Here is a 72,089-nt window from a genome sequence, read left to right as displayed (position 1 = left end):
GACAAATTGATTCAATTTTCCTCCAACTTTGTTGAAAACAAAGAATTGGAAACCACGTGGCATGCAAAAGCATGTATTACACATTCGTTTGAACCATTCTTTTTCTCAATGTTCAGTTACTTAACTAAATATTTGAAACATTTACACACTTGGCAGTGCAGCAGAGGAAGATCTGGGATGAGTGAGAGGTGCCCCTTTCTTTGATAAACTGAGAAAGGGCCCCTGTGATGGGGGGGAGCTGCATAAGTGGCGGGGGGAGAGGGAACCCCATGTGATATTTATAGAAGTCCAACCTCAGGAACACTGGTTTAGGGAAGTATACAAATGGATGTGGGAATTCATTCTCTCAAAACTATTTATACCTGCATATCCTTTTGAAAATCTTTGTGTATCCCCAGGGTAGGTGTATCCCAGTTTGAAGACCACAGATCTAAGGTTTCTCTGGATGAATGGTGTGTATTTGCATGTGATTCAGAGGAAAGAAAAACCCAGAAGGTGGAAGTGGGGGGAGGCTGAGATCAGCTCGACAAAAAGAATGTTCTTACACTCATTCATTCAACAAATAGCTGTTGAGCATGACTGTGTGCCAAGCATTGGGGATATACGTGGGGCTGACCAGCAGGACTGCCCACAGTGGGCTAAACCCCATTACTAGAAGAAGACACTGAATAACTGTCTCAGGAGAACGCTGTGGAGTTAATTCCAGATTTACAGGAGGGTTAATTAGACCAAATCTCAGGCTCTTTGTGAATCCGAGATTTAGCAGGTGACAGTGTAAGTCCTGAGGGCTCTATGTGCCTCTAAGGTACTGACATGTCTCCAGTGTCAAAGGATTGAAAATGTCTTTCTCCTCTTTGCTCAACTCCCCAAATTTACGAAGAGTCTTGTATTTGTTACTGACATGGTTGTTACAGCAGGAAGGTGGGATAAGCTATACTGACATCACATACTCCTGATACGATGCTCTGGGAAGGGCACTTCATCTCTGCAGTACTCTTGTAAGAAACGCATGACCTCAACCAAATCATGAGAAAACTTCAGACAAACCCAAATTGAGAGACATTCTACCAAATAACTGGCCAGTCTCCTTAACAAGTGTTAAGGTCATGAAAGAAAAAGGAAAAACTGAGAACTGATTACAGATTGGAGGAGACTAAGGAAACATGACAACTATATGTGGTATCCTGGATAGGATCCTGGGACAGAAATAGGACATCAGTGGAAAAACTGGTGAGATACATTTAAAGTCTACCGATTACTTAATAATATCGTACCATTGTTAATCGCTTAGTTTTGATAATCATGTTACGTTCTCCAAGACGTCAATATTGGGGAAAGCTGGGTATACAAGAACTCTATTTTGGGGATTTTTCTGTTAAGTCTAAAATCACTTCTAAATAAGTATTTTTTTAAATCCCCACTCCCCAGCCCAGCCTCAGGTTGCTCAGTCACCAGACTGATGTCTGAAGTGAAGGGTGCAGAGTGTTCACACTCCCCTACAGCATAACCCCAGTCACTTGTAAACGTTTGTGTGGCTTTGTGTCAGCTGTGGCCCTTTGGACCCCTCCGCTCCTCTGCCCTATCCAGCCAAGACCCACTACCTCCTTGCCTCCCCTCTTCAGTGGCACCTCCAGACATCCCCCATCCTCTGCATGGGCATAGGGAAGGATGATCTATCTTGTGACCTAGGCTCTTGAAGATACTAAGGAACTGTGACTCTGTGTAGATTTAAAATGGAATAGGAGGAGAGAGGAGTCAATATTGCCAGAGTGATCGTGGTGGTTAATTTTATGTGTCAACTTAACTGGGCTAAGGGATGCCCAGAGAGCTGGTAAAACATTATTTCTGAGTGTGTCTCTGAGGGTGTTTCTGGAAGAGATTAGCATTTGAATTGGTGAACTGAGTAAAGCAGATGGCCCTCCCCAACATGAGCCAGCTTCACCCAATCCATTGAGCACTCAAACAGAACGAAAAGGTGGACGAAGGGGAGAATTCGCTCTCTCTACTTGAGCTGAGACACCCATCTTCTCCAGCCCTAGGACATCAAGGCTCCTGGTTCCAGGCTTTCAGACTCAGACCAAGACTTACATCATCCGCCCGCCCACCCCCAATTCTCAGGCTTCGGCCTTGGGGTGAAGTAATCCACCCCCTTTACTGGTTCTCCAGCTTGCAGAGGGCAGATAGATTGTGGGACTTCTCGGCCTCCATAAGCACGTGAGCCAATTCCTATAATAAATCTCCTCATGTATATTATCCTATTGGTTCTGTTTCTCTGGAGAACCCTGATCATACAGTCACACAGCGATCTTTCTTAAAGGCAACTCTGATCAAGATTTCTCTTGGCTACAATGCCTCTAATGTCTCCCACCTCTTGGTGTAATGCTCAACAGCCTGGTCTGACATTCACATCCCCGTACAAGCTGGCCCCAGTGTAGGTGTCTCAGAGCTAGTAACTCCCCATGCTGGGTAGGTTGACTGTCGTTCTGTCACCCTTCAACCCCCGTGGCTAACGGTCGTCATCTTCAGACCTCAGGCCATCTCCCTCACTTTTTTGCCCCCTTGGTCAGCTGTCACCTCTACTGCCCACTCCACCTCCGCCCATGGAGGTCTGCCTCTAAAGTGCCAGTGAAACCACCGAGATTCCAACACACTGGAAGCACACATCTATTGTCCTCGTTTTGTTCTTCTCTCTCAGCTGCAACGTGGAGAAACCAAAGAAAAGTCCTTTCTAATCACTTCCAGGCTTCCCTCCTTGCGGGGGAAATGGCAACTTACTTTGAATTCTATTATTCTTGTAAACCCCGAGAGCAGCAAACAATGTCGACAGAGATATTATACATCCTGTTGGCAAGGGCTAAACATAACTTAATTTTACATATAAAATTTTAATTCAAAACTGATGAATCAGGAACCATTTCAAACATTCTCAACTTCTCTTAAGATTCTGTTTTGTTTCCAAAATCCATCCCATCAGCCCCTGAATTCAGTTATGCACTTTCTTCCAGACTTCATTAGATCCTGCTTCCACCTTCCTTTCTTTTCTCGTTTTCACCCCTCAGCACCCCTCTCAGATTGTAAGATTTCATTTTCTTTCACTGCCCACTGGAATGACTTCTCTGTCCTGGGCAGCATGCTCTTTCCAGAATTACTCAATCATGCTTCCACTTTCACTTCTCTCCTCCATCTCCCCTCCTGCTCTCACCCTGATGGCATCACTCTGTTGACTTTGGACCTGCTTGAACTTTAAGTCTTTTGTACGTTGGAGGGAATTGCACGTTTCCCTCCGCGTGTTTAGTTAGCAGACTGCATTTGGCCACAGCTCAGACACTGCTTGTGGCCTTTCGAGATGCTGTTTCTATGTCTGTTTGCTTGCTCTTGGGTTGCTTAATAGGGGCCCCTAACCAACATGCTTTAGAAGGGGGCTCTGGCTATCTGGCCTTGTGATCCCTGCCTCTAGTCCACTCATCGCCACTGGAAGACAGCTCACAGCTAATCTCCCAGTTCCCTCCCACGCCCCATCCCTTCCATGCCTCCCTCCATCTTGTCACCATATGTCTCAATTCTGTAAGCCCTGTTCAAGATCTAGCTACATCTGGCTTGACCTTATTTGACAATAACCTTTTCCCCAAATGGACTAGTCAGGCCTTCTGTGTCCAGTATAAATCTGGCCACTCTCAAGCTTCCATGGCAACTTGAATACGTGGATTTTCAGCTTTAAAAATGGTCTTAAGGGGCCAGCCCGGTGGCGAACGCGGTTAGGTGCGCGCGCTCCGCTGCAGCGGCCCGGGTTGGCCAGGTTGGATCCCTGGTGCGCACTGAAGCACCACTTGGAAAGCCATGCTGTGGCGGCGTCCCATATAAAGTGGAGGAAGATGGGCACGGATGTTAGCCCAGGGCCTGTCTTCCTCAGCAAAAAAAGAGGAGGATTGGCAGACGTTAGCACAGGGCTGATCTTCCTCACAAAAAAAAAAAAAAGAAAGAAAATGGTCTTAAGAACCTCCTGCCATATTTGCTGTGTCTCTCCAGATACAGAGTTATAGAGCCTACAAATGCACCCATCGTGGTGCTGTGTACAGAGTAGGTACCTGCTGCTCAAGCACTATTGACTCTCTCCCAGTGCAGAGAGGTAACCCACATGTTCTCTGACATGTGGATGAATACAGCCTGACCACTGCACTGGGAGTCAGAAGAAAGACCCAGTGCTAGTCCCATATCCCTCTACCTCCTAGGCAAGTAAAATCACTGCTCTGAACATCACTTCCTTAATTTTTTCAAATAGGATGACAATAACTCCCATGCTTAATTCACCAGGCTCCAATGAGAATCCAATGAGATAACATATGTTGGGGAAATGCTGCTGAAAAAATCCATAATAATAAGGTACAATTGCCATTATTATATTGTTGCTTTGAATAAGTAACTGTGCTTTCATTTGTCACATTTCAGTTCTTGATCTCAGGCTCGATAAATGACATAATCACCTCCTCTCCCACGAGGGATGCTTGGAGGCACTGAGGACAATGGAGCCAGGAGACGGCACATCGGGATGGAGAAAGAACCTGTCATCACAGTCGAACATCTCAAAATATCTCACACAATAGGAGTCAGATATGTTCTAGTCCCATGTTCTATGTGTACAGGAGAATTGATTTCAGCTTAGCTACCAGGAGATGGATTTCAATTTAGGCTAAGGACACATTGTAACAGTAGGAATGGGTTCCCAAAAATAAGCAATGCCCAGGCCGATTCTGCCTTTCCAGATGTCTTACTATGAAAACAACCAATGTCTACCACGACTGCACGCTCCTCAAAGTACTTCATGAATGTTACTTGATTTAACCTCCACCACAACTCTGTGTGGTAGTGTTATAATGCCATCTCTCAGCTGAGGATCAGAGAGATTAAATAACCTCCCCAAAGCCACACAGCAGAGCCAACACTGGAACTCTTATCAACCTAACTGGAAAGCCCAAGCCTTCCATGCTGCATTCCTCATAGACGTACAGGGGATCTGCTCTGGGAGAAGGCTGTCAACTGTCCAGGCCATTTTAAGGCCACCCCGGCCCTAAGCTCCAGGGCTCCTCGCACCCCTTTTCCATGCTGTGATGTTTCTCTTAACTGTCACTCTTTCCCTGATTATAGCTTACAGCACTCGTGCGTTAGACCTGAGAGTCACGATGGTACGCAGGTGCCCTGGCTGTGGACACTCTTTGTCCCCTCTGTTAGGTTCACAAATTAAATCTATACATGGCTGTTCTCCCTCCTTCCTTACCCTCATAAGTCCTTGAAAGTAAAAATTGTACAGTTCCTGAGAGGTGTTCTCTTTCCCTGAGTAACACAGCTATTTTGTTATGTTCTTTTTCTTTGGAAAGTCATGCTACTTCAAATTCCTTTCCCTTCACAGTGAATGAAACCTTAAACGCTGTCTCCAGCCATCATCAGTCTGTTTGTCATCAGTACAGCAGTCCCCGCTTATCCACAGGGGATACGTCCCAAGACCCCCAGTGGATGCCTGAAACCACAGATAGTACCAAACCCTATATAGACTACGTTCTTTCCTATACATACATACCTATGATAAAATTTAATTTATAAATTAGGCACAGGAAGAGATTAACAGTGATAACTAATAATAAAGTTGGCTTTGGGGCCATTAGTAAGTAGAATAAAGGTTACTTGAACACAAGCACTGCGATACCACTGCAGTTATTCCGATAACGGAGATGGCTAAGTGTCTAACAGGCGCATAGCATATACAATGCAGACATGCTGGGAAAAGGGATGATTCACATCCCATGTGGGACAGAGAAGGAGGGCACAAGTTTTCATCACACTACTCAGAACGGTGAGCAATTTAAAACTTATGGATTGTTTATTTCTGGAATCTTCCATTTAATCTTTTCAGACCACAGTTGACCTCAGGTAACTGAAACCGTGGACAAGGAGGGACGACTGTACAGGAGAGGGAGCAATAACAGCTCGTCGGGAACAGGTACGAGGAGCACACAAAGACCAAGCAGTACGCTCGAGGCTGTTGTGTCTTGTCTGGTTTAATGCTTCCCAGATCCTCACGTTGCTGCTGATGAAGAAAGTGAGCTTGAGAACCTGCACACCCAATTTGGGTGAATGGATCAATGAACTGCAGTACATCCAGACAATGGAATATATTTCTGTGCTAAAAAGAAATGAGCTATCAAGCCATGAAAAGAAATGGAGAAACCTTAAACACATATTACTAAGTGAAAGAAGCCAATCTGAAAAGGCTACATGTTGTGTTATCCCAACTATATGACAATCTGGAAAAGGCAAAACTAAGGAGATGGTAAAAAGATCAGTGGTTGCCAGGAGTTTGAGGAGAGGGAGGAATGAATGGGCGAGGTACAGAGGATTTTTAGGGCAATGAAACCACTCTGTATGACACTGTAATGGTGGATACAGGACATTATACATTTGTCCAGACCCACAGAATGTACGACACCAAGAGTGAATCCTGATGTGATCTATGGACTGTGGGTGATTATGATGTGTCAGTGTAGGTTCATCAGGTGTAACAAATGTACCACTCTGGTGGGGGACATTGATAGTGAGAGAGGCTGTGCATGTGGGAAGGTAAGGGGTATATGAGAAATCGCTGTACCTCCCTCTCAATTTTGCTGTGAACCTAAAACTGCTCTAAAAAAATAAAATCTATTTTTAAAAAAAAAGAAAGAAAGTGACACTTGGAGAGGTTAGGTCACACGGCAGTGATTGGCAGGGTTAGAATCTGGGGTCCAGTCTTGTCTGGCTCCATCGTCCATGCTTTCTACTGAGTCCATGAAGACAAAGTGGTCCCTGACTTAGCTTTGCCTTTGCACAGTGGCCTTGCGTGGCCTCCCGCACCACTAGCAGTTTCTATTTCCCAGTATCTGGGCTGATTCTGAGCGGAGAGCAGGGGAATGTCTCGATGGGGTGGCCCTCAGAGTGCCCGTGAGACAGGTGAGAAGGGACTCACCCAGCCCCACATGCAGAACGGAGCTGGCATTACAAGCTGCCACCTATCTGTCTGCTGATAACGTAAAAATGGAGACATTTCCACGCTTACAAGGAAATGCTGATTGATGAGAAACAGAAATTGAAACACCATAAATCAAGTGCCTTCCATATGTTGAAGAGTAGAGTCAGGAAGATTAAGGTCCAGACCAGAGCCAGACAAGGCCTGACGGGGGTGGGGTGAGGGGGGGATCCTCACATTGGCCACGTCAGGGGCTGTCCCAGAGCAGGTGGGGCAGTGATCTCTGCAGCCAGAGCTGAGTGAGGTCAGACTCAGAAAAATGTGGCTGTCTATACAATAGAGTCAGCAGGCTTTATTTACTGGACAAATAATCTCTTGGTAGTCAGGATAATTTTATCCATCACCTCTTAAGGGTAAGACATGAATGGTTTCCTTGTACCACCAGAGGAAATTCTTCTCAGAGACTGGGTGCTTGCCGGGGAAACTATTTTATTAAGTATTCTGGGTGAATATAATACTGATTTCAAACAACTGTAGCTGAAGTCATCAACAAGTACAATGGTCATTGTACACACAAGAATCAGGGCCGTGTTTTATCTCTAGGTAAAAACTATTTTTAAGGTATTTCATAAATCACTGGCAAGGCCGACCATACTCAACATTCCCTAACGCACAGGGGAAATCTCCGTGGGCGTGCCCAGACCTCCAGACTGCAGCAGCTCATTGTTCTGACACTTCCTGCACCCTGCACAGAGCTGTCCCGGTCGTCAGCAAGTCTGCAGGGCCTGTGGCAGGGCCTGCGGGACGAGGCAGGCTCACCACATCAGCCCATGGGTGCAGATGGCACCACGTGCTCACCTCCTGTCACCATGCAGCGTGGTGCCCCACTGCCGGGCTCACCCCTGCAGGCCCACTGTCTTCATGCAGCAAATGGGGACCAAAGCAGCCCACAGGGTTGTGGTGAGCATCAAGTGAAGTACTAAACACAGAGCACTTTGCATGCAGCCGGTCACATGGTCAGTGCTCAGTAGTGGGCAGGGATAAGGGCACTGCCCACATCACCAGGCCCAGGTGCACGAAAGCAGAATGTTCAGCACGGATGCTTGATAGGGTCATGAATAAATGAAGGTGTGCATGAATAATGAAATACAAATGAGTGAAGAACTCCCTATTTTTGCAGATGAGGATGTGAAGAGTCAGAAAAATTGTATTATGCAGCCTCCCTCGAAACAGAGGTGGCCAAGGAGATATAAGTGGAAACTGTGAGCGGAACTTCCAGGAAAGCAGGTTAAGAGGGAGTGGCATGGGCCTTTCTTGCTCTCCTATCCTTCCTCTTTTTACGTGTGAGGATACAGATGTGATGGCTGGAGTGCCAGCAGCTGTTACAGACTCTGAGTTGACCTCGAAGATGAAGTTTCAGGCTGAGTGGCAAAACTTAGATAAATGTCTGTGTCCCCACTAGTGGGGCCACCATCTTGTCCCTCAGCACACATGTTGCTTTTTACATGGCAGGGGGGAAATATCCTTCTATCTGATTCCAGCCATTATTATGTTTGCTCTCTGTTACTAGAAGCCATATGCATTTCTAACTGAAAAAAATTCTGTGACATGAACATGTCTTGATTTCACTCCCCTCATACTGCCTGTGCCTTCTCAGCCTCCTCTGCTGGGCCCTAGTCCTCTCCCTTCTCTAAACACTGGACTGACATAGGTCTCAGGCCAGGCCCCTCCTCAAATCCCACACTTAAAATATCATCTACAAGCTGATGATACCCAAGTGATATTAGTAGCCCAGACCTCTCCCCCAAGCTCCAGGCATATGTCCCAGTTGGCATCTCCAAATTAGCACGTCCAAAAGAGAACCTTGATATCCTCACCCCTCACAACTTTTCTCTTCCCAGTCCCCCATCTTAGAACACGGCTCTACTGCTGCTCAGGCCAAAAGGCTAAAAACCTTCCTGGATCTTTTCTCTCCCTCACGCCATCACAAGGTCTGTCTCTCCAGAGCATGACCCTCATCAGCCAGCATCTCCCATCCCCCAACCACCAGCATCACTACTGCCCTGCCCTGGGCTCCCCATATCTGTGTGGGCCCTGCACATGGTGGCAGAGGGTCACTTTGCTGCTCAGACCCTTTGACAGTGTCCTATGGCCTTAAGAATAAAATCCACACACCCCGCCATGGCACCCAGGGCTCTGTGATCTGCCCTTACCTCCCCCACTGCCCACACCTACTGCCCTCCAGCTACACTGGCTTCTTCTCTCCTTCTCAGATGTGCCAGCCTCATTCCTCTCTCAGGGGCTTTGCACTCACTGTCCCAGCTACCTGAATGTCCCTCCCCAGGATCATGACAGGAAAGGTACCTTCCACTCTCACACTGCAGCTCAAACATTACCTCCTTGTGGTCCCCTGACTGCACGTCCCCATAGCGTTCCCCTCACTGCATTCCTCCCCCTCAATTACCGTGTGTTATTTTCTTTGTGACTTCATCACTATCTGAAAATTGTCTTATCAATGTCTTCATTTTCTAGTGCACGATTTAGAGGATGGACCTCATAAAAGCAGGAATTCTGTTTGTCTTCATCCTTGGCTTCTAAACCGAACCAGCTCAGAGACCCTTCTCAGTCTGTGTGCATCTGCCAGGAATTCAAGAGCCACACCATAGTTATCAAGTGACAGTTTTTGTTTACTGTGTATCTTTAGCCTCATTCTGATCTCTGGCTTTTCCATTCAAAATTGCAACATGCAGACTTTTATCAGTTGACCAATCCCAGAGTTCTTATGTTTGATTCTTCTCTCAGTTATAATAGTATAAGGTCTGGCAGACTTGCAGAGCCCTTGCTCTGAAGTCCTTCAGAGCCCTTCAGAGCCCTAAAAATGTTTTTGTTGTCTTAACATATAAAAGTTAAATTGGGGGTAATCAACATGATTTCTCTGAAAACTTAGAAGTTGCCCCGTTATCTTCCAAAACTGACTCTATGAATGAATACTCTAACATTCGCCTGATTGGTGGTTTGTTCTGAATAACATGTACTCTCAGATAATGCTTTCAGACCTATTTTTAAATCACTGATGAAATTACTATATATCTATGTTTGGTTGGGTTTTTTTTGAGCAAATTTGCCTAAAATATCATTATTTAAGTAAGTCTATGAAGCAGGTATATTTTTTCCCAGCCCAGAAAAGTTTTCCAACATTATATCATTGATTATTGCTCCTTTCCACTTGTTTTTATTTCTTCTTCACAATAACTATATTATTCAAAGGTTGATTTACTTTTATTAAGCTCTGTAACTATTATATTTCTTCCTACTATTTTCATCCCTATGTCTTTCTCAAGGAATTCTAGAGGAGCAATTCAAGTTTGTCATCAACATTATAGCATCTTTCTGCTAGTTCAGTTCTTCCCTTCACTGCCACTGCCAGATTTCAGCTCTGCCATTGTGTGTCTGTTTCTTCAACATCTTTTCTTTATATCAGAATTTCCTTTCATCGTCACATGTCAGCCTGTTGCTTATGTCAACATCCTGGTGTCTCCTAATAATCTCATACATTCTTACAGCTCACTAAGAACAAGAAACATGGATCTTTAAATTACTTTTTATGGCATCCTAAAAATAATTTTTTCAAAAGTTGTGTTTTCAAATGTAGTCAGTGTATTCAGTTCAGAACTTTTTCATTGGCTTTCTAGTGGTTCGATTTTTCTGTATATTCATCCTCCATAAAGATCTTGTTGACAGAAGATATGCAGCACAATTTCACCCTTTTGGCCCATTCCTGAATCCCCTGGTCCCCTGGGGAATGCCCCCTGGAGAGCTGAAGTGGGAAAGCAAACTTGGTACATGCCCCTGTCCCAATGTCGGTGCTTTGGTGCTGGGCACTCATTTGGTGTCATCTGCTGGGTTGAGGATGATCAGGTTCTCTGACACACTCATGGGCAATTTATGCCTTTGTAAATATGGGGAGGGCTTAGTTTGCTTTGACCAGATACAATGCACAGAAGACTAAGCAGTGCTCTTCCTCCCTCAGCCCTGCCAGCAGCATCATACCTTTGGGGACCACACCTTTCAGGATTGCTGTGACTTGCCCCCCCACCTCCTCCAGGTGCAGTGGGCAGGGAGGCGGGGAGGGGGCAGGGTGCTATTCAACACTCTATTGAGTCCAATGACTTCTTTAGACGCTGGGGGGAGGGGGTCACCAAGGCCTCATCTCACCTACCTCTAGCCAGCTGAGCCACTAACAATGCAAATGTCATCAATTGTGCTTCTGAACCTGTCTCATTGTTGCTAAAGATAATGGAAATCCCTCCCAAGGCTAACAATTGTTGACAGTGTTCCTGTGAGTTTTTTGTGTTGTTTTTGGTCTTTTTCTGTGCTTTCGTGTGTATTTTAAGGACAAGTTGAAGAGAAGTTAGTCGGGGCTAAAATAGTCTCAGGTTACAGCTAGTCTCAATGTCTGACTTCCACAGCACAGATCCCAGAAGCTGGCACACAGTGGGTTCAGAGTAAGGAAGGTACAGACAATTGAGAGTTTGAGCTGAGATATTTGGAACCAGAAGTTGATCTGGAACCAGGCTGGGATTTCAGTCAGGGGTTAGGATGTAACGGGTCATGTGAGAAGAGGAGGAGTCAAAAGCCATCTGAGGGGCCAGCCCCATGGTGTGGTGATTGGGTTTGCTCCACTTCCAGTGGCCTGGGGTCCCAGGCATGGACCTACACACTGTTCATCAAGTCATGCTGTGGACGCATCCCACATATAAAGTAGAGGAAGATGGGCACACATGTTAGCTCAGGGTGAATCTTCCTCAAGCAAAATGAGGAATTGGCAACGGATGTTAGCTCAGGGCCAATCTTCCTTACCAAAAACAAAAATAAAAGCCGTCTGAAAGCACAAACATCAGCCAGAGGGAAGGCAAGACGGGCGTCCAGCATGTGAAGAAGGTTGCCCAGGAAGAGTCAGCTGAGGGAGTCAGGGGCCCAGAGCTCCCCGTGGAGCTGAGGGGCCATTGGGGATTCTGAGGTGTTGTGTCTTCCTTTGGAGAGAGTGTAGGTGATGGCTGAGCTTGGAAGTGCCACCGATCTGCATAGGCCTCAGGGGGGCCTCAAGGCCCCAGAATATGAGACTCAAACTCTGTGGCCAGGGCCACAAGGCCCCTCTGCAATATCTCCTGCCTGAGGCTCCATCCTCACAGTGTTACTGCTCGCCATGAGACAAAAGCCAATCGTCAAGAGGCAAGATAGTGGCAGAGAAAGGGCATTTTATTACAGCTTGCTAGCAAGAGGGAAGATGGCTGACTAATGTCCCAAAGAACCATCTTAAAGGGGCACAAAACCTTACAGCAGTTATATAGGCTGGTGGGTTATAGGGGAGGGGTTAGGAATGTTGACCATCAGGTGTTACAGACTGGGAGTCGCCATACCAGATCTTTCAGTTTTCATTGATGATGGCTATCAGCATAGATTCTCTGTTCAGGAGTCATCACATTCCTAAGGAACTCAAAAGAACAAAGTTATCATCTTATCACAGCTGGGAGGTACATGCACAAGTAGGGGTCGTAAAATCTACAGAGCAGTTAGATCTACTGGAGGGTGCATATCCAGCTGGGTTAGTTAGTCAGAGGTAATTCAAAGTTACAGTAGGGTTTCTTTTCTACTACATGGTTTCCCTTACGTCAACCTTGTCTTGAGCCGGTATCAACAGGAACTCCTCAGCGTACAGGAACCCAAGGCTCCCATTCTTAATGGGACAGAAAGCCTTGCTTCTGTGAGGGATCAAAATTGGCCACCCCAAAGTGTGTCTCTTTAGCATGAGGAATATTTTGGGTTGGTTACTTCTAAAAACTGCAGACATGGGAGAAGCTCTGAAAAGTAGAAGTTACCCTTTGTAACAGACATTTAAATTTGTAAGGGAAATCTTCATTTGTAAAGGTATCTCCCTCTCTGTACCAGGAAGAAGGGGGGATGACCTTATCTCTAGAAACTCTTATCAATGCAGAAGGTAAGGACTTAACTTCTGCGTAGCAACCTTAGTCTTGTTTACTGTGCTTTTCTGGTAATCTCCCATAGCTGACTCCCCCCCACCCCACACATACTCCTTTGTCTTTACCTGAAGATAGTACTTAAGATGAGACCCTCTGCCATTTTGGGGAGTTACTCAGTTTTTCCTGGGTCTCTCCCATGTATACATGTTGTAAAGCTTTGTTTGATTTTCTCCTGTCATTCTGTCTCATGTCAATTTAATTCGTACCCAGCCAGAAGGACCCAGAGAGGGTAGAGGATATGTCTTCCTCCTCTACACTTCCATGAGCTTGTTCCAGCAGCTGGTCCTAGTTCTACCCGAGGCTCCTCCTCATTCCATCTCGAGACTTTCAGCCTGGGGTCGTGTGAACTCTAAGACTCCTCTTCTCTGGGCCCCATGTCTTCACAAGGCATGGCTTCTAGATACCCACACCCCTGATCGGTGCCATCCCACTCCCATGTGTTTACTGAGCAAGTGCAAGGGGTGAGAGCCCAGGGGCAGTGGTGGCCAGGAGAAGCAAGAGTGCTGAACCATCCTCTGCTCGGTAGGGCTGAGGGCAGCAGGGCCGTAAGGGGCTAGAAGAAGTCTCTCCATTCCCCTGGCCCAGCTCATTAGGGGAAACAAGCAAGGAGAGCTGAGGAAGAGCAGAAAAGCCAGGATGCCACCACAGCGCTCTGGAACCACCCACCACTCCAGAGAACTGCAGCCCACCTCCCTGGACCCACCACACATGCGCAATCACCCCGCCCTCCCCCTCTGCCGGGAGAAGGAGGCTTTGGCCAAAAAACTGCCCTATCCCCGTTCTACTCCTAGAAAGGTGCGAGCAAACACTCCACCAGCCCAGGGCAGCCCGCTGTCCAGGAGTCCCGCCCATGCATGACAGTGTCTGTCTGAGCTCAGAGGCTCCCCAGACCTGCTCCCATCCCACCTCCTGTAGCAGTCAGACCAGTCCCACCAGTCAGGATGGAGGGATTCTGCATGTGCTTTCAGGAAAGAATAATTCTTTCTTGGGGCATTTCCTATGTCTTGTGTCTGTGGGAGATCAAAATTTGGCCACCCTGAAATATATCTCTTTACCTTGATTGTTTTCTCTGATGGACATTTGACCTGCCCCACTAACTGTCTAAAGAATTTGACGTAGAAGATCTGTTCCAGGAAAGAGTTACTATCTGATGGCTGTAATATAATGTAAAATAGATGTTACAATAGGAAAGGCACCAACAAGCCCATCTTACCAAAAATTCTGTCTCTCTGGCCACATTCTCTAGATGGCCCTGCAAGGAGTTGCCAGACAAACATTTACATTTATAAGGGAAATCTCCATTTGTAAAGGTATCTCCCTCTCTGTATAGGGAAGAGGGGGGATGACCTCATTTCTAGAAACTTATCAATGTGGAAGGTGAGGCCTTAAATCTGCATAATAACCTTACTCTTGTTTACTGTGCTTTAGTGGTAATCTCCTGTAACTGACTCCCCCCACCCCCAACATCCTCCTTTGTCTTTAGCTGAAGATGGTATTTAAGATGAGAATCTCTGCTATTGTGTTGAGAAACGCAGTGTCCCTGGTTTCTCCCATGTATACATGTTATTAAACTTGGTATTATTTTCTCCTGCTAACCTGTCTTGTTAATTATTTGGCCAGCCATAAGAACCTTAAGGAAAAGGGCAGAGGGGGATTCTCCCTCTTCCCCTACATGTCTTTAGACATTAAATATGCCTAAAGCAGAGAGAGAGACTTCTGGGAGCTCTGAAACGCCCCAGCTCAAAAAGTGGATGAAAGGTGAAGATACAGATGGTGGGGAGGCAGGGGTGGATCCACCTGCAAACACACCTTCCGTGCTCTACACTCCACTCCTCCCAGCTGCCCCCCATGTGCCTGCGCCACACACCTACACTAGATCAACATTAGAACTTCCTCCAGTGCAAGATGCTGCAGAAGCTCCGAGACAGAAGTTGAAACACATAATAAAAGAAAGAAAGAAAGAAAACCACTCATCTTACTTTTTTAAAACCACGGGATTGTCCCACCTATCAAAAGTATTTTTGTTATGGAAATAAATGGGGGGAAAGAAGCATAAAGTAGGAATATAGAAAAAAAAAAAACATTGTTAGAAGAGACATAGAGGATTAGATAACGTCCCTGATATTAATATTACTAAAAATATTTAATTTAACATTAAGTCACCGAGCTGAGTCTACGCCTGGGCGCAAGCCGGGTCTTTGTAAACCAGTGGCAGTGTGCAGCCCTGGCATGTGCTCATGATTTTCTCCCAGCGGCCCTCCAGTTACTGTAGAAGGTGGTGTATTATTTTTCCCATCAGCACAAAGTTCAGGCTGCATCCCTGCCTGCTCAAGATATTTCAGTGACAACATCCAGACGCTGCTTCTCGCCCTCAGGACCTTCTGGATGCGGCTCAGCCCATTTTTCTCATCCATCTCCTGCTGGTCCCTTCAGTCCAGGTAACCTGAAGCTTTAGTCGTGGGAGCATCACCATCGTGCCTTCCCTTTCCCGGGGCTTCAGTCAAAATCCCACCCAGCCTTGAGGGATAGCTTAATCCATCTTCTCCAGGAGCTGCGCCTGCGCCTCAGCCAGGAGGAATCTCCTCCAAACTCTGGTTTCCTGGCACATTCCATACTTTCCCTGATGGCCATTTGTGAGCGTGTCATCCCTCCCTTGGAGACCACCAGCCCACCGAGGGCAGCGACAGCCCCTCAGGACCTGCACTGTTCCCGGCACCCAGACACTCAACAGTTTCACTCCGGTGACTGAAGCCGGAATGATGTCCGAGCTCTCCAGCTAACTGCGTGATCTAGTCTCATGAGTTGTCAGGACACGAGAAAAACGCTTTAACATTTTCATGACAAGGAGAGAAAAGAGAAGACAGAAAGAGGAGGGAAGAAGAGGAGAGGGAAGGATGGGAAGAGAGGGGTTGGAGAAACAGGTATAGTGAACTCCTCAGCGGTGGTTCCTGGAATCCTGGAAGTACTGAGGGAAGTTTCTTGAAAGGATTGACGATAGGCTCTTTCTCTTCAGAGCAGCACATCCTACAAAAATAGTTTGAAAACAAACTCCTACCTGGCTGTGAGCTTAAATATGTAGTTAGGCAGAACAATGTGATACTCAAAATTCCTATTTATTCAGAAAAATATTCTTACTAAGCCCATGAAGGGTAAAAGCTGAGTGTCTGGGGGTCTGAGGTTGGGAGGGATGGTCCTGCCTGGACACAAGGCCAGCTGTGCAGGGATGGGTGCCCAACAGATGGGCAAAGCCGGGGCGGAGGGCCAGTGGCTCCACACCCTCAGCACAAGGGCGCAGAAAGCATGGGGTGCTTGCTGTATGTGGACCTGGCGAAACCACAGGCAAGCAGGCTTCCCAGCCCATGATCACTGCAGAGCAGAAAAGCTGTCACACACCTAGGACCGTGGCTCCAGAGAGCAGCAGGGCACAGACTCCGTGGGGTCTTTATCACAGCCTGAAGAGTCGGGATTTGGGCCAATTACATCAATATATCAACATTCTGAAGGGGCGGTAGGGGTCTCAGCTTTCATTCATTCATTCACACACACACACATACACACACACACACACACACATAGGCTTAGCACAACAACACCTGGGACCAAGCAGGTGCTCCACGTGTCTATTTGCATCAAACTGAGTTGAGCTGAAATGACAAGCGGTGGTTTGGAGCAGGGTGCCACCACCAGAGCCTCGCAGAAGTTTCTCTAGATAACAGGCTGCCCTCCACTGCCACATTCTGATTCTCCCAGAGCTTTACACAAGTTTTCTACCAGAGGCGGGGCTCTGCGTGGATGGCCATTCTAAGTGGGGACCCACAGAAGACCTGAGTCATGGCAGATTCAGATCTTCGAGGCGCTCCGCTGGGTGGCCCCCCCCTCCAGCGGGGCCGATGCACGTGTGCTCACAGAGAGGGCTCCGTGCCCCCTTTGGGCCTCGTGAGTCCATTTGGAGGATGATTAGAAAGGGGAGGAAAGGAGAACACAGTAAATACTGTAGAAAACAGAGTCTTGTTTACTTTAAAGATGGAGAAGACAGCTTGCCAATAAAACACAGCTCTCCATTTCCCTCTAGAATTCTGTTATTAAAAATAATCTGCGATGAACTCCCAGCACCTCTCTCACAAGGCCTTCCAAAAGCTTTAAAAATAATAATAATAAAGCACGCTCAAGAAGAGCAGGATGCATTCCAGCAAGACAGCTGGACCAAATTGCCTTGTGCTTGGCGGGGGCGGGGAGCGGGAAGGACGGCAGCTGGTGGCTTCATAAATTAAGCAGATTAAGGACAAAATTAGTAAATGTAAGTAAAAGAATGTTGTTCTTCCAGCTCTTCAGATACACCCACAAACACAGTCTAGACGTAAACACGAGTTCAGCTCATAGATCTACTCCTACAAACACACACAAGCACCACAGAGACACACACCCACAAATGCAGGCCCACAAAAACACACAGAGACTTGCATACAATCACATCCTGACACATGAGACACATAAAACACACATTTTTGCACACATGCACACACCACAAAAACACCATACACACACACTCGGAAGTAAATGTGCCGGTGTTTTTCCATCGACTTCAGTGTTAACCTCAAGTGCTGTGGCCTCGCAGGCCTCTATGAGGGGCATGCGGTGGGTAGGGCGGGTCAGAGTCTCCACAGACTCTCATAGAGATCTTTCTGGTCAGAGCAAGTCTTTTACGTAATGCTCTGGCCTGGAATGGTGAAATCATAATGTCGGGAGGGCTTGCTGAGCACCACAGAAAACAAGGCCTTGTAGAGATCCCCCTCTCCTTTCCCACCCAGCCCTGAAGAATTCGTGGGTTCAAACTGTGTAGAAACCATCTCAGGGTCCCCATAGAGGGGCACACCCTGAGCCCTTCCCTGAAAAGCAGTCATCATCGAGATACGCAGAGTGAGCCTGTGGTGGCCCAACCCCATCCAGGTGGAGAAACGAGACACTGTTTGGCAACCTCCAATGCCCCCCATTTTAAGGTCAATAATTTTACAAAATGTTCACTTCAAAAATAGAATATTTTGACTTTGAGAATACATACGTTTTGTAGGATGTAGCTGGGATGCTGTGCATTTGTTCTTTCTCTGCCCCACACCCCTACTCTCCTCTTGGTAAGGACATCTGCCTTTCTTGAGGAAGGGCCACGAGGGTAAGTGACCAGACTCTGCTCCTCAGGGCACAAGAGTCAGTGCCCAGGTGAGTATGGGCCCCAGCCTGGCCAGGTGGAGTCTTGCTTTGAGGCTTTGTGATGGGACTCAGAAGAGGAACGCTCTCTTCCCTGTAGATTTGCTAACGTGGATCACCGAAGCCTGGTCGTCTGTGGCCATGCTCTCCCTTCCCGACTTCAGGGAGAGGGTAGGTCAGCACAGACAGAGAGTGGAGGAGAGAAGGGGAACAGGGGAGGAGAGGGGAGGCATTGACTTTGCTGGAGTCCTGAAGGCAGCTAGCTTGAGTTGAGCGCTGATCAACACAGATAAAGTCATGTCTAGAAGACCAACTCTATTAATCTCAAATCTTATTATCACATTTCACATAGACATTAAAACTTCTCAGATAGCAGCAGCTATGTGTGCTGGAGGTGGAATTGGGGATTTTCAGGCATTGGAGAAATTCTTTTGACAGGAGAAACCAACGTGATGAAGGAATAGGGCAGATGCTCACAGTGGAGCCGGCTCCTGGGAGTCCTGAAATAGAAGACAACATGCTTCTCCTGAAGAGGGACAGACAGGCCCTTCAGGGGTCGACCAGTCACATCAGCAAGGGCCTCCGGCAGCCGGGTCACACAGCGGCCACGGAGCCTGCGCAGATGGGTAGGCGTGCCCATCTGGGAGAACACAGGCACGGCACAGGCAGGCAAGGGGGCGCCTCCCACTTGGCCTGCGGGAGATTTGTTTGTGTGAGAACATTTCTCTCTCTCTATTTTAGAATACGACACATAATAAAAGTCATAATAAAGAACATAATAAAGAACACATTCTAAAAGACGTGTTCTTTAACTAAATAATAGTTAATGAAATGAAATCGTGGAAGATACCCACAATTTCATAATGCAGAATGAGCATAAAATTTTTTGTACATCTTTTTTTCGAAATGTTTAATTCAAAATAAATCAAAACAAAATTTTCTCACATAAAATGTAATTTTATCCATACAATAGATTCCTTTCCTCAAATCAATTATCATTAAACTTTATAGGAAACCATCTCTCTATTATAAGTAGAAAGAGTAAGTGTGAATGATATTATTTTTCTTTTGGAAATATTTTCTGGACTGCAGAAAAGCACATTGAGATCCTTTCAATTTATCTGGAACAAACTGATGAGTCAGAATTAATTTTCTTCAAAACTTTAAAGACTGAGCCTAGAGAACTGATGCCTGCGCACACGTGCATGCACACACACACACACACACACACACACTCACTCACACACACACACTCACAGCCCCGTGCTAGCTGCTGTGGGGAAATTAAAAATAAATAAGATGTAGCAGAACCTGCTGTTGAGGCCTCCCACTGCTGGAAGAGCTAAAGCAGACCCATAAATAACTCTAAAACAGGCCAGTGTGAGGATATCAGAGCTGTTATAGAGGAAGTGAGTTCTGAGGTGAGACTTGGAGATGGGAGGACTTCATGTGGTGGGACGGAAGAACGAGAACATTCTCAGAGGCAGGGATTGAAGGGTGGTTTGTAACCAGATGGTGGCGGGTCCTTGAACTCCACGCTCTGAAGTCTGAATGTGGTTTCATAGGCAAAGGGAAGCCAGGGATGGATGAGAGCCAGAGCGTGACACCCTCATGTATGTGTCTTCTTGAGGGCATTCTAGTGGCAATGTGGAAAGTGGACTGAATTGAGTGAAACGGGAGAAATCTGATGGTGTGGTTGAAGCCACTGAGCTGCAAAGGTGAGGCCAACGGACAGGATTGGGGTTTCTTTCAGACTGGCAGAGTGAGGGCAAGGAGAAGTCAAAAACTCTTGACAAGACAATGCCATTTACAAAGATAGGACAGAGAAAGAACATAGGTATAACCAAGACATTAGTTCTGGAGAGAAAAAGAGCAGTCCCCTTATCCTGCTGGGAAAGTTTCACCAGCAGAAAAAAAAAAAAATAAGGGACTGCAGTTCTCCTTTATTGCCTTCATATTAAACCCAGAAAAAGAAAAAAAAAAAACACACATTAAACCCAAAGTGAGGAAGAAAAAATGCTGAGGATATCCAGAATGCATGCGTGAGCTATTCCAGTAAATGCATGTGGGTTTGGAGAAACCCAAATCTACTCTGGTATCAATCTTTTCTAAAATAGCAGACTGGGTGGTTCTGCTTTGGTAGGACCATGCCTTTACTTATAGCAAACCCTATGCTAATATTCTCCTTGCTTCCTTTTGGGTTTTAATCACTAAGAGTCTTTCATACACACACTAACCTCCACAAGATTTCCCTGGAACTCCATTGTCATTTAGCAGCAATCATGTCCTCATAGTGTGATCAAATTATTTCCTTTGAGGAATGAGGTGGTTCAATGGGACCATAGTCAGGGTATTTCTTATACCATTTCTTTAGAGTAGTCTTCCTGTCAGTGCTTTCTTACTGTTTAAAATCACTGAGGAGCCATGGGCACCAAGGGGAAAACCCAGAGAGTGGCTGAAGGGCCCTGAGGGGAGCTAACGAGAGGAGAGGGTGAAAGGCAAGTTTGGAGGACCCAGGAGAGTCGGTCCCAGGTCAGAGTTAGCTATGCATGCTCCCCCTCCTCCCAGCCCCTCTGCTTGTCACCGGACAGCTGACTGTTCCAAAACCATCATTTGCATTAACCATTCGGCCACCAGGAAGAATCCTACAGGTTGAAAGCATGCTGGAGAAAAGAGGAGGAGGTCTCAGGAGCATGGAGGCCAGAGCAGACTGGGGTTGGGAGAGAGGATCTGGTGGAGGGGAAAGGATGGCCTGGGAATGTACACAGCGGGAGGAGATCCAGGAAAGGCCCAAGGCTAAAATCTGCTCTTGATAAGCCTTGACGAGGGGCTCTGGAGTTCATATCATGTGCTCTGAACGGTCAGAGTCCCAGATTGCAGCTTCGCCATTCACTGTGCACGACCCTGCCAGATGCAGCCTTTGGCTACACAGGATTCTCCCCCCGCAGAAATAATTGGACTTCGGTACATGGGCATCATTTATTCAGTCTGTTCATGCAAATTTATCACTGGTGGTGCTGGAAGTCATCAAAACAGAGCTTCCATTTCAGCCTCGACAGATAATGTTATCACGTATGTTAATGTTACAGGTCAAAGTCCAAAAAGATTGCCTTTATCTTATTGAATCTAGTTTTTATTTTATGAATATTGTTTGAGATAAATGCACTGCTCAGAGGCATATTTTCCTAAACATTGATTCATTCCATGAACACTGTGGGTGCTGCATGTGTACTGGGAACAGAGGCCATTGGAGACTTGAACAGTTTGGCTCCTGGGGACCAAACGTCATAATTGATGTGTGATGTAGAGACAAGGGAAGCACCAAACACAGGGGGTGACCAGCGAGCCCAGGAAGAGACACTGAGCTGGGATCGAGAGGACAGGTGGGGATTTGCTGGGCAGAGGAAAAGAGAAAGGCAGTTTAGAGAGAGGAAATGCCTCATGGAAAGGCCAAGATCTTGAAGAATCAAACTAAGGAAGTAACAATATAAATAGAGAAAGGGGAATAATACAAGACCTCTAAAAGGAGAGTGAATGCCAAAGACCTTCCATAATGGGGTTAAGGAGCTGAGGCATTAAGGATGACCCCAATGTGAGGGTTGAGGAGCCGGAGCCAAAAGTGGTGTCTCTGATTGAGACTGGGAATGGGAAGAGCAGATTTCAGGGAAGGAAATGAGTTCAGTCTTGATCATGCCCATGGGACATTCCCAGAAAGGCCGCTACTAGACAGCCAGCTTTGCTCCTCTGGAGGTTAGGGAACAGGGTCCGTGGTAGAAGAAAACCCAGGGAGTTTGAGTTACACAGAAAGAGCACTTGATAAATTAGCAGAGAGCAGAGCTATGTGCTATATTTCCTACAGTTTGTAGATTGAAAATGTGTATAAGGTGTGAAGAGAAAGAAGATGTGGTTTGGAGAGACCACTGAAGAACAAATAGCCCAAGATCTAGAAAGAGAAAGTGAAGAGTGGACTAGTAAGCATTACAGTCATTAGTGGTGGGGCGCATTCTGTGTGCCAAGTGCATTCTCTCCAATGCCTCATCAGTCTTCCCAAAGACTCTGTTGATCGTTGCTACCTTCCCCATTTCATAGATGAGAAAAGTGAGTCTCAGAGGTTTGAGTGACTAGTCCTTAATCACGCGGCTATTACATGGCAGAGCTGCGATTCAAATCAAAAGCATGTGATCCTTCCACGATGTCAGGTAGCACCAGGATTGTTAGAGAAGAATGGAAAGTCACACCTTCAGATTATGGAAAGGGAAGAGGTGACAGACTGAAAATCTCCTGTCTGTCTTGATAATCGGAGCATGGTTGCCTGCCCAGTTCCCATGGAGTTTGGGAAACAAGAGCTGGATTGAGTGACTAAAGAAGAGATTGGAAAGGGAGCAACATATGCCAGGTTCTCTTCCAGAAGCTCAAGCGCAAAGGTGAGTCTGCTTTCACACAGGCTTCAGAGCAAGAGCATTTTTTGTTCTCACCCCTTTTAGCTGCTGTTGTGCTTCAATGCTCATAATCTGTGGGGAAAGATTCAAAGAAAGAAAAACTGAGGACTCAGGAAAGCAAGGGGTTGAATACAGGAAGAAACAAAGTATCTAAGAGAAAGGAAGTGAGGTGTCAAGATCTGAGATGGAGGAATCACTCCTGCATGCGATGTTGGCACCTTCGCTTCAGAGCGCTGAGAACAGCGGGGAAGGACATTTGTGGGTTTGGGGGCAGGAAGCTGAAGGAAGCCTCATCTAACATAAAGTAGGAGGTGCGAGCAGATGCTGCGATTGGAGAGTGGGGAGAGGAACTGGAGGAGAGTGGTAATGGGTGGAATGGTCATTTTGTGAGAAAGAAGAGGCTGCCAGACAGTCTTGTGTGCAGTGGAGCGTGAAGACCACACACTGGTCGTTGAACAAACAGCAGAACTCTCCCGTCTCTCGACCAGCCCTCAGCTGCAGGTGAGCTTGAAGGGGAAAGCAGACAGCCCTACTGATTCACCGTTGGGCATTGGCAGAAGGTCAAGGGGAGAGGGATCAGACAGGGCTGGAGTGACCTTGAAAAGACATTTACGAGAAGACAGGCGTGTCGCAATGTGTGTTGTAATGGGAATTGGCAAGACTCTTACATTACCAGGCATCTGTGTTTGGTTTTGAATAATGTTGAATGGCTCTCCTTAAAGCTTTGTTTCAAGGTTTCCTAATCTTGTACCCCCACCTCTCTTTCAACACAGTAGATAAATGCTAAATAGACAAACTTCCCAGTTTGCCTTAATAGATAGAGGAGAACAAATCTGTCAGGTCATCTAAGATGCGTGGAGGAAAATGTGAAATGTCCACAAGCCAGGGCAGCTCTCAGTGCCCACCTGGTGCCCACAAGTGGCCCCGGGCCCCAGGGAACTCAGGACGACTGATGCTGTTCTCATCCTCCAGGATTCATGAGCACATCCTTCAGGGCTCACTTTCCTTGGAACCATCTTCTTCCACATTCTTCTCTGTGCAGCAGCATTTGTTCCTTTATCTGTAAAATAGGGCCCAGGACTTTGAGGGACTCAGTGCCCCCAAATTCTAGCGGTGCTTGACCCTTCCTTCTCATTTAGCGGCTGGTCTATCGCCGTCTCCTCTGCATCCTCCTAAGACATCCCCCAGTGCAAAGCAAGGAACAGTCAACTTAGTGTGAGAGCTATTTAGAGAGTGAGGGAAACCTATGTGGAAATTATATTTCTTTTAGGGAAAGAAAAGTGAGCAGACCCTATAGGAAAGGGTATTCCAGGCCCCAGAGTGCTGGGTCTGGGCCCCTTCCTCGCTTCCAGATGGATGCCAAGCTGACATCAGAGGCATGGGCCTGGGACAGACAGGAAGCAAGAAGGAAAAAGAATGCCACCATTTCACCATCTTCCCAGAGTCTTGTAACTCTTCACCGTAGTCTTAACAACGATTTGGTCCAAAATATTACCTTAAAAAATGTGTTGAAAATATGCCACTTTCAAAAAATCATGCCACTGCCACTGTAAAAAACAGTATGGTGCTTCCTCAAAATATTAAGCACAGAATTACCACACGATCCAGCAATTCCACGTCTGCATAAATACCCAAAAGAATTGGAAGTAGGGATTCGAACAGATATTTGACACCCATTTTCATAGCAGCATCATTCAAAATAACCAAAAGGTGGAAACAACCCAAAGGTCCATCAACAGATGAATGAACAAAATGTACAATGGAATATTACTCAGCCTTAAAAAAGAAGATTCTAATTTATGCTATTACATGGATGAACCTTGAAGACATTATGCTAAATGAAATAAACCAGACACAAAAGGACAAATATGGTATGAGTTCACCAATACGAAGTACCTAAAGGTTTTAGTCCATTCAGGCTGCTACAACAAAAACACCACAGACTACATGGCTTATAAACAACAGAAATTTATTTCTCACAGTTCTGGAGGCTGGGAAGTCCAAGATTAAGGAGCTGTCTGATTTGGTGTCTGGTGAGAGCCTGCTTTTTGGTTCATAGACAGCGGTATTCTCACTGTGTCCTCGCATGGCAGAAGGGGTGAGGGAGCTCTCTGGGGCCTCTTTCATTAGGGCACTAATCTCAATCATGAGGGCTCCACCCTCATGACCTAATCTCCTCCCAAAAGCTCCACCTCCAAATACCATCACATTGGGGATTAGGTTTCAACATATGAATTTTGAGGGGACACAAACTTTCAGTCTACAGCACTAGAGCATTCAAATTCATAGAGACAGAAAGTAAAATGGTGGTTGCAAGGGGCTGGGAGAAAGGGGGAATGGAAAGTTATCGTTTAGTGGATATAGAGCTTCAGTTTTACAAGTAGATGGATGGTCGTGATGGCTATGCAACAATGTGAATGTATTTCAAACCACTGAACTGTACACTTAAAAATGGTTAAAACGGTTCATTTTATGTTATGTATATTTTACCACAATAAAAAGTATTTTTTAAAATCATTCAAATGCTTCCTTCTCCTTTTCCTACTCCAAAACCACCAGCCGTGCTTCTGTCCCAAGCAGTACGGGTTAGCAGAGAGCGCATGGTGCCAACAAGAGATGCTGCTCCCACCACACTCCCCTGGCAGGGGCCTGATGACAGATCCCAGCAGACAGAGGATCCTGTGCAGAACAGCCTGACGTGGAGGTGTCCCCTGCTCCGGCAGCAGCCAGGACTCGAAGAGGGAACCGGGAATCTCGACTCTCCGTGGGCCACCCTCACCCAGCATCTGGCAGCCACCACGTGCCGAGCAGCCAGAGCAAGCCAGTTGCCCACCTGCCAGTTTCCCTACCTTGGATTTGTGACCCCGGCAGCTCCCCTGCCCTCAGGCGCGGTTAACTTCTCAGTCTCCATCAAAGATGCACATTCCCGAAATTCTGGGACTAGCTCACAGAAATGAGCGCGAGGCCGAGCCACCACTCCTGGAAGAAGCGTGCAGTGCTCACGATGGACAGAGAAGCAAGGTCGACTCAGCCGCGGTGAATGAAGCGTGGGCCCACCGCGGGCATGGTCACTGGGACCCCAGCACACTGCTCTCTCACAGCGACCCCTGCCGGACTGAGCCGAGAGCGCAGCTTCTTCCCACCGCAAGACCAGGCGGGGGTGCGCACACCTGGGGCGCAAAAAAGCCCTCCTTACAGTGGTTTTCACGGGTAAATGCAAATCCCAGCTCTCCAGAGGGTGTAGGCTTCCTGGTGGACATTGTCCCTCTGAATCCATGGGGCGAATCCGTTTACCTTGAACTGCGTTGTGAAAGATTCAAAAGAGTTAACAGGGCAAGGTGGAGAAAGGCATTCCCCACGAGAGTCCAGTAAGCTTGGTGTTTGAGGAGCTATACTAGACAACAGAGACCTTGCTTCTCTCTTCCCTGAAAATACTTCGTGCAAAGGAGTCAGTAATACGGTAAAACAGTCTTACAGACGTAGTACACAGGCTCTCTGCAGCGAGTCACAGGAAGGTGCAGTGCCCTGTACAGGCCCACCCTTCACATCCTGTCCCCAGCACAGCCACACATTGGCAGAGGAGAGCCCAGCTTCGGTCCTTGGTCTCGGCCTACACTCTGTCTCTGTCGACACTGGCTCCTTGGGAATTTCATCCACTCTCAACGTTTAAATGCCACCTATATACTAATGATTCACAAAAGTATATTCCTCTCGCATCGAACTTGTCACCTCAACTCCACACGTGCATTTCCAATACTCTACCAGACAGCTCCTCTCAGACGTTGAATCTGAAACTGGAAAAGCAAAAGGCAAACTCCTGCTCCCCTCCACAAAAACAATTAATTAATTAATTAATTAATTAAACAAAACAGCTCCCCCTAGATCTTCTTTTCCTCAGTAAATGGCAACCTCTTTCAGTTGCTTAGCCCCACATCTCATTTATCTTTGACAACCCTTCTCCTTCATTCCAAATCAATCTTTCAGCAAATCCCGTCAGGCCTGCCTTTAAAGTAAATCCAGAATGTAGCCACTTCTCATCACCTCCATCACCATCAGGCCAGTCCAGACCACCACTGTCTCTCCTCCAAACCATTCATGAGCCTCCTCCCTCTTCTCCCTGCTTCTGCCTTGGCATCCCCCCACCCCCACCCCCAATCTAGTTACAACACAACAGCCAGAATAATCTTTTCAAAGTGAAATCACGTCACTCCTTTGTTCAAAATCCCTCAATGCTTTTCCCTCTCAAAGACCTTAAAATGGCCCAAATACTTACCATGGCCTGAAGTCCCTCACCATCTGACCCCCATGGCCACCTCTCTGGAGACTTATCCTGACTCCACCCACACTGGTCTGGGCTCCTGTCTCAGGGTCTTCACAGCGCTGTCCCTTGCTTGGAATGTGCTCCCCCAGGTCTCCTCCTGGCTTGTCCCTTATCCCTTCAGGTTGCTGCTCAAACTGTCTTCACTGGCTTTTCCTGCCACTTGATTTAAAATCATCAGCTCCCTCCCTCCTCACCACCCCACTCCTTTTCCTCTTTCCTGCTCTGTGTGTTTCCAGAGCACGGATCACTTTCTCCCATTGATACATTTTAGCTTGTGTATTTGCTTATTTTCTTTCTCCCTCCAGCTCCACCCCTCACTGCACCCAAGCCCCAAGCAAGCCGGGATTTTTTCTCTGTTTTATTCACTGCCTGTCGCCCACTGCTAAGACCAAGAGGAGGGCTTCAATAGATATTTGTTCAATAAATGCATAATAAATAAATAAATCATGTCTCTCTTCACGTTCTCTCCTTCTTTATATCTTCTTTCCTATAATTTCCATCACTTTTTCTTTTTGCTCCCATCTGTGAGGATCTCTCAGTTTACACTCTTTCTCTGCCTCGGATTTTGGAGTCCACTTGTCACTCATTACCTAGTGAGTTTTGTTTTAATTTGGAGCATTGTGGACTTTTTTTATTTCCAAGAACACTTTCTTGTTCTCCTACTGCTCCTTTTGCATAACTGCCTACACTTGTGTTTCATCAAGGCCGTGGCTCCTGGACACCTGCGGAGACTATCGTGCTAAGACGCTTCTGTTTTCCACACTAACTATTTGGGTCGGGGTCCTCTGTTTGAGTGCCCGGCTAGACCCCTCCTTGTGCACTGCTGGCTCACAGAGCCACCCAGTGGTTCTTTGCGGCCCATCCACGTTTGTGAACAGAGGCCTTGACTGATCAACTTGGAGCCAGAAATCAGACATCAGGCTCCTGCTGGAGCTTCCCCCTTGGGCCTCACAGCCCACCTGCCTGATGCAGGGCTGAAGTAAATGGTCTTTAACCCCCTTTCCAGACTCTGCAGTTGGTGAGTCCATGAGTAACATACTTAACAGCATTTGGTAGATATTGGGTAATTTTCTTATCACCAAGGTGATTATCAAGGTAATTCCACTTCCTCATCATCACCATCACACAATATTTATAAGGTGCCTTGCCAAGCATGGTGTGGAAGTCATAATTTTAAAATATAAAAATGATGCTTATTGAGCACTGCTGCTTCCAAAGTTTTCAGTTTGTCAAGGGACATTATGGTCCTTGTTCCTGTGAAACTTACATACTCACTGGGGAGTGTGCCAGTTATCCACAGCTGTGGACCAAACAAATCCAAACCTAGTGGGTAAAAACAACCACTACGTCGCTATATCTCACAATTTCTCGGCTCAGGAAATTTGGCGAAGTTTGCCTGGGTGATTTTTCTGTTCCACATGGCATTGCAGAGGTCATTTGCTGGTATTCAGCTGGCAGGTGGGCTCTTTCGGAGGGACCAAGCTGGTCTCACTCACACTATAGCAACTTGGAAGAGACGGAGGACGGTTCAGCTGGGACTGTCAGCTGGAGCTCCCACACGTGCTCTCTCCACGGTGGTCTCAGAGTCACTGGACTTCTCAAATGGCGCCTCAGGATTCCAAGAGTGAGTGTTGTGGTAAATAAGGCAGAAACTGCATGGCCTTTTATGACCTAGTCTCAGAGACACATAGCATCACTTCTGCTATATATTATTGTTCATAGCAGCCCACTCAGACTCAAGGGGAAGGGACATGGACACCCCCTCTCAATGGGAAGAGTGTCAAAGAATTTGCAGCTATGTTTTAAAATCTCCACAGGAAGCAATAATACTCAAAAAGGGACCTCTTTAAAAGAAATCTCTTAAAAAGGAACTTCTTAAAAACAACTTGACCTATACATGAATGTTTATAGGAGCTCTATTCATAGTCACTAACAACTGAAAGTAATCCAAGTGTCCTTCAGTGGCTGAATGGATAAACAAACTGTGATGAACCCATACAATGGACTACTACTCAACAACAAAAGACACACATTCTTGATACACACAACTTGGATGAATCTCAAAAGTATTATGCTAAGTGAAAGAAGCCAGTTTCAAAGATTACATACGCGGTGATTCCACTACCAAGACATTCTCAAAATGACAAAATTATAGTGACAGAGAACAGCTCAGTGGGTGCCAGGGGCTTGAGGTGAAGGGATGGTGTGACAACACCAGCAAGTTTTTGGAGTGATGGAATGGCTCTGTATCCTGATTATGGTGGAATGTATACATGTGTTAAAACTCATAGAAATGCACAGCCCAAAAAAAGTCACACTTACTGTATGTTAATTTTTTAAATAAAATAAAACAACTTTGAATCAAATGACTACTTATTCTGGACTGAAGCAATTCTAAATAGGAGACTGATCAGCTGTGTAGACTGATCATGTGTGTGCTGGGGAAGTGAGGGGGGCAATCCTGTCTCAAGCTCTTCGCCCCCTCGCCAAGGGCTCACTCCATTCATTCGGACCCAGCTCTGGGGAGTGGACCCTGTCCAAGAGGCATGAGGGCACTGAGGCACAGGAAGATTCAGGAACCTGCAGATGTCACAGGCCAAGTCGGCAGCTCCAATTGCCAGTAACCTCCTGCTTACCACAGCTCCTCACCGCCACGTGAGGGCCTGACAGCAGGCACAGGGACACCAGCCAAAACTCCTCCAGACCCCTCCCCACGTTTCATTTTTCAGCAATTAAAACATTTGTCAAAGAGGATTTAATCCTAGCCTTATAAAGTGCTACGTCGAACAGATTTGGCTCAATATTTTTAAACGTTCTGCGAAATGGCTGCTCCCAACAGTAATTCAACGATGTTACCATGGCTTTAAACAAAAACAGCAACTAAAAAGATCAGATTTTGATGTACCAGGAAAAATCATTTTGAATCACAGAGTCATGAATACTTTGGCAGGAAAAAAAAAAAACATTAAGTCCAACTGTAAAAGAGATCCCTAAAATGAAGTCTCAGAAAACTTACAAGTCAAAGAAGGAACAAACACAAATCAAAGGAAGGCAGAGGTCATGATATCAATACCAAACTGTGGAAGAGAGTGGTTTGGGGAGAAATTCTCAACTCATTTTACCCCCATTTCTACTCACCACAATTTGCTTGGATTGCCCCTTTGGATCAGGAGTAGTCTGAAAAATAGCGCTTATGATAAATCCAAATTGTAAAGTAGATAGCTATTTCCATAAGTAAAATATATGTGCAAGTAGGATAAGTTTCTTTATGTGAAAGAGTATTTGCTAAATGTTAAGAACAGATTGTGGCCTGAGGAGGTGCAGAGAGGAGAGGGGGAAATGATGGGTAATGCCAAGAAGGACAGTCTGTGAGGTTCAGGGACCTGCGGCCGGGAGAACGTGGGGATCACAGAGCATGCGGGGTGGGGGGGACGCAGAGAGGAGAACATGGGAGGAGGAGAACATGTTGGGCAGAAGGAGAACGTGGCGGCGGGAAGAACATGGCAGGCGGGAGGAGAATACGGTGGCAGGGAGAACGTGGCAGGTTGAGAACATGGCAGGAGGCCCCACAAACACCTAGGAAGGGACACGCCCCTCCCCTGCCCAACGCCGACTGAGGGCCCAGACTCTGGGACATCACTCCATGCCTCAACTACACCCAGATCAGAAGATGAAAATCTCATGCCAGCCACCTTGGGTCTCCCTGAGGGCCGCCACTGCCTTCTTCTCCTCTCCCTGTGAGCTCCCCCAAAGCACTCACATTACCGTTGCACTGCGAGATACCGCAGGTCCTGCCTTCTCCTTGGTCTTCCATGTCTTCATTTTTATTTGTTAGTTTACTTATTTGTTGCTGGCAAATAAAGAATAAGTGAGGAATAAACAATCTTTTAAAGAAGCCAAGATGTGCTTTTGTTTTTGGTCTGTTACTAAAAGTATAATTAAGAATCTTCAATAGTTTTGTTGTGTTTTTTTTGTTTGGTTTGGTTTTTTTACGCAACACACACAATGTAGAATTCTAGGAGGAAAAGAAAAATACAAAGTCACAAAGAGGGTCATATGGTGATGATGGGAGGCACAGTCAAAAACAACATTTAACCCTCACAGTGGTTCCAGGCCCAAATAACATCATAAGTTAACACATAAAAAAACTCTCACAGGAACTATAAGGACAAAATAGAATAAACCAGTGTCCTGAGAGGTTTTAACGTATCTATTTTAACATACATTTTTTAACAGATCAAGTACATTAAAATGAAGATATTAAGGATCTAAATAATATACACCCAGTCCTTTGTTCAGAAGCATTCTCGTTACATTTTGCTGTCTATTTCAGAATAGTGCTTCAGGGGAACTTATAACAATCATGTTTTCAATTACAAAGAGAAGATGAAATGTTAATTTCAAATATTTACCATAAAACTCATCTCTCTGCTCAGCCTTCCTGTGATATCTCCTGGAGAAAGACACAGCCATAGTCCAGCCGTGTCCTGTAAAGTCTACGCAGGGAGGCAGTGAAGTGCAGAGTCCCTGGGATCAAACCAGCTGTACCTGGTTCCAGGCCTGTCACTAACAGCGTGACCTTCTTTAAAATGGGGAAATGACAGTCTTGGCCTCAAGAGCATTACTGTAGAGATTACAAGATATACACATAAGATGCTTATGAGAGTGCCTAACAAATAGTAAATGCACAGTAAATACCAGCTGTTACTATTATTACTACAGGATTTGGGACTTAAAAACACCATTGAAAAGAAGCAATTCATTATAAGCCAATGTTACCACAATAAACCAAAAAAAATAAAAATAAAAAATAAAAAAAACAAAAAAAAAAGAAATAATTCAAAGGAAGAAATGGTTAGTTTGGGAGATTTATAACTTTAAGGTCATAAGTGAGGAAGCATCCGCAGAAAGGGAAGTAAAAGTCTTACACTCAGAAAATTACAGAGAATAATTCTCACTCTGTATTACACAAGAGCTTCACAGTGCACATAAGAGAAAGCTCAACTCAGCCTGGCTTGAAAACTATTAAAACACACAACTGGAGGTCCAAGTTAAGACAGCTTCAGAATTGGTTGACCCAGGGACTGTCCAATGCCAAGTTCTAAGTTTCCTTCTTTCTGCCAGTGTTAGCTCCATCTCCTCCTCGTGACTGTAGTTTGATTGCCTGTAAGAAGGCAGACTACATGCTTCTTCATTCTTGTCTAGAAAAGTCCCACATCTGCACGCTCTGCACCCCTGCCCCAGAGGGTATGGCCAGGGCAAGAGCTGGTGCAGATCCACAGCGAGAATTGGAATGAGTACTCAGCTTCATCCCAAATGGTAGAAGACAGAGATGGGGAAAAATTCAAGAGATAATGTGGGCAATAATCGATGCTGAATAGTTCACCACTGGGTCTGCTGTCTCCCCGAGTGGGTTTTTCAGGATGCAAACACTGGATAGTTAATTAACTGTGTTCACTACACACATCCTATGATGCTTGGATGCAAATCTGCCACGTGCAGGTAGGCCGGTTCTGCCCGAAGGGTGGTCAGTGAGCTATTCTGTCAGAAACTATTTGCTGATCTAATTAAATATCATGGTTTCTCATGAGTCCTTTTCAGCCAAGTGTTTCTGTGCTGGGTACCATAAAAGTCCAGGTTGATTGTTCCATTGGACTCAAAATGGAGACGTGGCCCAGAAGGCCTCGGACTCACAGTGCCTGAGACTGGGATCCGGTCAGGAGGGCCAGTGCTGCCCTAGGCCCGGGGCATGCTGCATCCATCATACTTCCTCAAATTAGCAGTCCTGATTTCATAATTACACAGCTTTCTAAATTCATCCAAAATTCTGACAAAACATGTTTTTTCCAAGTCTGGTTTATTTCCAAAGGTGAAAAAGTCTAAATTATAAAATAGTGCAATGTCTGAACAAAAGTAAATAAGGGAGAATTAGGTGAAAAATCATGGAAGTTTATGGAAACCCCTGCACAGAATGAAGAATCCCCAAGGGCATTTTGTCTGGTTTAAATTAATAACTTATGCTATGATTAAAACACCATTTGTACGAATCCTCCAGTTACTCCACTTAATGAGAAAGGTCAAAGAGTGACCGTGTGTGTTGTGTGGTTGGGTCCCTGCCCACATTCTTCCATTTGGAATGAGAGTTCTCCTAACTTTACCTGGAGGCTCCAAGCTATCAGCACAGAAGCATGCACCTCCTGGAATCTCAGGAACCAGTAACTCCACTTCTAGACTGGAACAGTAATAGCTATGGGCCCGGCACCTTGTTTAAAATTCAAAAAACAATATAAATTTCCCCAAGATATAAATAAACAAACAGCTGAAGATAGAGTAAGATATTTCTTAACTGACTTAGGCAGAATCACTCAGAGAATCAGGGCTTAGAGAAAACATTCGTTTAACACTGTAAGCATTTACCCTCTTGGGAACAATGAAGGGCCATTGTCACATCTATTTAGTGGCATCTGTTTACCTTTTCAAGCTCTGCGCTCAGTGGTGGCTCCTGCGGAAGAGTTTTACAACTTCTCAAATGTGTTTTCAGGCATCCATTCAGCAGATTACAAGGTTACTTTGTTTCTACCTTAGTAACATGGTAAATAATGTGAACAGATTTCCTTTTGTTGAACTATCCTTGCATGGCTTGGATAAACCTTTCTTGGTCAGAACACACTACCCTTTAAGAACATAGTTTGATTTGTTAACATTGTAACAGATTTTGCATCTTTGTTTATGAATAAGATTAACCTATACATTTTCCTTTAATGCTGTTCTTTTTTTCCAATGTGGGATCGGGGTTATGTTCACAGTTTAGAAAAAGATGAAGACCGTTTTCATCTTTTGCTGTGTTCTGAAACAGTTTAAATAACAGAAGTCATCAGTTCCTTGAAAGATAGTGACTATTTTAGTAGTACATTTGGGACCACCTTTTCGATTTCTTCCATAGTTACTGGGATTTTTTTGGACCCTTCTTGAATCAAATTTAGAAATTTAGTTTCCCAGGATTTGTTCTTTCCATCTAGATTACTTAAATACATTTACAAAGGATTTCTTCTTTTTAAAATGTCTTATCTTTCATGAACCACACTGAGTTTCTCTTTCTTCTCTTTTTCTCTTGACTACTGTCAAGAGGTTGACCTATTTTGATATTTTCAAAGAATTATCATTTTGCTTTCACTTGTCAATCTTCATTAATTTGTGCTTTTTTGTCATTTAATGAATCTTTCCTACTACTTTTGTTTGTTTTGTTAAATTTGTTTTTCTTATCTTTTTTTTATCTCCTGAGTTGAGTCCTTATTTTACCTTGTCTAAGAAATATATTTAAAGGTAGGAACATTCTTCTGAGTTGCATTTAGACACAATATTTCATTTCTAAATAGTCTATACTTCCTGATTGATATTCTCTATAGCTAAGAGTAGTTTAGAAAAGTGACCTTGTTTCTTTGGTTTTGCTTCTCTTTTCAAAGGAATCATTTTGGAGGGACTCTATTTTTGTAGTTATTGCCTTTTAGAAAGCGTAGCATGTATTTTTTCTTATTTTTGTAACAGTAGTCAAAATTTCCATGGGTGTTGGAAAAGAACATGTATCTTATCTATTAAATATTATAGCAGCCAATTATATTAATTGTATTATTCAAATAATCTACATTCTTACACATTTGTTGACAACATTCTTGTAATTTTCTGAAAGATGTACAAAAACACACATGATTAATGTATCTCTGTGGGTTTTCTAACTTTCGCAATATGAACTTCGGCCCCAATAACTATAAAAATTCAAAAAAATTAATTAAGATGGATTTACAGATGGACAGAGGGATGGAAAAATGGATAGCTATTTAATAAAACAAATAGAGCAAAATGTTCATTGTAGACTCTAGATGGTGTGTATACAGGTGTTCACTGTATAATTCTTTCCACTTTTCTGTTGGAATATTTTCCTAATGTTCAAAAAAACAAATTTTTAAAACCAACTTCACGGATGTGTGCTTTAAGAACATCTACCAGCTAAAGTCCTCAACGCAAGTTAACTTGTCCTCATCACCCACAGGTATTTAATGGAATGAAACTGATGCAAGAAAATGTAACATCATTGGTCTTGCACATAAATGCTCAAATTTAAAATCTAGCTACGATAACAACAGCAGTTAACACATTAAATGTTTACCCTGTGCAGGTATTATCTCATTTTTATCTTTACATGTATGATCTTATTTTATCTTCACAACAGCCTTATGAGGTAATAACTAATATCACCATTTTATAGGTGAGAAACCTGAGGCTCATAAAAGTGAACGGATTTTCCCAAGGCTGCACAGCCCATCAGTGGCAGAGCCAGGATTCAAACTCAGCACCATGTGACTCTACAGCTAACCATCTTTAGCCTGCTCTACAGACATGCTGTGTCAAGACAGTGGCCATTAGTTACTAGTGGCTGCTGAGCACTTGAAATGGAGTAAGTCTGAATTGAGATATGCTCTGAGTATAAAAGACACACGAGATTTCTAAGACTTGGAACAGAAAAAAGAAGGTAAAATATTTCTGATTATTTTTAATATTATGTGTTGAAATAACATTTTGGATATATTAGGTTAAATAAAATATGTTTTTAAAATTAATTTCACCTGCTACTAGAAAATTTTAAATTATATATGTAGCTCACATTAAATTTCTACTGGACAGTGCTGGTCTAGACCTATTTGACCGTAAAATGAATTGTTTGTTTCTTTCCCTGATTTGAATCAATAGCCTTGTGAAAAAAATAAGAATACTAAGGGAGGTGGTGAAAAGAATCACTTTAGGAGCATATTGTGCCAGCCTGAACTTCAAGGAAGGAGGAAGGTGTTATCACATGAGGGTCAGTGGAGGCAGGCATGCTTAGACGGGTGAGCAGGTGATGTGGGAGGACTTGGGAGCTGTCTTTTAGCTACAGGAGGGGTTCTTATATGAAGATCCCATAGATCAGCACACATGAGGTGCCTCCTACATTACAAAGGATTGTCCAAGCGTGGGATTTGCTGGCTACTGATTGCCCGCTACATGCAAGCTGCTCTAATCTTGGCTAGATTTGCAGAGGCTCACAGTTGTTTTGTAACATTGACTCATCACACCTCCACTGCACTGCAGTGCGACTAGAAGTAAGGGTAGAACCCCAGAGCACTGAAGATAAGGCAGTGCCTGTGCCGATACTCCTGGCACCTCAGCTCCAGAGCCCCGGAGCGCTGTGGCCTCCCGTCTCAGAAATCTGAGCTCACCATGAGGCCAAAACTGGAATGGAGGACATATGAAGGGAAATAACAGTCTTAGGTATAGTGGTGCCAGATTGTGAATTTCTTTGGAGTCTATCCTAGAGGAAATGGGAAACCACTGAAGGTGTAGCCATGGGAGGCAAATTAACGTCAGGTTGGCAAGAGGGACAGCATCATGGAATTTAATTGAAAAAGACTGAAAAATTTGCTAGATTTCCAAGAGTGCGTGCCAAATGTGACGCTTTAGCAAGATGGGAGACTTCAGCAGACTGCCAGAAAGGGGCTCCCGTGAGACTTCTAACTCCTTCCTCTAGATGTTGAATTTCACTACAAACCCATTTCTAACGAACGTCCTTTCCATTTCTGAAGTTCCCCGACTTTGTCATGCTGTAATGTCACGATTATTTTTTGTTCGTCTTTCCATATGTTTCTGAAGAGGAATAAGTGATAGAACATATAGTGATTACATGTAACCCATAGAATATGCACACAATGTGAGTACATTCTAATAAAAACAACCATTCAAATTCAAATTCACAGTAAATATTTCAGTTCCAATATCCTAGCTATATCCTCTGTCACATAGAAAATAATATTACTTCCATTCTATGAACCAAATTAAAAGAAATTGTCCAAAATATTGCATTTTTCGTGGTTGTCATGCTAATCTAAACAGGTTTTAATGAAATAAAATAGCTAAGAGTGGAATGATGTTACGTGTCCTCTAACCCAGTCCTTGAAACCAATCCCATCAAGTTGCCAAAGTGGTTTTTCAGTCTTGCAGATCATGGTCTTTATCACAATTTAATCACAAGCACACTCACGGTGAGTGCATTCACGGGTGTGAGGAGCTTTTCTGGGTGCCTTTCATACATGACTTTCTAACACAGCTCTGCACAGTGGGTCTCAGTGGGCCCTCGTTGTACTGATAGGAAAACTCAAGTTCAGAAACCTTTGTCCCCCACCCTATAATGGCATCTCTCAGATCCCAAGCCCCCTCTAGGACCCCGTGCCACCTCTTAGTATCTCCACACAGACTCCAAATATCGGAAGAAAGTTTTCATACGCCCCATCCTCACCCTGAACTCTCTCAAGGCTAAAAACACTCTGCTCCTTCCACCATTCCCCAGGATTCTGAATCCTTTCTCCATCCCAGTCCCCTTGTCCCCTTCCAGTGACTTTTCTCCACCCACCTTGCACCCCCTACCCCAATTTCTATTGTTGTTGATCTAATTGGCATCCACTCCATATGTTTATCCAATTTACAAGAACGAGGAGCAGAACGGAAGGCAGCAAAGCATGCGTATTCAGCTGTGGAGCCAGAATTCCTAGGTTCCAGGGCCAGCCTGCTACCTACTAAGGCTGTGATTAGGGCCGTGTTACTGAAAATGGCCGAGCCTCAGTTTCCCCACTTGTAAAGTGGAAAATTAGCTATGCTCCCTTCCAGAAAAGTAGGGATACAGGGACAGGGCAACTAAGGAAAAAGCCAAATTGGGCAGAGGCAGGAAGTGACCTTGTCTGGAGAGAAGACAAGGTCAAGTTCTGGTGCACTACAGGAAAGGTGCTATAGTGTGGCAGTAGAAGCATGGACTCTGGAGCCAACAACCCTGGGTTCAAGTCCTAGGGCTACCTCGGTTTCCTCCACTGTTTAACAAGGAGAGTAAGAGTATCCACCTCACTTAAAGAAGCTTCCACATGGATCCCAGCCAGGAATCACTCAAAAAATTTATGTTGAGCATCTGCTATGTGTCAGATCTTATTCTAAGCACTTCGGGTACATCAATGAACCAAACATGTCTGACCTCATGGAGTTTATGTCCTAGTAAGAATAAGCAGTGGATAATAAATAAGCAAATTCTACAGTATGTCAGAGAGGATAAGGAAATACTACAGTGTAAGAAACAGAGCAGAACAAAGCTGCAATATTAAGGAGAGCCAAGCCAGACCTCCTGGGGAAAAAGACATCTCAGCAAAGACTAGAAGGAGAATATCTGGGGGAGGAATATTCCAGACAGAGGTACCTGGCAGTGGGAATGTTCTCATGGGGGCATGCCTGGTGCCTCAGAGGAGTAGCAAGGGTGGAGACTGCAAGGAGGCCACGGGTGAGAGACTGGAATAAGGGAGGGTAGGTAGGTAGGTTAGAGAGATATAGGGGCCAGACTGCAGATGGACTTGTGGACAATTGGAAGGATTTTGGCCTCTGCTCTCAGCGACTTGAGAGGCACTGCAGAATTTCGAGCAGAAGAGGGCCATGAGCTCTCTAATATTTCAAAAGGATCATTCCAATTGCTCTGTTGAGAGTAGATTATAACAGAAAATGGTGAAGCAGGGAGATCTGTTATGAAGCTCTCACAATAAGCCTTAGGAACGAGGTGGCAGTATCTGGGCCAACTGACAGCAGAGGAGGAGGTAGGTGGTTGGATTCTGGACTTTTTTTTTTTGCATTTTTTCCTTTTTTTTATTGTGGTAAAATACACATAATATAACATTCACCATCTTAACCATTTTTAAGCGGACAGTTCAGTAGTATTGAACACATTCACATTGTTGTTCAACCATCACCACCATCCATCCTCGTGACATTTTTCATCTTGTAAACTGAAACTTGAACATCTTTTGAAAGTAGAGACAGTCAGACTTCCTGAAAGATGGTGGGTATTTGATCAGATATCATAAGTATATCCTTTTTGAACAGAATGTGGCCCAGGAAGTCACCATTGTGCTGTGGAAATTACTTTCATTGAATTGGTCTGTTGAAGATGTTTCTATAGGGAACCCAGGACTGCTGGACCAGGGGCTGCAAGTTTAGGTTCTCAGAGTATATCAGCCTCTTGTCCAGGTACAACATCACCCTATTAGCCAGAAGGTCATGAAAGATTTCCCTTACACATTGTTGGAGTCAGCTGGGATTTTACACAGGGTTAAGACATTAGTAGAGGCTCAAATTGTCACCAAAGAAATGTGAAAAGCTGAAAGCATACTGCTAGGTCCAGAGGTCACAGTCTGTGCATGGACAGACAGATGAGAATGCTGAGGCAAAGACACATCCTTGCGATTAGGGCCGCAGTGAGTGGAGCCAGGCCAGGGGTTGAGGGGAGATGACTTTCCCCAAGGCACTGAACCCTCTGGATAGGGTACTATGGCCTGGAACAGGACAACCCATAACCACCCTCTCTCAGGGTTCTCGAGGACCCACAGCACATCAGATCCGGTCTTCCCACTCCATCTTGGCCCTAGTTCACCTTCTGCTTATGTGCGTGCCCAAAAATATCGTGATAGCTTGGAGCCAATGGAAGTCCCAAAGGACTAATCCAGGGGTTGGCAACACTTTTCTGTAAAGGGCCAGATAGTAAATATTTCTCAGCTCTGCTGTCGTGGTCAGAAGAAGCCACGCCAATACGTAAACAAATGAGTGTGGTTGTATTCCCATGCAGCTTCATCTGTGAACACTTAAGTTTGAATTTTACATAACTTTCACGTGTCATGAAATATTCTTTTCTTTTGCCATTTTTCCAACCATTCACAAATGTAAAAACCATTCTGGGGCCAGCCCGCTGGTATAGCAGTTAAGTTCGCACGTTCCACTTCGGGGGCCAGGGGTTTGCCAGTTTGGATCCCGGGTGTGGACATATTCACCGCACATCAAGCCATGCTGAGGCGGCGTCCCATATAGAAGAGCTACAACTCTACAACTATGACACACAACTATGTACTGGGGCTTTGGGGAGAAAAAAGAAAAAGAGGAAGATTTGCAACAGAGGTTAGTGCAGGGCCAATTTCCCTCAAAAAAAAATGGCAAAGATCTATAAGAATGTTTAAAAAAAAAATCCATTCTTACCTTGCTCACCAAACAAAAACAGGCAGTGGCTGGATTTGGCCCACTGGCCGTAGTTTGAAGACCCCTGGACTAAACCATGTCTTAGAAGGGTCCTTGTGGCCACCAGGGCTGTCCCAAGGACCAGGCCTCACCCTCTGGCGCTCCAGCTGGCTGCAGTAGAAGGGAGGGCCTTGCATCCTGCTCCCTCAGGTGCAGCCAGGCTGGCCACGTAGCTCTGAGGTCACGCTCACCGTGGTCGTCTCTCTGCTGCGGCCCCAGCTCAGTCTTGAGTGCTGTTGCAGTCAGATGCGCCAGCAGTGGGGCCGCTGCTAACTCACAGAGATGCCGCACAAGTGAGAACAAGGCACCTGCTCTTCATAACACTTTCCTGCCACCTGCTGGAAAATTGTTTTAATAATAAACAGATCTACACGACTATGAATTTCAATAGTGCTCCCTTGGAGTTCTGTAATGATCATTTGTTCAGTTTAAACACCAGCCCTGGGTTCAGGAAATATAGAAAGGGAAGTAACTAACTCACAGGAGTGCCTAAAGACGTCATGCAAATGACAAAAAGATCTCTCTTCCACAACTTCCTAGGATTTGGGAGGTGAGGCAGAAGGAAGGAGGGAAGGATGAAATCTCATCGCTGTTCTTATCCAGTATCCGCAGGATTAGATTGCCACTCTGCCCTACGCTGAAGGTGTGCTGCAAACAGAAAGCCTTTCTCGGGTAGTGGGGTCCCACAGACTGCCTGGACCAGACCCTGGAGAGACAGAGACGGGAAGAGGCCATCAGCACCTGCTGATTCGAGCACACTGTGTGACAGTCCTTCTAAGCTGCAAGCAGTCCACACAGCACTGGGGCTCTTAATTTTGAAAGAAGTCAGAGCTGAGAGCCAGGAGAACCTCAGTGAGGCTAAGCTTTTCCACTGATTCTATGACCTTGGGCCAGCACCTGGCCTCCTCCTGCCTCAGTTTCTCTGTCCCTTCCATAGGAACAACACTACTAGACGTTGCTATCTCAAAGAGGTTATGTGACAGTGGAGTGAACACCCTTTGCTCAGCATTATAGTGAGAATGTGCAATCCTGTGACCAACAGGCTGGACTGAGAACAGGAGGTGAAAGAAAAGGTCTGGTTCTACTTATGTAAAGGGGAATAGAAAAACCAGGAAACACTAGAAGAGAGTCGGTAACACGGCTCCAGACTTCCAGGACCTACCAACGAGTCCCCAGGTGTCAAAATGAAAAAGTAAAAGGGTCAGAGACCCAAACCAAGGGATATATACAAAGATTAAAAGGTCCACTATCTCTAATTTAAAACCAAAACCTTTGCTATTTACTCTAGGGAAGCAGGAAAGGAAGAAACACGGGCTGCTCTGTTTCTCCTGGACATCCCCAGCACTCTCTGGCAGGTTGAGAATCCGGGTCCAGAGTTCCCACAGCAAAACAGGTGTGGGCACAGCGAAGCCTCAGGAAACCGAAGGTGCATGTCAGCCGGAACTCAGGGGCCTGGGACGCAGAGAGCCCCTTGTCAGGCCTGGGGTGGGGGTCAAGCATAAAGTGCAAACATCAGACCCAGATCTGGTAACAAAACTGTCCGAGGAAGAGCCAGCAGATCCCAGTGTTATGACAGCTGCACAGGGGCAGCTCAGCACCGAGGATGCCTGAGTAGGGACAATGGGTCCTTTGTGGGTGCAAGGCAGGTTGGGGGGGCAGTGTGATGGGGCCGGGGAGCCCCTTCAGTGCTCTCCAGGACCCCAGGAAGGGAACCCTGCATGGGAAGGGCTCACCCAACCCCGTGTCCATCATGAACTGACAAGGCCCTTGAGCAGCTTTAAATACCAGTTTCCATCTCCTCATCCACGTTCCATGACTAAACTTCCATGTTGAAGCTTCTATCTGGGAACACAGGGTTTCTCTGGGCCTGGTGTGTTGTGGAGACTGCCTTCTTAGAGCACAGAAGGGTGCTCAGTGTAACACCCCTGACACACAAAACCATAGGCCAATGTTCACTTCCACTCTGATCCAAATTAGGAATCGAGGAGTCCCCACTGACTCTCCCACCAGCACTTTCTACAACTATCTCAGGAGGCTCAAGAGCAGGACTCAGGCTCTCCTCCTCCCTTCCCTTCTCGCTGCTCCCATCATTTCCCACCTCCCTTTACCGCCAGCAGCCCCTACGAGCCAGGTCTGCAGGGCATAGCTGCCCTTGGCCTCCATGCGGGCATGACTCTGTGCTCAGAAAGTAGGCACTGTGCCCTGTGCCACTCGCCAAGCCACACTCACAAAATCCTCCCCACCCCCCAGCACCCCACCATAATCTGAGCTCAGAACGTAACTTTTTGTGGGAATTTCCTGAAGACCTGGGAATAAGCCAAGGGAGGTATAACAGATGAGATAACTTTGAAGTAGGCCCCAAATCTGTCCTAGATGTCCCCAACTGACTAACTGCTTACCTCACTCAAGAGACCCTCTGTATGGCCGAAGGTGACCACCCACCAGCATTAGTAAGGCCATTCTTTGGTCTCCATTCTGCCACTCTTGTGGGATATTTCTCAATTTGTTCAGAACTCAGACATTTGGGGGTGTATTTATTGGATCTGCTCAGAGACCCACACCAACCAAGTCCCATGTCCTGCCCTAAGATCCACAATTTCCCCAGACGATTGACAATGAAGGCCCATTTCTTCAAAAGAAACCCCTTCCACTCAAAGTCTGGTCAGGCCTTGGGGCCTTGACCTGACAATCCTCCATGAGGCACAGAGGATGGAGTGTGGATGTGGACAATGATGCTGGCCTGCTCCCTCCATTCTCTGAAGAGCTCCTTCTGGCCTCCTTCTCCAGACAGGTAGACACAGACTCACCTGATGCTTTGGGGAAAGGGAGTCACTGTGGACTCAGGAAATAAAGAAGATACATCCTTAGTTTCTCATTTCAAAAAGTACCATAGAGGTGTGAGACCAAAGATTTGAAAGGCGATAAAGCAGAAAGATACAAAGCTTTGTTATCCACCCTCACTACCATTCTCATTCACAACGCACCCATATATGTGAAATGAGAAGCTAAGGATGTATCTTCTTTATATATATTTAAAGAAAATATGTAATCTAGTTTGTGTGTATGTATGTGTCTGTGCGTGTCTGCGTGTGTCTCTGTGTCTGTGTGAGTGTGTGTACACCCTCCAAACTGGGTAGGAGAAGGAATTGTTGGGAGAAGAAGCATGAGGCTTAGGCCCAGCACCCAGGCCACACTCTTTCCCCTGTCCTCCTTGGGCTGAGTACAGGGGAGTTAGGGGATGGACACACAGTGGACTCTACCTGGAAGTCTGAGAGTCTGATCTAGAACTGAGACCAGAGAACAGCCTGAAAGACGCAGTAGCAAACCTCTTAGAGACGTCTGTGTTGTCCAGCCTCAAGAAAGTAGTGGATCTAGGTGTGTCTGGGCACCCGAGGACCCATAACAGCCCTACCTGTCCCCGACCTGAAAGGCATGAGAGGGCATCTCTAAGTTCCCAAGGGCCAAGTGGGACTTGGAAGTTAGACAACCCAGGTGGATCTACTCAAAGTCATGAAACTGGAATTCGGGAACCTGCATCAAAGGAACCCACTTGGACTCTCTCCACTGAGGCTCCAGGGGGAGATTCTGCTACTGTCTCAGCAGACCTCTGTCCCAGGGAGCAAGGGACCACGGACACCATGCCTGGAGTCCTCCCAGCCCTTCTGTGGATGGCCCCAGAGAACATGAACCATACACTGGAAGTAGGTGAGGTCAGCAGAGACCCGGGAGAGACAGAGGCCTCAGAAGGGGCCAGCGGCCCCACGGTACCATGTATGCGGCTGTGGCAAGCCCTGTGCTCGCGGGTTAGAATCAACCCAGGGATGAGGCTGGGGGGAGCCATCGAGTTTTAAACCTAAAATGGCTGAGCAATCACTAACTCGGCAGAGTTAACCAAGAAGTGGTTGACTTATCTCTGAGATTAGGTATAAATAGAAACTAGACTGGAATTATGGAAAATAACGGGAGTTACAATTCTTTCATACCCGTCTAACCGAGAGATTTGGACCACTACAATGGTATTTCCCACAATTTGCGAGTCTGTTTAGTACCCTAAGTCCCTACTGAGGGGCTACATCAGGAGGAATCCACGTCCCCCGCCCCTCCCTACAGGCCAGGCCCCACCGTTGTCACACCAGAGTGACAGATGTCGAAAGCAAGGGAAGAAAGCAAGTTCCATCGGATCCACTTGATAGTAATTTATGCTGCTGCTTTTTAAAAGGATTCCTTCGGGTGGGAATGATTGAGTTGGGAGTGAAAGTCAATAAACTTCAGACCATAAACAAAGATCAAACTTCTCCAAGCTTTTCAACGATTTTGCAATGTAAAGCCTGGCGCAGTTGGGGGAGAGGGTCCCAGCGTGCCCGCACTGCCCCCTGCTGGAAGCTTCCGGCACCGACGCACCGCGGTCCACAGCGGGGCCCCCTCCAGCAGTCCGGGCTGTCGGTGCGCGCCGTGAGCGCTCAGAGCCTTGTCCCGGCGTCCGCGCTTCCAGCGCTAACGTGTCTGTCTTCACAAAACACTTGCTACACGGCCTTCTAAGTAGCGTCGTTCTTAATTCTTGGAAATCACTGCGTGCTAGACGCTGACTTGAGTCGAGCGAGCTGTCCTGGGACCCCCGGCGGGCCTGCGGACCACAAGATGCCCAGAGCGCAGACCAGCTAGGCCGACTGGGGGCGCCAAGCCTGAGCCAAGAGGTGGCTCAGGGAAGTGATAAATATCTCCACGTGGGGACACAGGGTCTGTTGCCACTGGAGTCCCCTGTGGCCGTCCCCTCTGCCATCCACTGGCACATCAGCAGAAGAGCCTTCCATGGCAGGGGAGGGAGTCAGAGGTGACGTTGCTTCTGAGCCCCAGGAAGTCGCCAGAACCAGCCTATGGAGGGGACCCGAAATCTCTACCTGGGCAGGAGTACCTCTGAGAAACCTCCTGAAGTGAGGGGTGGGGGCAGCAGCTGAAGCCACACAACAAGAAAGAGTAGTGTAAAGTCATAATCAGGGGGGAAATGAAAGCCACCCAACATTAAATTTCAAATTTGAAACACTCTAAATGTCCAACAGTGTGGCGATGGTTGTGTTATAATTAATAATAGCCATTTAAATGTTTATTTACTAATATGACCACACTGTGTCTTTAAAATGCATCCAAAATATAGAAATGTTCATGGCGCTGTTCTCTGTTTGATAAAATTAGTAGCAATTTTTCTTCTTTTTATTTTTCTGCATTCTTATATTACAAGTTTTGTTGTTCTTACAATCCTAAAAACATCTTTACTTTGAAAAAGGAAGAACATTTGGAAACAAGAGAGGATGTACGAAGGAACAAGTTCCCCAAGAAGACAAGCAGGTTCAAGTGCTTGACCTTGGGCAACAAGAAAACTCGATCGGCTTTCAAAAGAGCCTGAGGCCCGCTCTGGCAGCAGTGGGACAGAAGAGCTGGGCTCAGGCCTGACTGTCCTCCCTTCCTCTGAAACAAGACAGGATGCTGTCTGCTGAGGCAAAGACTGCTGGCGTGAGAAGAGGACAGCAGATACCTGAAAGCAGAGCCTGAGGAGTGACCGAGGGAGCTGAAGGGGGTGGCGTGGGGGACAGGGAGTCCAGTGGTCAGAGGTATGAAGCTGGGGAGGGACCACAGGGGCTGGCAGCGCCACTTCCTGGCTTTGGGGCTGTGGGCAAGCTCTTGACTATGGCTCCCCTGACTAACCCCTTCTCTCAGGAGGGCAATAACGGCTACCTGCCTCCCAAAGCTGTGGAGAGGGTACACAAATCACCATCCATAGAGCACTTGGAAGAGGACCCACACAGAACAAGCACCCAGGGAGGGTTAGACGACCATGTTTATCTGCAGGCACCTCTGAGGAACTCTGGAACAAGCTGGGGGTGTGCCATTAAAGAAACTCGCTAGCCTCTCCTGTGTCCTTTAGAGATGCGTCACAGAAGTTGTGGCTTGCCTTCACAACCTTTGTGATGACACATATGTATATAGTGTTAATGAAAAAATTTTTTTACTCTTTTTTAATTATTGTGGTAAAATATACCTAACATAAAATTTGCCATTTTAACCATTTTTAGATATACAGTTCAGTGGCATTACATACATTCACATTGTTGTGCAACCATCACCACTATCCATCTCCAGAATTTTTTTATCATCCCAAACTGAAACTCTGTACCCATTAGACAATAACTTCCCATTCTCCCTTCCCTGCAGCCACTGGCAACCACCATTCTAATTTCAGTCTCTATGAATTTGACTACTCCAGGTACCTCCTGCAAGTGCAATCATGCAGCATTTGTCCTTTTGTGACTGGCTGTTTCACTTAGTATGTCTTCAAGGTTCATCCATGTCGTAGCATGTATTAGAATTTCCTTCCTATTTAAAGCCTAATAATATTCCATTACATGTCTACATGACATTTTGTTTATCCATTCATCATCCATCAGTGGACATTTGGGTTGTTTCCAACTGTTGACTATTGTGAATAATACTGCTATAAACATTGGTATACAAGTATCTGTTCAAGTCCATGCTTTTGATTCTTTTGGGTATATACCCAGATGCAGAATTGCTGAATCATATGGTAATTCTGTTTAATTTTTTGAGCAACTACCATGCTGTTTTCCACAGCAGCTGTGCCATTTTACATTCCCACCACCAGTGCGCAACGGTTCCAATTTCTCTACATCCTCACCAACACTTGTTATTTTCAAAGAGAGAGATATATATATAATAGCCATCCTATCAGGTGTGAACTGGTATCTCGATATGGTTTTGATTTGAATTTCTCTAATGATTAGTGATGTTGAGCATCTTTTCATATGCTTATCGGCCATCTATATATCATCTTTGGAGAAATATCTATTCAAGTTCTTTGCCCATTTTTTAATAGAAATATTTTTATGAAGGCCACTTTATTATTTTTTAATGATTAGTGTTTTTTGTGTACTGTTTAAGAAAACTTTGCACAAAAGGTTTCTCACAAAAATAATTTCCTATATAATCTTCTAGAAGCTTTATGGTCTTAGCTTTTATTTTTAGGGCTATGACTCATCTTAATTGTGTGTATGTAGTGAGATAGCATTTGAGGTTCACTTTTTTCCATATGAATATGCAGTGTTTAAACACCATTTGTTAGACTTTTTTCCTCCATTAGGTTGATTTGGTACCTTTGTGGAAAATCAGTTGCCTATTTGTGTGGTTCTATTTCTTGACTCTCTATTCTGTTCCATTGGTTTATTTGTCTATTCTTATGCAAATAAACACTATCTTTATTGCTTAGTTTATAAAAACTCTTGAAATCAGATTAGATAAGTCCTCTTTGTTCCTCTTTTTAAAGATTGTTTTGGCTATTCTAGATCTTTTGCCTTTCTCTGTAAATTTTAGAATCAGCTTGTCTATGTCTACAAAAAAAGTCCTGCTGGGCCTTAGATTAGAATTCCGTTGAGTCTATAAATCTATTTCCAGAGAAATGCCATCTTAACTATATTGAATCTTATAATCCATAAATATAGTATACCTCTCCACTTATTTAGGTCTGCCTTAATTTTTCTCATCAATATTTTGTAGCTTTTAGTGTAGTGATCTTGTTGTATATATTTTGTTAGATTTCTTCCTAAATATTTGATGTTTTTGATGCTGTTATTAAAAGTACTTTTATTTCATTTTCTAGCTGTTTGTTGCCATTGTGTATGAATACAATTAATTGTTTACTGACTTTGTGTCCTGTGACTTTACCAAATTCAAGGATTATTCTGGTGGTTTTATTTTTACATTCCATAGGATTGTCTATGTACACAACCATGTCAGTGACTAATGACAGTTTCACGACTTCTTTTCCAATCTATATGCTTTGGCTACCCTGGGGGTTAGAATGAAGACGGGAGGCACTGGGATTATTGAACAAATATTCATTTACTAAATATTCTTTGAATATCTGCTACATGTACGACACTACTGAGTAATGAAGGGAGTTCACAGATTCACTGGTTCGAGATCTTGCTCTCACAGTCAAGAAGAGACATGTATATAAGTATTGCTAGTGCAGCATAGAAGGGCACAAGGATCATAAAATATGTACTGACAAAGTGCTATGGGATGTCCAAGGGAGAGAGACTGGTTCTAGGACCACTGGGGAACATGAATCTCTTATGTACACAGATGGCTTTATGCTTTTCACAAAGTAAAAGATGACTACCAGAATTAACCTCCACAGCTCCATGACACAGGCAAGGTTGTTGCCGATCTGCCTAAAGTCGTGGAACGATGGATCTACGCTGGATGTGTGATTTTTATATTTGTACACTTTCCACCATGGGGCCAGAGGTCATCCTTGGAAGTTATTCAATGATAAAAATCCTTAGGCTGGAAAGGAACTTTGACAAACCTCTTTCCTAATTTAGCACTGCTATTCTGGAAGGATTGTTTGCCCTCTTAGGGCATGGACAGCATGGTAGTGGGCAGTTAATTCTGCCCCTCTGGGTTTCTGAAGCACTTTTAACACAGAGAAGAGAAGCAAAGTCCCTCTCTCTCCAGCGCTCCTCAACTGGACTTGAACAACAGTCTCAGCTAGCATCTTTTTCCTGTTCAGAAAACCGCTATTTTTTTTCTTGGAAACGATACCAATTTACCAATTATGCTACAGATTCCACATCTTTTTCTTTTCCTACCAGGACCCTAGGATTCTCATTTTGATGTTCCCTCTAGCAGAGAGTGGGCAAACCAGAATCTCCTTGATCCCTTCCGGACTCCAGCATCTAAGCCCAGAGCAGGCTTGCTCCCCCAGAGTCTAAACAGCCCAGAATTCGTCCAAGATTTTCCAGTAAAAGAAAGGGAGGGAAAAAGAAATTTAAAAACTACTATGCCCTCTGGTGGTCATGAATGAGACTAAAGACACCAAAATATCAAATTTCCCAAAAGTACTTGAATTACAATTAATCATAACATTTGCTTATAATTTTACAAAGTAAATTATATCTTTGCCATTCTTTTTCTTAATTACAATATTGTTTGTACACATTCATCTGTTTTTCTTGATCAGATATTTTAGTGAGTTGTCTTTTGTTGAGGTTTATAGTTTTTTATATTTCTCCTTTTATTAATATTATCTTTGTCTTATACTTCTTTGAATTCCCCTTTCCAATAAATCGAAGTTGAATGTTGTCTTCTTTTGTTTTCTTTTTTCCTTTATTGGTGATAAAAACACCATATGTGAGGGGCCGGCCCCGTGGCTTAGTGGTTCAGTGCGCACACTCCACTACTGGCGGCCCGGGTTCGGATCCCGGGTGCGCACCGAGGCACCGTTTCTCCGGCCATGCTGAGGCCATGTCACACATACAGCAACTAGAAGGATGTGTAACTATGACATACAAGTATCTACTGGGGCTTTGGGGAGACAAAGGGAAAAAAAGGAGGAAGATTGGCAATAGATGTTAGCTCAGAGCCTGTCTTCCTCAGCAAAAAGAGGAGGATCAGCATGGATGTTAGCTCAGGGCTGATCTTCCTCACACACACACACACACACAAAAAAAACATTATATGTGAATTTTCTCTTGGGTATTGCTTTGATAAATATTACAGAATTTTATATGTAGTGTTGTCATTTAATAAACATTATGTTGTTATATTCTTTAATTTCCCACTGTAGTCAATTATTATTTGAGAGAGAATTGAGCAAGTTACAAAAGGGACAATTTTGTAATTCCTATTGAAACATTCATTGTTACTAGTTTTGCTATATTATGGAAAGCGTTTATAGCCTGTAAGATTTTTCTTTATTTTTTGTAATGTATTGGTCCTCTCTATGTCATAATGAATTATAAGACTTCACAAAGATTTCAGACACTGGAAAGGCTCAAAGCTCAGATTATTGATACCTTCTATTTCATTCTTTTATAATCTATACCTCCTTTTTGCCAGCTTAATTTAATATAAACTGATAATGGTAAATTCAAGTTTCTAAATAGCATATTTTGTTGAATATTCCTTAACTCCAAATGTTATGTCTTTATGTCACAAAGTAACAAAATTCATAAAGTTTTAAAAACGTTATCCTTAATATTGATGGTCATAACCACTTTGTTAAATGTTTCTGTTGACTAAACAATGCTCTTTGAATGTTAATATTCATGTCAGTCCCTCTGTCCATATTTCATAAAGCCTTTCTGGGTTATTTTGTTTCAGGTGCACCTGTTGCAGTCCAATGAACATCCCATCAAGACAACCCAGTGAGATGAGAGGAGCAAGGCATTTGGAGTCAGACATGGGCAGAATCCCAGATTGACCACCTACTGGTTGTGAGACCCTGGGCACATGAAGGACACCTTTCTAAGGTGGAGGGAATGGCAAGGCCTACTACACAGGGCTGCTGTGAGCATTAAATTATGTATAACTTACATAAATGTCTACATAGACACATCTGTTTCCAAGAGCATCAGACTTGGGACTGTTCCCAAGTCCACTCTGGGCACTTCTGTGCATTCACAATAGCTTAGTAGTTATTGGATACCTAATAGGCAAAATGAATTGTAGTTTTTAGACAAATCAACATTTAGGAACCTATCCTAGAAATCCAGAAAAAGTGATCACACATTGTGGAGTGACGGGAAGAGTAGAGGTGGCAGATACAATACATAGTTAAGAGTCAAACTGGGAGGACACAACGTTTAATGGAACGTGGCAGGTGAGAGGGGAGCTTCTTCGCCATCAGAGGATCCGGATTGTGGACATTCGCAATCCAAGCCCCACTCTTTATGCTTCCTTGTCTATTTCTTGTCTTTAGATGAGTGAACACATTCCCACTTGCTTCCATCATTTACCAAGGGTAAGCAGGAAAACAGCCCCATTTGATCCTATGGTTGTTATCCTAAAACAGTATAGCCCTCATTTACAATATATCTTAAAACAGCAATAAGCACGCAAAATTTTATTTCTCCTTTACGGAAGTGTAAGACTTTAATGTCTTTTGGCTTCTCTCAGTCCACTTTCCCATCTCTTCCTATTCTTTTATTATTTAGTCTGTGATCTTAAATCCTGGTTTAAAATGATACTACTCTCTTCTCTCCCAATATCACTTGGGGGGATGTTGCAACCACTTCTCTTGGTCCAACAGATTTATTAGTGATATACCCTCTCCTATTGGGGTTTACTGATTTTCTTTAACCCCCATTCCTCTGACTTGTTTTGAGGCCTGTCTAGAGCTTTTACCTCCCAATAAGACTGATGGTTCTGTTGCGAGTGTTACTTAGTTCATATGATGTCTTCTGTTGGGCACCCCCAGAAAGAAGATGCTGAGACAAAGACTTGAGGGCAAGGAGTTTGGGAAGCACAGTCAGGCAGAGTGGGAGAGTGAGCCAGAGAAGGAAGGAACATCGATCAAGGGTGCATGAAAGGTGGGTTACCACTGTGGGAAAATGGGGTGCAAGCCCACTGGGGCCTCTGAGAGAGTATAGAATACACTTCAGAACCGTCCGCTGAGAAGGCGGCAAGCTGGGATATTTCTCCACGAGTTCCTATTCCCTTTGGTTGAAGTCAGTTCCTGAAGGTATTAAACCCTCAGTGTTTGAGGACTGCCACACTCAGAGGGCCAGGGGAATTCCTGTGGCCAAAGAAAGTCCTCAGGCAAGGAACTCAGGTTCTTGAAGGAGGAAGCCCTCCATAGATAGGAACATTGTCACGGAAGCTTAAGGTGAGCTCAGAGTATATGATGGGCACCAACAACATCCGCTAAACATGGTATTTTAAACGTTCCACTGAGAGCGATGTCAGCATCATGGTGAGTTGTTCCCTTTGTCTCTCCTCTCTAAGTTACAACCAGTGGGACACCCATTGACCAACAAGGGACTCCCTGCACAGCACACCAGAACACCTGAGAGATCCAAACATCGATACATCTGAAGGTGAGTAGACTGAACTGCTGGGAAGCAGTGTAACTAGGGCAACGGCCCCTTCCCTTTGCCCCAGCAATCCAAAATGCGATACCCCTGGCAGTGGCAGTGGTGCTCTGACTTGAGTGGTCAAAAAGCACACCAGTGCATGCCAGCAACAAAAGGCTGCAGGAGGAGCAGTGGCACTTGTGGCTTAGCCCTCGCCCCTCCTCCAGCAGTCAGGTGGCACCCCCAACCTGATGCTTCAGGAAACACAACAGTGCCAGTAACCCAGCCCCCTCCCACTCCCCAGGCAATGGCAACTCCAACCTCAGTCTTTCCAGCAGCAAGGGCTGCATCCAAAATGTGGATACCCCCAGCAGGGGCAGTGATGCCCTGACCTGAAGTTTCAAAAAGTGCACTGGAGCTAGAGACCAGAGGCTGCAGGAGCAGCAGCAGTACCTGTGACCCGGCCCCCAGTGGCGGCACCCCCGACACCAACCCTACCAACAGCAGAGACTGCATACATACCCCAGGCCCCTCACAGTGGCAGCAACACCTGTGAACCCACCACTCCTGGCAATGGTGCTGCCAGCACCCCCAGCTAACCGGGAAGCAGCAGCACAGGTGGTACATGCGGCAGCAGCACCCAAGCCCATGGAGAGCCCACGAAGAGCCAGTGGGGGAACATGAGAACTCAGGGACCTTGGAAGCAGCAGAGGTTCTCACAACCTGTTGACTCCAGTGATGACACCCATGACTGTAGCGACATCATAAGCAGTAAGTCACCAGCAACCTCAGAGGCACAAGCAGCACAAAGAGGGCACTGATGACACCTCTGGCAGAGGCAGCAGAGAGTGAAATGTGCAAGCTCTCAAATACAACCAGAAGCAGCTCAGAATCAAAGTAACCAAAGCCTTACCCAAATAAAAAAGGTGCTTACTACCACAAATGCACTGGCAGAGGATCAATTCATCAAGCACCATGAAGAACTACAGTAACACAGTAGCACAGAAAGAAAATTACAACTCTCCAGAAACAAAACTTGAAGTCACAGAATATTGCAATCTAACTGACAGAGAATTCAAAATAGCTATCATGAAGAAACTTAACAAATTACAAGAAAACTCAGTTCAATGAGCTCAGGAATAAAATTAATATACAGAAGGAATACTTCACCAGAGATTGAAACTTAAAAAAAAAAAACAGGGGCCGGCCCGGTGGCGTAGCGGTTAAGTGCTCACGCTCCACTGCTGGTGGCCTGAGTTCAGATCCCGGGCACGCACCGATGCACTGCTTGTCAGGCCACGCTGTGGCGGCATCCCATATACGGTGGAGGAAGATAGGCACAGATGTTAGCCCAGGGCCAGTCTACCTCAGCAAAAAGAGGAGGATTGGCATGGATTTTAGCTCAGGGCTGATCTTCCTCACAAAAAAAAATAAAAAACAGAAATTCTGCAGATGAAGAACACAATTAATGAAATGAACAATAAAGTAGAAAGCATAGGAAATAGAGCAGACCATATGGAAGAATTAGTGAGCTCAAAGATAGAAATCTAGAAATTATTCAGGTGGAAGAAGAGAGAGCACTAAGATTTTTAAAAAATTAATAAATTCTATGAGAAATATCCAACTCAGTTAAGAAAAATAACATAAGGATAATGAGTATCCCAGAAAGAGAAGAGAGGGAGAAAGGAGCAGAGAACTTATTCAAAGAAATAATAGCTGAGAACTTCCCAAACCTAGAGAAGGAGCTGGATATACAAGTACATGAAGCTAATAGAACTCCTAATTTTCTCAATGCAAAAAGACCTTCTCCAAGGCACTTTCTATTAAAACTTTGAAAAGTCAATGACAAAGAAAGAATATTAAGGTGGTCAGAGAAAATAAAATAACTGTCATCAGACTATCAGCATATTTCTCAGCAGAAACTCTACAGGCTAGGAAATATTGGTGATAAATAGACAGACAAAATCAGAAAATTGCAACTCTGTATCAGAACAGTTAGCAAACAATTATAACATAAAGGCTAAAGGGAAAGAAAGCATCAAAAATAACTATAACAACTTCAATTGGATAACAAACTCACAAAACAAAAAAGGATAATTTGTGACAACAAAAACATAGAAGAGGAAAAGGATGGAACCTGCATAGGCTAATGGAGATAAGATGCTATCAGCAGAAAAAGGACTATCTCATCCTTGAGATCTTTCATACAAACCTCATAGTAACCACAAAACAAAAAATCAGAGCAGAGTCACAAATCATAATTAAAGAGAAAACTGAGAAAAACATCACAGAAAACCACCAAACTGAAATGGCAGACAGAAATATAAGGAAAAATAAACAATGGAAATATAGAACAACCAGAAAACAAAAGACAAAATGGCAGTATTAATCCCTCATATATCAATAATCACTCTAAATGCAAATGGATTGAATTCACCAATCAAAAGACACAGAGTGGCTGGATGGATTAAAAAACAAAACCCAACAATATGCTCCCTCCAGGAGATGCATCTCAACTCTAAAGACAAACATAGGCTCAAATGCAGGGATGGAAGATGATACTGCAAGCAAATGGCAACCAAAAGAAAGCAGGCGTAGCCATTATTATATCATACAAAAAGACTTCAAGCCAAAAACAAAAACAGGAAACAAAAAGGGGCAGTATATCCTATAAAAGAGACATTCCACCAAGAAGACATAACACTGATTAATACATATGCACCTAACATAAAAGCACCAAAGTATATAAAGGAACAATTAACAGACCTAAAGGGAGAAATTGACAGCAACACAATAACAGCAGGGGACTTTAACACTCCACTTACATCAATGGATAGATCATCCAGACAGAAAGTCAACAAGGAAGCATTGGCCATAAATGAAACACTAGACCAGATGGACTTAACAGATATATAGAGAACATCCCATCCACAATTGCAGAATATACATTCTTCTCAAGTGCACGTGGAACATTCTCGAAAACAGACCATATGTTGGAAAATAAAACAAGCCTCAATAAATTTAAGAAGATTGACATCCTATCAAGCATCTTTTCTGACCCCAATGGTATGAAACTACAAATCAACTGCCAGAAAAAAGCTGGAAAAGTCACAAATATGTGGAGACTAAGCAACATGCCACTGAACAACTATTGGATCAATGAAGAAATCAAAAAATACCTGGAGACAAATGAAAATACAACATGCCAAAATTTATGGGATAGAGCAAAAGCACTACTAAGAGGGAAGTTTATAGCAATACAGGCCTACCTCAACAAACAAGAAAAATCTCATATAAACAATATAACAGTGCACCTAATGGAACTAGAAAAAGAAAAACAAACAAAGCCCAAAATCAGTAGAAGGAAGGAAATAATAAAAATTAGAGTGGAAATAAATGAAATAGAGACTAAAAAAACAATAGAAAATATCAACGAAACTAAGAGTTGGTTCTTTGAAAAGACAAACAAAATTGACAAACCTTTTGCTAGACTCAACAAGAAAAAAAGAGAGACAACTCAAATAAATAAAATCAGAAACAAAAGAGGAGAAATTACAAGGGACACCTCAGAAACACAGAAGATTATAAAAGAATACTATGAAAAGCTGTATGCCAACAAATTGGATAATCTAAAAGAAATAGATAAATTTTTAGAATCATACAACCTTCTAAAACTGAATCAAGAAGAAATAGAGAATCTAAAGGGACCAATCACCAGTAAGGAGATCAAAACAGTAATCAAAAACTCCCCAAAAAATAACAGTCCAGGACCAGTCAGCTTCCCTGGTGAATTCTACCAAACATTCAAAGAAGACTTAATACCTATCCTTCTCAAATTCCTCCAAAAATTTGAAGAGGAGGGGAAGCTTCCTAACTCATTCTACAAAGCTAACATTACCCTGATACCAAAACCAGACAAGGACAACACCAAAAAGAAAATTACAGGCCAATATCACTGATGAACAGAGATGCAAAAATCCTCAACAAAATATTATCAAATTGAATACAACAATACATTAAAAAGATCATACACCATGATCAAGTGGGATTTATTCCAGGGATGCAGGGATGGTTCAACATCTGCAAATCAATCAGTGTGATACACCACCTTAACAAAATGAAGAATAAAAATCATACGATCATCTCAATAGATGCAGATAAAGCATTTGACAAGATTCAACATCCATTTATGATAAAAACTCTCAATAAAATGGGTATAGAAGGAAAGTAACTCAACATAATAAAGGCCATATATGACAAACCCACAGTCAATATCATGCTCAATAGTGAAAAGCTGAAAGCTATTCCTCTAAGAACAGGAACAAGGATGCCCACTCTCACCACTCTTATTTAACATAGTAGTAGAAGTCCTAGCCAGAGTAATTAGGCAAGAAAAAGAAATAAAAGGTATTCAAATTGGAAAAGAAGAAGTAAAACTGTCACTATTTGTAGATGACATGATTCTACATATAGAAAACCCAAAAGAATCCACCAAAAAACTATTAGTAATAATTAATTAATACAGTAAAGTTGCAGGGTACAATGTGTTTGACTATTCTGAAATATGGTTGAAGCTTTTAAAGCCTTTAAAACTATTATATTTATTTTTAAAACCATTATACTTATATTTAAAACTTATTTTAAAATAAAAATCATTATTTATTTTTAATTTCAGTTATAGCAAATAAAATAAAGCTAATTTTTAAGCTTTGCTTGGAAAGGAAAATGAATAAGAAGGAAAAAAGTAAGAGAAGGAAGCAGATCATTTGTACATCTGTACATTTATCTTGCATTTTAACATCATCACTACCAACAGATTTTATTTTCTTCTTTAAAATCGGGAAATGCCACAGATAGGAGGAAATTAAAGAGACACAACTGTATGCAATGTGGGATCCTGGACTGGATCCAGGAACAGAAAATGAACAGTAGGGGGGAAACTGGGGGAATTTAAATAAGGTCAGTCGTTTTCCGTTAAGTATTACTATTGCATATTGAACCAATGTTAATTTCCTGGTTTTGATTACTGTATTATAATTCTGTGAGTTGTTAATACTAGGAGAAGCTGAGTGAAAGACAAATGTGAACTCTGTATTGTTTTTCCAACTTTTCTGTAAGTCTAAAATTATTTCAAAATAAAAAGTTAAAGGAAAAAAGTTTTAAATGATCTATCTCTGATTACTCAAGGATTCTCTAAAACAATCATTTTCATCTTTTTGGAGGTCAACAAACTCTTTGATGAAAAGTATATACTGTCTGCCCTAAAAAACCTCCAAGTCCACTTTTTCCACTTTGAGAATTCACAGACCCATGTGGAGCCCATCCAGGTGAAGAACCCTGGCTTTAAGGGCCGCAGCTCAGGACTTGGGTGTGGGAGGAAGTGACATCCAACAGAGAATTTGAGCAGGAACAACTAGCTCCCACCTGCAGTCTCATTCATGTCTTCACCCTCTGGCTGCTCGGGGGCCTTCCTACAAAATGGCCTGACAGAAATACAGGATTTTGTGTTCCCCTTGACATTTCCTCCGAAGGGTCATTATGAAAGGACAACATTCAACCGTGCAACAAAGGGCACCTCCTCTTTCTGGGCCAAGCAGTACCATAATATATCCTACAGGGACCCTAAAGCCAGCCCCATTAGGTGATACCAAATGCGATCATCAGTTCTGGGCATTAGACCCTCAGCAGGAAATGATGGCATGGCCCATAGTGCTGGAAATAGATACAATTATATGCTAAGTGTAGGACACCAGTCCCCACCCCAAACTTTCCCTTCCATCTTCTGGTATATAAGCAATTCCACCAAATGACTGAATGAAGAAAGGCACAGCTAGTTACATGGTAGAATAAAGGCAAAAATAAAAATCTGTCCAAACCCTGTACAAATAGTTTCCCTAAGGATAAATGATTTAGATTTGAATAGTTGAGAGAGTTAAGAGGTTACAAGAGCAAAGATGTACACAGTAGGCATCATTAAGGCCAAATTATTAGTATCTCAAATTTATAAATCAGGCAAGAATAACAAGATCAAAGACAAGACATATTTGTTCAAAGGGACAGAAGCAGCTGCAGAGAACAGAAACGGCTTATCCAAGGAGACCAGGATGACTTCCAGCCCTGAGAACTATCTGGCAGCAAGTGAAGGCCTTGAGCTTTCCTTGAGCATCATGCCATCTCATGGAAGCTTCTGAGGCAGCCACTCACTTCAAAAGAACCAGGAGTCCTTTCCAAGTCAATAATTCACTCCAGAAACTTGGACACTGCAGCTTTCATTCTACATTTAGGATACAATTATCTTATTTCTTTCTTCCTGAGGAAAAAATTCTAGAAGTAATATATACATTTTTAGGACTTTTTCATACATATTACCAAATGTCTAATCAGAATGATTGTCTCAATTTACACATAAATGAAAATATCCATTTCCTTAGTCCTCTTTGCAGCTTTTGCCATTCAGTAGTTAGGGAAAAAATTTCCTTTGTTTCAACTGGCATTTTTAAAAAATTAATAGTGAATCTGAGTTATTTTTCTTTAATTCTATTTTTTTCTTTTGTGATTTGCTCTCATTTGCCAAATTTCTATTGAAATGTTTTCTTTTTCTCATTGATTTTGATAGTATCTTTAAATATGACAGTTAATATTTTCCCAGCTTGTCATGTGTTAACTTCATTTAGTGGTGTTTTGACACAGAGGTGTTGGATTTTAATGCAGTCAAATCCAGCAATCTTATTCTTTATTGTTTCTGCCTTTGTTACCACAGTTAGGAAAACCTTTCCTGTGCCAAGATTATAAAAATATTAATCCATTCGTTCTTCTGCGCCTTTTATGGACCTGGGTTTTACATTTCACATTTAATCCATCTAGAGGCTATCTTGGCATAGGAGTTAGGTAAACGTGTAACTTTACTTCTTTCCCAAATGGCTAGCCTTTTGTCATAACACGATTTATTGAGTTATCTGTCTTTCCCTAACGTTTTGAAATGCATGTGAAGTGGGGGAATAGTTCTTTAGCAGTTTCTCAAATCTACCCTACTGACACTCCTCCCTCTCCCCTCCCTCCTGTTGTGTGTGTGCGTTAAGGTGCAGGTGGTGGTTGAGGCCTGGGCCCCATTTAAGATCTGGGTCAAGACTGGTAAGTGTCTGTCTAGAGAGCATTGGCTCTCATCTGGGGCTCATCAACTCCAATCCTAACCGCTTTCTGCCCCACTTTCCATCCAATGTGTTCGTTTTCCTGAGACTCCTTAAGAGAATTTATGCAGATTTAAACGAGAAAAGTGACTACAGTCTCCCTTATAGCCACCTTTTCCAACTAAAGCTTTGTCATTAACTTGCACAATGGGATCTGAAACTTGTCCTAATGTCCACAGCTGATCCTGACGTCAACAGAGAACTATGTGTCTGGAGTGACTTCCAGGAGCATGGAGCTGTTTATCAGAAAGGAAATGACTCCCGGCCCTGGGGGGTGGAGTCTTACCCAGCCTTACTGACATTGCCGCAACAGAGAAGGGAGCAGAGACACTCACACAGCACTGCCCCATCAGACAGAACTGCCTTTGCTGTGTGCCTCCTGGGCTTTGAAAAATACAAGTGTCTGTGGCTGCTCTAGAAGGAAAAAGCGGTGACTGTGCCCTGTCCCTTGGTGCCCTACCCCTTTTTCTCTCGGACTCGGGAACAAATGATGGAAGGAGGCACCACAGGGAGCTCTGCAGTCGTGCTCAGGGGCTCTTCAGGAGTGGGGGGCTTCAGGGCAGTGTCCACTGCACACTCCAAGACTTCTCTGTGAGTCAGTCTTAAGGAAGGTGGTGTGTTTATCTTCTCAACTAGACTGTCGGCTTCCTCTCTAGGAGAAGGGAATGGGTCTTGTTCACATTTGTGTCCCCAACACCCAGCACAGTACCTGACACTTAAAATGGGCCTAGTACATACATGTTGAATGAGCTTAAGTAACAATGTGTTATTAGTAATAGTAATAATTAACATTTAGGAATCAACTTATCACTTACAATTTCATATACAGTGTGAAATTAAATTTTGTTTTGTTTTATTTAACAGATGAGTGGCTTTTGGTAGAGGACAAGGACAAGCAAGAGGAAGAGTTCCTTATGAAGCCCTTTATTCAATAGGATAGACCAGTTTCCGAGTGGGAGCTCTGGAGCAGGGAGCCTAGAGAGAAGTCCACTGAGCAGGAGAGCTCCAGGATAAAGGAAAACAAAGGTGATTCCAAGGGGGAGGAAGCCCCAGACAACAGCAGCCTCAGCCATCAGGAACCTTAACGCCATTCTCCCCTGTCCAGATTCCCTCTTGGGGAGGCCAGGATCCTAGAAAAGTGCATTTGAAGGAGGCTTAAGGCATTTTGGAGAGCTTTTATCTCATGGATGCTCAGAAGCAACCTTGCCTCCTCCCAGGATCACACAACTGGGCCAAGGACTGCCTGTGTTTGTGCAGCTCTTCAGAGAAGCCTCATGAAAAAGAGCTCTTGCCCTATGTGCTGAGTAATTTTCAAGGCTTACAATTTCTCAGTGCTTCAGTCACATCTTCAGGTAAGAAGAAAAATCTAATTTGTTACCTTAGAAAATACTGTTTTCTCTCCATAATTCATAGGGTACACGCAGAAGGATTTTTTTCCAGGTTCACTCACATCCCTGCCTTAGCTCTGAAGGAATAGGATAGGGGGTTGCCTGGCCAGGACCCTGGCCCTCCCAAGAAGCCAGGCCCCTGTCGCTGTCACCCAGCCCTATCCTAGGCTCTCCACCAGACAAGAAGCCTGTCCAGAGTCCCTCAGCTAGTCAGTGGTGGAGCCAACACGCAAATTCAAGATAATTCCAAAGCCTGATCTCTTACCCATTATTTCTGGTGCGAATTCTACTAAAGAGATTGGAGGAAACAGCTGTCCACCAGACTTAAGTATCCTTCCCCCAGCCCCTCGAAATTCTCCTGAGGTGTTCCAAATTCCCTTTTCCCGCAGTCTCTGCTTGAAAGATTTGCCCCTTGCTTCAGAGCCCTGATTACAGAACAACTGGTCTTTGCTCATGCAGCGGCTCAACACACAGCCCCTAAGCACCCAAGGCGTTATCACTGATTTCTCCCCAAGGCTCTGCTTCCTTCCACGATGTCCTACAAGAACCCTAGATTCCCGACTTCCTGGGTAAGCGGACGGCTTCATGAGGCTGCCACTCCAGGTCTCGTTAATCTGAGTGACTGTGCGGCCCCCTCCGTCCCAGCTCCACGTCCGCAGACAAGTGGGCACCACGGGCTCCGGGACCAAGTAGGGCGGCCTGATGACCCAGCGCCCACCGGGTCCCGCAGAGCCCGAGGGCCAGTACGCGCTGCCGAACTACGTTTCCCACAGTGCTCCGGGAAGTCGGGGCCGCCGAGGCCCGGGGCCTGGCGGACCGGCTCGCGCGGAGCCTCCTGGGAGTTGTAGTCCGGTCCGCTCGCGCCGGCGCTGCTGCGGGCTTGGCGCCGGCCTTTGTCTGTCTGCGGGCGCGCGCCGCTGCGGTGAGTGAGGCCGCCGGCCGGGTCAGTGTGCCCGGGCAAGGTGGGGCCGCGCAGGCAGGCCGCCGCCCCCGGGCCCTCCGGGGCCCCCGCGGCCCTGAGCAGGCCTGGCCGGCCTGGGCCCTGAGGGAGGCCAGCCCCGAGGGTAGAAGTCTGCGGCCCTCAGAGAAGGGTCCAGCTGGACCGGAGAGCGGGGCGCTGAGGTCCAGCACGCAGGGTGGGCCCCGGGGGGCCTGAGGCAGGACAGGAAGTCCGCCCTGAGGAGCAGGGGCCCCTCCGACCGCCGCTCCGCTGGGCAGGGCGTGGGTGAAGGCCTGCACCCTGGAGACGCGGGAGGGGGAGCCACAGGCAGGTGTGCCCGGGCCTGCAGTGAGGGTTTCAGGAGATGGACAGGGGAAAGTGCAGTCTCTCCAGGGAGGGTGATGGGGAGAAACGACAAGCTCCCCTGGGTGGAGAATGGGAGAAAGGACAAAGTGGATCAAGTGTTTGGAGAAAATAATCACCCTTACCCAGAATCTCCTAATCCTGAAACTGTCCCCCAAGAGGTTCCCAGGACAGCAAAATTAGCCCCTCTTCTAGTCCTCTCCTTCTGAGGACTCTCAACTTTAGGCCATAAATCTGTAGGTGATGTCAGAGACTCTTCACCTTTGATAATTTTATTCTCCCAGGAGCCACCTGATATGACAGTGTTATTAACCTATTTAGTGAGGAAGCAGAGTCAGCACTGTTTGGGTATTTGCCCAAGGTCACATGGAGGAGCCAAGGCAAGAATCCAAGTCTCTTGGGGCCTGATCCTGAGGTCTTCCAAAGGATAACTAGCCTTTCTGCCAGGAAAAGCAAGATTTTCTATTATAAAGCCACTTTCTCCAAAATCTTCAGGAAATTAATTTCTCAGACTTGTGATCTAGGGAGGAATATAAGACAATTTCCCTTTATTAATCAAGGAGGTTTCTGAGACACAGCTGAGTTGTCACTTGTTGAAGATCTCACAGCATGTGGAGAGGCAGAGGTGTCAATTTTACCCACTTATTCTGTCCAAACTATTTGCTGGACTCCCCAGGGACAGAGTCCAACCCCAGGCAGCATGTGCCATGTACCTTCCACTGACTTTTGGTGGATGTGCACTTGTTGAGCAGTAACACCTTGAACTTCCAAATGAAGGTCCCGTAGCATCCCGGCTCTCTGATAGGGGATTCCTTTGTAGCTTGTACTCCAAATTGGAGCTGAGTCCTCCAAATGAGAGTTTAAAATGTTTCCCCAGTCATCACAGCATGTAGCAAAATGTGCAGTTGTCAAGAAGACCAGGTGCTTAGGTTAACAAAACAATTGTAGCATCACACTGCTATTTCATGAAATCAAGAGGCCAGCATTTTGATGAGACATATTAGAGGGATTATACATTGAACCACTGCATAAATAAAGTGTAAGAATTCGGTAATTAGGTCCTAAAGTAAGAAGAGAATATTCTAAAAAAACAAGTAGAAAAAGATAATATGGAGCAAGAGGATTCCTAGGATCTGGAAGTGTAGTAAAGTCTGGTCAAGCCCTGTCTCATTCTGTTCCATTTTATAAGAATTCTCAACAGCTCTTTAGTGGTGAGGAACTAGAGAACTGTCTAGTGTAAGGGCATAGGCTTTGGATCTGGAAAGTCTTGGATTTGAACCTTTGCTTCACCTCGACTCCTTACTGGCTCAGAGAATTTGGGCAAGTTACTTACCCTAGTTGGTGTGCCTGTGGCTTGCTTTTGGAGTCTGAAGTAGGTCTTCCTTTTCCAAGAATTGACAAGCATTTTGACTTCCTCAGAACTCGTATTCTCATATCTTAAAGAGTAGGAGAGGAGTGGGTCTGGATCTGGAGCCTCCTAAGAATTGCTAAAAGGTAACATATGAAATCTCTTGTTCTGTCCTTATAACTGAGGGGGGAACTGGAGAGGAGAGCTGGAGCCATTTCCATTGTAGAACCAATCATGAAGGCTGAAATGTTGGGTTTTTTAGATTCTGAATTCCTTTGGAGGCTTGGAGGATAAAATAGCAGGTGGTTAGGTGGGGGAAGAAAGTGAAAGATCCCAATCACATGCCAAGGCTAAGGTACAAACAGGAGTGGCTGTTATCTTGGGGTTGGCAGAAAGAGACATGTTTACAGTATGTGTTCTCTGCTTTCCCACCTCCCCCTTCCTCCTGGACTCATTTGTGTGTGGTCATGGAACCTTTCAGCCCATTTTGCAGTTACATTATAGGTGACTGATGTTACATCAGGCAATCCAGATTTCCTCCATTTACTCGTACCCCAAACTACAGCTCCTGTTGACTTTATCCTTCTCACTTATCAATTCTTCTGCCCTTTCCTGTTTGTTTTTGTTGTTCTGTTTTGTTTTTGTTTGTTTGTTTTTTCCTCCTCAGGTGCTCAAGCACAGCCCATGGAAGAAGCATATGAAGAGGTGGTGATTAAGGTCATATAGCAGGAGTGGACATGTTTGGATTTCCAACAGCTACCCTGCTGGACTGTCATGGAAGATATGCCCAGAATGTAGCATTTTTCAGTGAGTGAGTCAGCTGATCGCTGAGATGCCCTCAGCTCACAATATTCAGTATCCCTGTCCTCAGCACTGGTAGGCAGGCTAAGGAAGCAGAGGAGACATTACTTTGGTGGAACTCACCATTCCTGGGGTTACAGGGAAAGCCTGCAAGCTGGAGTTAGAAATAACAGTAGAAACAGAGCAGAACAATCTTGCTATGGAAGTAGTCTTGAGGAGTCTCGGAGAGAATGAGCAGCTTTAAATCTGAGTGCAATCAATGAATAAGGAAGAGTAAGGCAGGGGAACAAGGAAAAAAATCTCCATAGGATGATTCCAAGAAGACTGGTAATAGTGATGAATGGACCTATATTTAAAGTGCAGTAGGAGGCTCAGATGCAGGGCATTATTGGAAAATACTGTCAATATCTGCACAGAAAGTGTTTGAGAATAAGTTCCAAACCAAAATTGATTTCAATTCCACCATAGCTTAGTAGACTGAAATAGCATGGGTTTTAAAGGGAAAAATTCCTTGGATCAGATTCTATAATTGCCCTGGCTCGTGGTATCAGACAAGTTATTTAACTTCCTTGAGCTCCAGGCTCTTCATCTGTAAAATGGGACAATAAGCTCTGCCTTGCAGGGTTGCAGGGATTAGAGATAACAGATGTCAAGTACCAAGGATTCTGCTACATGTTTTCTGACGTTATGGAGCCTACTCCACTGTCAGGAGAGCAGATTGGAGCAGAGGTGGATTTCTCAAGAAGCTGATGAAACTTAAGTTTCAGGACCCCTTTCTCACATTGGTCTCTTCAAGGACCTGTACCTACTTTTATACCTTTTCTTAATGAAGTCCCTCCAAAATTTTAAAGCTTTAGGCCCTACACAACCTGGATCCATACCTATTTCAGAGTCAGATAAGACTTGGGTATGGGGTTCTATGTGATCCTGTATAATTTTTCTTAATTTTTCTGAGCAAATGGAGATAATCATGTCTACCTCACAAAATTATTTGGGAGGCTAAATTAAACTAAATTTAGAGGCAATACACTGCTGTGGAGCATGCCCGCGTTTGAATCCCAACTCTATGCTTACCTAGCTGCATGATCTTTGACAACCTCCCCATGCTCTCATTTCCTTACCTGTAGCAATCTCACAGGATTGTTTTCAGAACTAAATTATCTATGCAAAGTTCATGGTATAATGTCTGGCACATAATAAGCACTCAAAGCATTGTTTCTTCTTTCCTTATTCTTCTCACTCAGCATATTGGTGCATCTTACATGACTTCCCTCTCATTTTACCAGATGTGATGACAGAAGCCCACCACAAATATGATCACTCTGAGGCCACAGGATCTTCAAGCTGGGATTTTCAGAATTCTTTCAGAAGAGACAAGCTGGAACAAAAATCCCCAGATTCTAAGGCACTAGAGGAAGATTCGCCTGGAGTGAGACAGAGGGTCTATGAGTGCCAGGAATGTGGAAAATCCTTCAGGCAGAAGGGTAGTCTAACGTTACATGAGAGAATCCACACTGGTCAAAAGCCCTTTGAGTGTACCCACTGTGGAAAAAGCTTCAGGGCCAAAGGCAATCTTGTTACACATCAGCGAATACACACAGGAGAGAAGCCCTATCAGTGCAAGGAGTGTGGGAAGAGCTTTAGTCAACGAGGTAGTCTGGCCGTTCATGAAAGACTCCATACTGGGCAGAAACCCTATGAGTGTGCCATTTGTCAGAGAAGCTTCAGAAATCAAAGTAACCTTGCTGTTCATAGAAGAGTTCACAGTGGTGAGAAGCCCTATAGATGTGATCAGTGTGGAAAAGCCTTCAGCCAGAAAGGAAGCTTAATTGTTCACATCAGAGTCCACACAGGCCTGAAACCCTATGCCTGCGCACAATGCAGGAAGAGTTTCCACACCAGAGGGAATTGTCTCCTTCATGGCAAAATCCACACAGGAGAGACACCCTATCTGTGTGGCCAGTGTGGGAAAAGCTTCACTCAGAGAGGGAGTCTGGCTGTGCACCAGCGAAGCTGCTCACAAAGGCTCACCCTATGACCACTCTGTTCAAAGGAAGTTCTCTTTATGAATTAAGAGTCCAAAATCCTCTGAGATAAAGCAACCTATCCAATTCTATGGAATGAATGGAGATTCTTTCAGAAAGACCATCAATGGGTAGGGCAAACTGACTTTTCTCCTTTCCCTCAAATGAGTATGAAAAATAAATGTCTTGTTTATTATCATTATCACATATGTTTCATAATTTCTGTAAGTTTATTTTGACCTAATTTCCCAAGGTACCTCCATTAATCTAGAGCATAATTGGAGATTGTCTGTAGCAGATTCAGATTTTAAATTTATAGTTGACACCATCAGCCTTTTTTAAAAAATCAATCCCAAGATTCTTTTCTTCTTTACATATTCAAATTAATTTTGTTTTGCATGCAAGACCACTGGGCAGAATTAATGAGGTGAATCTAACTACTTTAATAATCCTCTTCTTGAATACTGTATTACCTGGATGATACCCCCCAGAAATCTATTCTAACAAATCACCCAGGCCCTAGCCTTTCCATACAAAAGAGAGTTCCTTTCCAAGCCTGCAAAGGTTTGGAGTCTGTGCACTGTGTTTTACTTCAGTCCTCCTCTCTTAACTGGATAGAGATAATTTGCCTATAGCCAAAGAGCAGACAACCATCTGTGCAATTTTTTTGAGAATCCTAAGCCTATTATCATGTCCTCTAATAAATGGACTCCAACTCCCTGGGACACACAATGACTTTCACTCCCCTTTTAGCAATAGTAGCAATATCTCAGGGTTGGAGTCACCTAGAAAGGACATAAGTGTCCTTATTACTGAGCCAAGATTTGTAGTCAACAATGAAGTTCCAGTCCTCCAACAATACTATCCTCTTCCTCACACACACACACACACACACACAGGAAGAAATTTGGAAGGATAAACTACTCTAATATTTTTTTACCTCTAGTGGATGAGATTTGAAGAATATTGGAGAGGAGAAATTGGTTATAAGGGGGAATTTCCATTTTTTTTAACCTTAGCCACCTCTGTAAATTTTCATGCTGAGTATTTATGTAATTAAAATGATGAATGATGTAGACGTGTGGTTTTCTTGATAAGATACCATTCCATTCTTTCTAGTAGATCCTATAAGCTGTAGGCTCCTTAATCCCCAAAAGCTTCATAGCAAATCTTTATCATCTAGAGAGGTAAATTTTATCAAAGGTCTTTGGGATGGAAGCACTTTACAAACACTATATGAGTTTGAATAGTAATACAATATTGCTCCCAAAGATACCCTGATAACATTTGAAGATGCATACAAGAATGTTCATATCATCCTCATCTATAATAGTCATAAACTTGAAATAACCCAAATGTCCAACAAAACCTAAGGTAATAAATTGTGGTATGTTCATGTAATGAAATATGACTCGGCAATAAAAAATAACTGATAAATGTAATGATGTGGATGAATCTCAAAGTCTTATGTTGAGTAAAGAACCCAAGTACACACACACACACACAAATATAGTATATAATTCCGTTTATATGACTTCACAGAACAGAAAAAACTAGCCTATGGTAATAGAAGTCAGATAGTGGTTGCCTCTATTGGGGCCGCGGGAGTTGAGGAGTGACTTGAAAGGGGCACAAGGCAACATTATAGAGTGAAAAATGTTCTGTACCTTACTTCGGGTGGTAGATGCAATTGTCAAAATTCATTGAACTCAACACTTAAGATCTATGCATTTTATTATATTTGAAGAATACTTCAATAACAATGTGGCGGTTTAAAAATACTGCCCACAAGTTCTTTGACACTCACCCCATGATGGGCTCTATGTCACCTCTCCTTGACTCTGGGCAGGTTTATGACTGCTTCAAACAAAATACAGCAGAAGTGATGCTACGTGACTTCCAAGGGTAGGTCTGAAAAGCCCTTTAAAGGTCAGAGAGTTTCTGCCTGATTCTCTTGGGACACTTGCTCTGGAGAAAGCCAGCCACCAAGTAAAAAGTCCAACTATCTCGAAACTACTATGCTGGACAAGTTGCATGTAAGTGCTCCGGTTGACAGGTTCAGCTGAGCTCCCAACAGACAGCCAGCATCAACTCCCAACCATGTGAGTGAGCCCTTGTAGATGTCTAGCCCCGTGGAGCCTTCAGATGACTGCAGCTCCAGGTGACATCTGACCAAAACTGTATGAGAGACCCCCGAGTGAGAAGTGCCTCCCAAATTCCTAACACCCAAAATCATGAGAAAAATTAAAGATTATAGTTTTATACTACTAAATTTTCAGACTTTTTGTTATATAGCAATAATAGAACATATTTTTTTTAAAGGATAAGTGATTGTGAAAAGAAAAGGAAAAATCTAGGGAAGCAACTTGATATTAACTCACTGATTTAATCAAAACAGGAAATTATGATTTTTGTTTCACTAGAAAGCTTAAAATTTAAAAATAAACATTCCTTTTGACAAAATAGGAGGCAAGGTACAGATAAGTTAACCCAGATCCAAGTTATAAAGTGAAGATACAGGTCTCCAGCAGTCCTGCACTATAAGAAATGTATATAAATATACATACATATATATTCGAATCCTGGTTCTACACAAAGGAATGAGTAAATAGGTCAGAAAATATAAATGATCTTTAAAAATAGTATTCCTATTTTTATACATATATTATTAAATTTATTTAAAGAGTGTTGGCTGCTTATATTAAAATAATAACAAAAGAGAGTTCCAGTTCAAGATTGTGATGGAGGAAGATCCTGAACACACTTCCTCCCATGAACACACAAAATCTACAGCTACATGTGGAACAATTTCTTCTGGAAAAAAAACTAAAAACTAGCTGAGCGACTCCTATAGATCCAGCAAATGAGAAAAAAACCCACATCGAACCGGGTAAGAGAGGCTGAGACACAATCTTGCCATAAACCCCACCCCTGGCACAGCAGCCCACAATTGAGAGGGAACTCAAAACTTGGAGCTTCTCCCTGAGGAGTGAAGAGTTTGAACCCCACATTGGGCACCTCAACATTTAAGACCTGCACTTGAGAGACAAGCCCCCAAATATATAGCTTTGGAAACCAATGGGGCTTGGAACCACGAAACCCACAAGGCTACAGCAAAATGAGAAACAGCTCTTAAGGGGCTCTTGCTCCCCAACTCACTCACCCCAGGGACCAGCACAGAGGCAGCCAAATGAGAGGCACCCAGAATTTATGTAAAACAGGTTTATTCGCTTATCTTAAAGCATTGGACTGAGGGGCAGGCATCTAATTTAACACACATCTAGGGGCCTTCTGAGGGTACTCTCCAGGGACAGAAGGTGACAGCTCCATCTTTGCACTCTCCCTCTGCCTTGCTCCAGCTCACAGAAAGGAGCTTGTACCCTCCTCTGGTGCTCTGATTTTTGTGGCTGCCCCACACAGGACATTTCTTGTATCCAGTGACTCTTGTGGCCAGTGAGGCTTATGCACAAAGATCCCACAGGATTGTAAACAATGGAGTAAGAGTTCTTAATTGGCAACCACTCCCAAGGCACAGCAAGAGGCAACAGTCTGAGGAGCCTAGTCTTTCTGTGAAAGAGTCCTATGAGCTTATCTTCATAGCTGCGATCTGAGAGACAGACTTCTAATTAAATACACATGTAAGAGCACACTGTAATCCTCTCCAGTGACCTCAGAGGTTGAGTGCTGTCTTTACACTCTCCCTCTGCCATGCTCTACAGCACCAGTGACTCCCAGAGAGGAGCTTGTACACTTGTCTGGTGCCCTGGGCTTTGTGGGTGCTGTTGAGGGGATGCCCCTTGATTACCTTGCTCTGGTGCCCCATGGGGCTTGCATTCCTGTGTCCCATGGGACTGTAACAAATAGAAAGACAGTTCTTGGCCAGCTACCAGTCCCAGGGCACTGCACAGATAGCAGACTGAAATAGACCCCCAGTCTTTCTGTGAAAGAGGCCTATTTGCTTGTCCTGGAAATTTGGCCTGAGGGGCAGGATTCTAGTTTGGCACACATCTAGGAGACTACTGAGGTACACTGTGGGGATGGAGGCTGGTGGACGCCATGTTTCTGCAATCCCTCTGCCTTGTTCCAGGTCACTGATATCTCCCAGAAAGGAACTTGTACACTCACCTGGCACCCCTATTTCTGTGACTGCCACACAGAGACACCTCTAAGAGCAGTGACTCTGATGGCCAGTGGGACTTACACTGGTGGTCCCACAGGACTGCACATATATTTGCAAACTTTAAAGCTGCTGCCTGAAGGTCTGGCTTCCAATCAGCCTGAACCTAGGCCCTGACTGAGATCCTCCCCTTTGGGATACTGACAGGCCTTGGCACACCTTCAAATTTTAAGAGCCACTGAAAATAAAATAGGCAACTTGGAAAATCACAAAGGTTTGAGAGAAAACAAAGAACTAGGTCAGGGTTGAATGATAAAGTTCATCTCCTACATGAGGTCATTCCTTCAAGACTGGGAGAAGTGGCTGTTTTATCTAATGCATAGAAACCAACAGAGAAATGAAAGAAATCAAAGAAAATGAAGAAAAAGGAATATGTTCAAAACAAAAGAACAAGATAAAACCTCAGAAAAAGTCCTTAATTAAATGAAGATAAGTGATTTACCTGATAAAGAGTTCAAAAATCGTGGTCAAAAAGATGCTCACCAAACTCAGGAAAAGAATGGATGAACACAGTGGGAATTTAAACAAAGAGATAGGGCCGGCCCCGTGGCTTGGTGGTTAAGTGAGCGCGCTCCACTGCTGGCGACCCGGGTTCGGATCCTGGGCTCGCACCGACGCGCTGCTTCTCCGGCCATGCTGAGGCCGTGTCCCACATACAGCAACTAGAAGGATGTGCAGCTATGACACACAACTATCTACTGGGGCTTTGGGGGGAAAAAATAAATAAATAAAATCTTTAAACAAAGAGATAGAAAATATTTTAAAAGTACCACTAGAAGTCAAGAGCTAAAGAATAAAATAGCTGAAGTGAAAAATACACTAGTGCAGTCCAACAGCAGACTAGGTAAAGCAAAAGAAAGGATCAGTGAACTTGAAGGCAGGGCAGTGGAACTCACCCAATCAGAGCAGCAAAAAGAAAAAAGAATGAAAAAAGTAAAGGTACCTTAAGGAACTTATGAGACAACATCATGCAGACCAACATTCACATTATAGGGGTCCCAGAAAGAGGAGAGAGAGAGAAAGGGGCAGAAAACTTATTTGAAGAAATAACAGCTGAAAACTTCCCTAACCTGAGGAAGAAAACAGACATCCAGATCCAGGAAATCCAGAGAGTTCCAAATAAAATGAACCCAAAGGGACCTACATCAAGACACATTATAATTAAAGTGTCAAAACTTAGACAACAAGAGAATCATAGAAGCAGCAAAAACAAAAAACAAACAAACAACACGTTACATACAAGGGAACCCCCAGAACAAAATAAGCAGATTTTTCAGGAGAAACTTTGCAAGCCAGAAGGTAGTGGCATGATACCATAAAAGTGCCAAAAGACAAAAACCTGCCAACCAAGAATACTCTACCCAGCAAAGTTGTTATTCAGAATTGAGGAGAGGTAAAGAGTTTTCCAGACAAGCGGAAGCTAAATGAGTTCATCACCACTAAAACAGCCTTACAAGAAATGTTAAGGAGACTTCTTCAAGCTGAAAAGAAAGGGTGCTAATTAGTAACAAAAAGACATATGAAAGAATAAATCTCATTGGTAAAAGTAGATACATGGTAAAATTTAGAATAAGTTAATGTTGTAAAGGTGGTGCATTAATCACTTATAAAGCTAGTATGAAGATTAAAAGACAAAAGTAGTAAAAATCACTATAAGTACAATAATTACATAAGAGACAGGAGATAAAAAGATGTAAATTGTGACATCAAAAACATAAAACATGGTGGGAGAGAGTAAAAATGTAGAGCTTTAGAATGCACTCAAACTTAAGTTGTTAACAACTTAAAAAACACTGTTATAAATATAAGTTGTTATATATAAGCCTCATGGTAACCACAAAGCAAAAACCTAGCAAAAACAAAGATAAAGAAAAAAGA

At 44.2% G+C, this 72,089-nt stretch overlaps 1 protein-coding gene across 4 annotated transcripts; it reads left to right on the top strand.

The window, feature by feature from the left end:
- The first annotated feature begins 61,412 nt into the window (after positions 1-61,412).
- ZNF32 (zinc finger protein 32) lies at positions 61,413-66,236 on the top strand. 4 transcript variants are annotated; one of them, XM_004432416.2, is made up of 3 exons: positions 61,413-61,480; positions 63,877-64,016; positions 65,297-66,236. In XM_004432416.2, the coding sequence occupies exons 2-3, from the start codon at positions 63,947-63,949 to the stop codon at positions 66,046-66,048; spliced, it is 822 nt and encodes a 273-aa protein (XP_004432473.1). In that variant the 5' UTR covers positions 61,413-61,480; positions 63,877-63,946; the 3' UTR covers positions 66,049-66,236. The 4 variants fall into 4 exon arrangements, with proteins under 4 accessions (XP_004432473.1, XP_087288007.1, XP_087288006.1 ...); XM_087431880.1 differs by lacking the exon at positions 61,413-61,480 and adding an exon at positions 61,591-63,355; XM_087431881.1 differs by lacking the exon at positions 61,413-61,480 and having other exon boundaries at positions 61,590-64,020.
- Positions 66,237-72,089: the final 5,853 nt, after the last annotated feature.

The sequence above is a fragment of the Ceratotherium simum genome, chromosome 6, assembly GCF_057802395.1.
Source record: "Ceratotherium simum simum isolate JZ-2026a chromosome 6, ASM5780239v1, whole genome shotgun sequence".
Lineage (NCBI taxonomy): Eukaryota > Metazoa > Chordata > Mammalia > Perissodactyla > Rhinocerotidae > Ceratotherium > Ceratotherium simum.
This window is presented reverse-complemented; position numbering and strand designations above follow the sequence as displayed.

Excerpts from the sequence above, each read along its gene's own strand:
- ZNF32 (XM_004432416.2), top strand. The coding sequence starts at position 63,947 with ATGTTTGGATTTCCAACAGCTACCCTGCTGGACTGTCATGGAAGATAT. Across the intron at positions 64,017-65,296 it reads CCAGAATGTAGCATTTTTCA|ATGTGATGACAGAAGCCCAC; the intron begins GTGAGTGAGTCA and ends TCATTTTACCAG.